The sequence below is a fragment of the Nanorana parkeri genome, unplaced genomic scaffold (assembly GCF_000935625.1).
Source record: "Nanorana parkeri isolate BGI_ZX_2015 unplaced genomic scaffold, ASM93562v1 scaffold108, whole genome shotgun sequence".
Taxonomy (NCBI): Eukaryota; Metazoa; Chordata; class Amphibia; order Anura; family Dicroglossidae; genus Nanorana; species Nanorana parkeri.
The window spans coordinates 1201671-1273759 of record NW_017306376.1 but is presented as its reverse complement, the minus strand read 5'-3'; the positions used below and the strand labels follow the sequence as shown (position 1 = coordinate 1273759).

The 72089-nt window shown below is 40.5% G+C and overlaps 1 pseudogene; it reads left to right on the top strand.

The window, feature by feature from the left end:
• The first annotated feature begins 36716 nt into the window (after nucleotides 1-36716).
• Nucleotides 36717-70683, top strand: LOC108784302 (annotated as a pseudogene).
• Nucleotides 70684-72089: the final 1406 nt, after the last annotated feature.

Sequence of the window (72089 nt, the reverse complement as noted above, 5' to 3'; positions counted from 1 at the left end):
AAACTTCCAAAGGGAGCAAGGGGTCTTTTGGGAGTTTATATGGATTATCCTAATATGGGTTATGTGTTATTACTCCAATGGCAGGGAGATGAAGGCAGAGGTCCACATATTACTATTTTTATACAAGGATTGAGGGCTGCATGGGACTTGTATGCGCAGACTGCAAGAACATCCTCTACACGGCTGTGGTGCCGGGGACTCTCCTAACTAAAATTAGTTTATGTGCCCCCATGTGATAGCAATAAGGTTAGTGTAAAAAAAAAAGTGTTTAAGGAAAATAAAAATGAAAATAACATCAAAAAATTTACAAAATGCAAAAAAAAATGTTAAGGACCCCCTACGTGCACACACATACATATGCAAACATGCGTTGGTGCACACACATACATATGCAAACATGCGTTGGTGCGCCTATGTGCAAAAACGAAAACTGCGCTACACATGTTACATATCGCAGCGAATGTCGGAGTGAGAGCAATAATTATTTTGCAGCTTCACAGGCGAACGCAATTTTATAGCTTGACAAATTTTATATCTATTTACCGGACATGACCCCATATTTTATATTTTACCAAAAAATGGGGCATTATATTCTGTTTCTGTGCACTCAATTTAATTTTGGTGGATTTTATCCTAAAAATACTGGTTTGATAAACATTTATGCAAATACCGTGCGACATAAAAAAATTGCAACTAGCATTTGTTCTGCAGTGCCTCTGCTTTCAGAAAATATATCATTGTTTGGGGGTTTGACGTGTGTGTGCAAATAATAAGAAATTGCTCTGGAAAGCAAGTGGTTAAAGCTCCAGAATTCCTGGCTACTACTAGTGTGTTGAAGAAAAAGGAATATTTGTCACAGTTAAATCCTTGTGAAATATAGATGATACCACTAGAAAAATAATACAAGCCTTAATCCAGCCCAAACAAATTGTATAGCCAGAGACTAAAAAAAGGGGTTTTGGATTAGGCTTAATCCAAGGCCCCTTTTTTCTATCTCTGGCTAAGCTACTAAGTGTTTTCGTTTGAGACTAGACAGTGGAATATAAAATAACAAAAGTTTGGGGTGGAGGGAAACTAGGCATGCCAGAGAACAAATTTAGGGTCGCAATTTTTAAAATTTTAAAAACCCTGCCATGCACTTCATATACCTTCTTATACCTCTGCATATAATTTCACCAGCCTAGTCAACAGAAAATGTTTCTTCTGGAAGAACTGTATCTTCATATATGGTAATCAGAGATGTAAATCGAGTAATGTAGTTATTAGCATCAAAGCTACCCGGTACGGCTTTCATATAGGTTAAAGCTTTAGTTGTAGCAGGCAAGTAGATCTACAACCAAGCTGGTCATGCAGGTCTAGAACTGCTTATAATTACTTTCCTGTCATGCTTTTGAAACAACACTTCTTTTCCATCCATATTAACTGTTCTTCAAATGCCAGGCAATTATTCCACAAGGGGTACAATGTTGTACCCTATTGGTAAATTCTCAGCAGAGAGCAATAGAAATTGACCGACATTTTTCATGCCAGTAGATCTCTATGCATTACATAATTGATCTCTGAGTATTATGAATGTTTTCTAAGGACTGTGCATGTTACACCCACTTTATGTAAGCATTTGGTTAATAGTTTAACATATTTGAGAAATAAGCATGAACAAATCAATGTTTTAATCTTTCTATTTGTACAGAAAAGTCTGCCTACTGTGTTTATATAAAGTCAATAAATAACATGCTATAAAGCAGTGCTAGCCTGAGCAATGCCTAATAGTAAAAGAGTCAAAACACTCTAAATAAAATGATCTATTTATGCAAGCAATATGAAAGCCCCAAATCGTATGCACTGTATTCTCATACTCAAACTACAAGTACATAGAGATAAGCGGATTGAATTAAAAGAATCTACAGCAATAAAAAAACTCAAGAGAAAAAAAATCATTTTGATTTTCCTCTTTCAATCTCAATGCATTTTTACAGGAATAGAAAGTGAGAACTGTCTTGCTTTTTAACAGATAAATGTAATGCTTGCTGCAAGCTGGCATCATTACACTGGCTGCAAAGCTTTATTAAATGAAAGATTACAGGGCAAGAAAAATTAACCAAATAACTTCATATTACCACAATGTGATTATTTAAAATGTGTTGCTGCTAATCCCACCAATAAAACCGAGCCCTTTATTTCTTTCCATCCATCCTCTGCCTGTTTTGCATGCTTGTTCTTTCTTAATCCCACCCTGTAATGCCCCAGAGATGCTTTACTCCATCTGAGCTAACACAAGATAGGACAGGGGTCATTTTAGACTTTAGCTATTTTCTAATCCTTCGATGCTGTCTGATATAGATTTGGCTTTGTGAATATCTAGTGAAAAAAAAAGAAAATAGTACCAAGTGGAAGAGCTTTAATTAGATAATTCTCACTGAAGCATCTTCCTGCTAAGTCAACCATAACCCCACCTGCATCTCTACATTATTCTGCATGTTAACAGGGTCTCTATCCCGCAGTGAAGCTGCTCAAAATTCGAGAGGGACCTGGAGTATAATTGACTGAGCATCTCCAAGATATCCTCCAGGGTCATTTAAATTGTGTCTCAACCCTAGGCTGTGGAAAATCAGCAGGTGCTCCTCATGCTCTTGAGAACTTTGGAAGTCTCCATTTCAAAAACATCCATCAAGTTTTCCTTCACATAAAACTAAGTTTGATCTGTGCTATCTTAGTACTTTTCGCTTCACTGAAACATATAAAGATGCTCCTATCAATTATATTTTTGCTGTGTGATCTCCAGATTGTCATATTTGGCTTGAGAATTGGATTCTTTTCAGCAACCAGTTAAATGCAAAGGATAGCTCATATAGAATGCTAGAGGGATAGCTAAAGTGATTAAATTGACAAATTTAGAGTCCATATGTTCTGTAAAAAAGAAAACATAATCATTAAAACACACTCTGTGTGTGTAATTGTTCACTACTGTGTTAATATTTAGGATATCTGTATAGAGAATTTTGTACACTCTTAAATGTGTTTTCACAGAAATCTGTTTGTTATATACAATATGCCTTCTAATCATTTACTTAGCTACATTCTTATTTGTGGTTTGTTTTTTTATTCTGGTAAGGAAAATATTGACAATGTTTCCATCCAGAAGTAAAGATCTAGAAAAAATACAGTATATAGAGCTATTCCATCCAAATTAATTAAGATTTGCACAAGCTGAAAGCTTGCTTGTAAGCCGCATTACTTACTGTTGCTGTTTTCCTCATAGAAGTGTGTAGAGACAAACACGCTGAAGATCAAACTCAAATGGAGTTGTTATGTATAAGCAAGGCTTTCTTTGACACTTTTACCCTGTGTGTATTTCTTATGAAGGCCATGCGTAAGCATGTGTTTTCTCCCATATTGCGGTCTTATTTAAAATATAGTTTTTAAAACCATATACCCTATGCCATCAATAATAAATACAATCTGTATTTCAATGAAAGGATTGTTTTCTAAAAGTCTGGATTCAATTGTTTTATTTTAATTTATTTTAATCTTTTAGTGAATGGGTAGGGGTACAAATACTCCTTACTCATTCAAAAGGGAAGAGGGCAAATCTGGGTGCCCCTTTACTAAAGGGGTACCTTAATGTGAATAAGCCCGCACCCCACAACCAGCACCCCAGAACTTGTGGGGAAGAGGCCATTGTCTCCATCATCAGGGAAGGCTCTGGATAGATCAAGGTGAGTTTAAACCCTTTTTAAAGCCTTTTTAACAAAAAAGATTTTGAATATATCTACTGTTTGCTAGAAGTAGATGTATGCAAAAAAAAACAGAGTGTTTAATAACACTTTAAGGGTCTGGTATTGTTTGGGAAGGGGAACAGCACATTTTTTAAAATCTTTATAAATTGTTTTTTTTTTAAATAAATGTAATTTTTGCTGCAGCAGGTTCTATACATCATACAGATGTGCCACTTTACAGGCAGGTTAAGGGGACCCCTCATGCTCAATATTTAAAGGAATTTTTCATTTTTATTGTTTCACTTTAAGCAATATTAAAATCACTGCTCCTTTAAAAACTGTATTTTTTAAAAGTGTTTTTTTCATTGATACATGTCCCCTAGGGCAGTACCCAAAACCCCATACACTTTACATGGCCAATAACTTGCATATACGCCTTTAAAATGGGGACATTTGATTTCCAGAGTTCTGGTCCCGTAGACTTTCATTGAATTTGAAAAGTTTGAACTCGAACCGAACTCGGGTGTGTTTGAACCATCACTAGCAGACACTATACACAGCAATGAAGCCCATTTGGTCTTCATGTCCCTCCTGGCAAGTTATTGTGGTCTGGGTACAAGAATACTCTGAGAATACATGTAATTTTTCCTTCCAAATTTTAGAAAATGTGGCTTATAATGCAGTTCCTCAGTGGCATGCTCTCGTGCAGCTCTGCAGTAACAAAACAGGGATATTAACTGGAATTCTGTAAACTCCCAACCAGGAATAGTTACTAGTCAAAACTTAAAAAATAAATGTTTTATTATTATAAAACCCACATCAATGCATATAAATCTGTGTACAGCTGGTGAATTTTGGAAAATGGTATTACCCCTACCAATCTGCCCCTCTCTCCTCCTTCTCCCACTGCTTTTAACTGTCAACAATTACTCCTTCCCCTCCTTTGTTTACGGTGTAAGATGCTTTCTCCATACACATGCTTGAAGCCCTGTGGTATGTACAGTATTTCAAGTTTCCCTTGCAAATGGTGAGCGCTCATTGGTCAGCACGGTCACATGACCACAAGCGAAATTTTAAATAGATACTGCAGGGCTGCATTCCCATGTACGGAGTACAACTATTACACAGGGAGCTGTAGAGTGGAAGGTGCGATCACTGACAGATAAGAGCAGTAGGGGGGTAGGGGACAGTGGCCAGATTGGTGGGGGTAATTTGATTTTCACAAATTTGCCTGGAAAAGTGGAATTACCCTTTAAATACATATAAGGGAACTGTTTTACCTGCCAAAGATTTTGTATTTCTGTCCTATCCATCCATTCCTGAGATTTACACAGTCTTACCACAGCCAGGAAGATTATTCCACTTTTTTTGTTACAGTTTTCAACTGTAAAATTTATACAGTGGTGCCCTTTTACCACCCCCGGCTGGTGATTAGACCGTGTAACAGCAACAGCAAACTGATGAGGTAATCTCTCTGCCCTCTCCTTCTATCTTCATGTTCCTTGTCAACTAAGTGTCTCTTAGTCCTACCTCTCCCTATACCAGTCTGAGTGCTGCTATACAAATTATTGCAAGTGACTGATATGAAGACAAAATGAGCTACCTTCACCAGTTATATAAAAAAAAAATGAAATGTCATAATTTGTTGATAAATACATACCTTCATAAATTTGTAAATTTCATACCTAGCTGGAGTTCAGCTTAAAATATATTTACGTTTTAGAAATGTCAATACTACTAATAATAATCATCATCATCATCATCATTGTAAATTATGTACTAATTGTAGACAGTCCTGGCAAAATGATAATTTCACAATAATGACAACAATACTAAGAATTGTTATGAATTGTCATTTCTGGCAATAGGATAATTTCATATCTGTTGAGGATGTTGGTTTTTTTGGGTCACGCTTTCTAATTTTCCAAAGACAATGGATTTAAAAGTTCAACCTTGATCATTTTAACTAGCTAGTGTTGAAAAAAGCCTTGTCAGGCAACAGTGACGGTGTCTCATTCTCACACCTCAAATCTATTTGATGTCAGCAGGTTGTGTTGAGTTACAGAGTGCTGACCTTTCTACCTTGGCTTCCTCTTTCATGTATCCAGCTTCCTGCCTCCTCCACACAAATGTCTCTTCATCTTTCCTGTTATTTCTCCCTATTCTTCCCTAGGATTCAAAAACATCCCTCCTGATAGAGTTATAGCCATCACAGTCAATCCTCACCGCAAATTACCTGAGACACCAAAGCCAGAGAAAGTGACTCATGACCTGGTGTCTCCATGGCCATGAACATGTCAGTTCTCATGCTAGTAAAATGTGATCCAGTGAGATAAATACAATGGGTTCCAGAAATAATTCAGGGAAAGTTACTGTGCTAATGTATTTATGCTCTGCGCCCTTAAACTAAAACAATAACTATCTCTCACATAAATATTGAAGTGTTATAAATATATGTCAGGTAAAAGACCTCAATTGTGGGTCATTTCATCAGTAAGTAGTCTCTGTGAATGTTGTATCAGAATGTTTATTATAATAATGTCATGTAGGTCCTCTATTTTGGTCTGTTAAATATACCATCGGAAGCATTTTGTTATATATGTTCAATAAGTGCAAACAATACTTGTTGATCTTTCCAGAAATCCAGTGAGCTCAAAACATCCTGTGAATTCTGTACCATTATCTCAAGGAGTCTTACCAGCCCTGAGCAGATCACAACTGTGGACTATGGAACACCCTCTGCACTCATGTTAAAGCATAGTTTTGTTTTTTCAGCTTTTTTTTTCTTTATTTTCATTTGGTGATTCACGTGAACAACACATTTATTATCCCTTTATGTCTACACATACTGTATTTCTCCACTGTGTCTATGATGGAGGCAGTCATGGTTGTCACTAGGATTGTACTGATATCATTACTAGTATCGGTATTGGTGCCGAGTATTTGGGTGAGAACTCGTACTTGCCCAAATGCTTCGATACCTAGCCCAATACTTGGGCTTCCGGTATCAGGAAGTCAGGCAGCGCGTCATTACATGCTGCCTGGCTTCCTTATTGACCTAGTGACGAGGGAGAATGGTGTCAGCTTACCGGTCAGTATCGGTATTCGTCCGGTATTGGTATTCGGTATAAGCTAGTGACTGGAAGTTCCAGTATTGGGAAAGGTATCGGAGCATTTGGGCGAGTACGGGTACTCACCCAAATACTCGGTATCGGCACCAATGCTAGTATTGGTATCGGTGCATCCCTAGTTATGACGTCTGTGGTGTGACATCATCACGCACATGGGGATGTACTTCAGTGCTGGTGGCCATCTTGGTGATGGAGCCCAGCAAAGAGAGGAGGGGATATTGACCTGGCAGGATCAGGTATGCCACTGGTTCCTCCCCTCTCTCTCGTGCCGCTGTCCCTGACCGAGTGCCCGACTTAGGGGGTGACACCAAAATGACTGTCAGTCATTGTTTATTTAAAAGTCAGCTGTACGCAAACCGCTAAATACACCATAATACATCTTTGGAAGATGTTTTACCTGCCAAACTATTTGCATTCCTGTTTTTTTTTAGTCCTGAGATTTTTATAGCTCCGCCAACCAGGACAGCCAGGCTGGTGACCAGACTTTTCTCTGCTGCAATAGAGCAGCACAGCTAAGTCTCATCCTGCCCCCAGCCTCTGACTGGACACCGCAACAGACTGGTGAGGTCATGTGTCTGCTGTCTCTTCCTATCAGCATGTTTCTTATCATGAATGAAGTACACTGGCTTGGCAACCAACACAGCTTCTCTCTCTCCCAGTGCTGCTTTACATAGAAAAAAATGAAAGCAAAATCAAGTATTTGCATTTAAAATCACTTTTTCTTAATAACTGTATTAACTGGTGTTTATTATTTATAAGTTCAACTCAAATTATAGATTTTATCTGCTATTGCTTGGTCGGTTTCTCCACAAAGAATACATGAAGTGGCCCAAGCTTTATCTGTATTTGGCTGTTTATTAGAATATAGGAGGCAGCCTGTCACAATATCTTGTCTGCTCTCATCCTTTGCATGATACAAGTGTCAGAGACAATACAGAAAGACACTGACATCACCTTCATGTGTGAGCTGTTATATTAGAGAGAGCGGACAGTGACACATATTGTTCAGGAAAAACAGTCATATTGAAAGAAAACAAGCAGCTGGCCCCTGCCCAATCATTTATTCCTCCTACTCCATCATATTCTGTCAACTTATTCTGCAAGTGTCTCAGTATATTTGTCAAAGAACAATTGGCTTTGTTTCTTTTTTCTAACACAGGCAATAGCATGTAGCAATGGCCTCCGAAGGATCTGCTGGATTTTTTGGGCCTTCCCAGCCTTTTTCTTTGTGATTTGCCTTGTAGCTGCACCCGGACACTCCGTCAATCTTCTTTTTGCTATTTGATTGCCTCAGTTGTCTAGGGAAAAGAGGGTCAGGGGTACCAGATACCCAAAACAGCAGCACAAATTCTCTGCAGTTGTGGATCTTTAAGACCGGCAGTTTACTAAAGCTGAGTATACACTAGTATACTTTTTCATTCAGTTTTCAAGCAGGGCCACCCACTGAGCACATTTTGGCAGGTTCATCAAGAGCTTCAGTATCCGTATCCTGGCAGCAGGCCTGAGAAGCATAAACTGGACCTCTCTGGAGCTATACCCTCCCCAAACAACAGTCTTGAGAGGCTAGGTTTTCTGGAGTTTCCACAGGCATCAGGCCTTGGAGGCAAAGACTGGACCTTTTACACACACATCCTCACCAGGCAAAGCTGAGAAGTGAGGACGCTTTTACTTTCCCAACCCACATCATTGGTATAACCCCTCAATGATTGGTCACTGTGAAATAAATATTCATAACCCACAACATTGTAACCTCTCACACTGTCTACTGGAGAATGCTCCCCAAAACCAGTCAGAAGCAAACATTGTCCTGGGCTTAGGAGAAACCTAACAAGCCCAGATAACATAAACAAACAGAGCTCAGGCTGGCTACAGACAGGGGCTTTCCAAAATGGCAGCAGAGCCCTTGTGAAGGGACACAGCAGCCCAAATTAAGGTTCTCTCTAGTGGCCGTATAAACAACACTAGAGGGGACTACATAGGAGTGACATGACAGCAGCCACATGACCACTAAGTCATTCCCAAATTTCTGTGGGACCAGAACGATTTACCATCCCCTTGTTGGTTATGAGGTTAGATGAAGCACTGAGAGCTTGAAGAATGCTGAATTAAGTTTTACTTGCTTATAAGAACATTACATCTGAATACAGTAATAGAGCATCAAACAGGAAACATACATACTGTATATACCATAGACAAAAGCATGCATATAGAAAACCAACATATACCAGAACTGCACCCCAGCACCATCTAGTGCCCAAAAGACAATAGTACACCATTATTATTATTATTATTATTATTATACAGGATTTATATAGCGCCAACAGTTTGTGCAGCGCTTTACAATATAAGGAAGACATTACAATCACAATACAATTCAAGACAGGATGGTAAGGAGGGCCCTGCCCCTGAGGGCTTACAATCTAAAATGGAGTGCCAGAATGGGTGCCAGATGTGGCACTCAATGCCTGCATACCCAATGGAATGTTTTAACCCAACATAATTATCTTTTAGGTATTTATAGCCAGAGGCAGCTCTTTAATTAGGCAAATTAGGCTACCACTAGTGGCCGCCTAATTTGCCTAGTCAGCACATTACCTCGTAGCCAGGTAGCATTATGAGCTCTCAGCCCTATCACTGTCAAATTGAAACTCTCAGTTTGACAGCAACAGGGCTGAGAGCTCATCCTTTTCCTCAGTTCATCCACTTGGCCAGTCTTCTGGAGCTCCTCCCACCAGCCAATGAGAAGAAACCTCATCCCTCCCATCCACCGCATGGGAGGGATGAGGCACCAGCTGGTCTTGCATGCTCCCGCCCACGAGGCACGGCCTGCACAGTCCTGGTGAGAGGCGGCCTTCATAGGCTACAACACTGGTGAGAGCCCTGTGGAGAACCCTGTGGAGAGTCCTGTTGAGACCCTACAGAGCCCTGGTTTAAATGCCACCCCCCTTGTGAATGTGCAAGGGGTAGTTGTTAGCCCTACTCATTCACCAAAAAGACCACAAAAATGTAAATAAAAAAACACAACACCTTGAAAAAGTCCTGTAATTGAACAAACAAACAAAAGTAATTTTTTCACATGTCCTTTATTTAAAAAAAAGTGGCCAACGATGTCCACGTCTTCCAGCAATGTAGATCCTTGTCGATCACACCGAGCAATGCCCGACGACTCGTTTGAAATAAAAAAAAGTCCCACCACCCGCTGACCCATGCGCTACCACTGAGCTTTCAAAACAAAATGACAGGTGCGTGCCGAATGTAAACAAATGGGCTGATCAAGTCGTGATGTCACGGCATCAGGAGTTTGGCGGTAGCGGACAGGTTGGTGGGCCTTTTTTTATTTCAACGAGTCAGCGGGCATCTTTTAGTGAGATTGACGAGGATCCACATCGCTGGACGACGTGGAATTCCACCGCCTCTCCTTTTCTCTTTGGGTACTGCTACCACTATTTATGGATGGTTTGCAAACCAATCGCAAAGCATGGAAATTGCAAAACTAAAATCTGATACTTTTGAATTCTGGTCATTTTCGAGGATAACAGGTAATGGAATGTCAAAAAGGGCATGGAGACCTGGGCAGTGTCCCATGGAGGACATTTAACAAAGCAAAAAATTATTTAAAAAAAAACAGTGAGCCGAGGGTCCTGCATTTTATTCAACTTTGAGGGTAACATGGGAAAAATACAAATTTTTAAATTACATGCTTGGGAGATGCAATTGCAATTGCAACAGTGCAATTCTCAAAGACAACATCAGCAACACCATATTCTGGCATCACATACCTTGAGCGTGAAATAGTTTTTTTGCTTTTACATTATTTCTTGTCTTCAATACAGAATCAGCAGCATCCCATTCTAAATCATTACAACTATAAAGAATAGCTTTTAGGTAGTTGTGTCTGAGCAACACCTAATTTATTTGTCCTGCAGTAATAGGCCTGGACTGACCATTAAATTAGAAGCCACAATAGATCTAGAAGCTATAGAAAATTGTACTCTTAAAAAAGGGAAGTTAATGGCAGAACAGGGTGCACAAAAGTACTTCAAAACCACAACCGCACGTTCCACCAAACCCCCTCCCATTCCTGTATTCCCAATAATTCCTAAAATATTTCAAACATACTTCAGGTATGTGTCTGGTAGAAATTGGCTAGCGTCAGGACAGTGCAGGAGCACTTGAATATGCAGCAAATGTAAAGAAATCTGCAGTGTGGGACATTTTTACCATACCAAAGAAGGGCCACCTCAGCCATAACATTTTTTAAATGGTGTAATGCCTGAAAATGCTTTCACAAAAGTGCATAAACCTTTAACATTACATGTAATGAGTATCAGAGTGCCCTAAAGGGTGAAAGCAATGTCCAATCAATCAGCATGAATTGTATCTCCACAGCATAAGGAGGGGCTGCAGGCATCCCAACAAAGATTCTGTCAGATTCTGTGTGAGCCAAGATCCTATGTAATCCAGCAAAGTGCTCCAAATTGAGGGCCAGAAATGCCACTTGATCATCCATTCTGGAAGAGCATGAATAGATCATCCATTATGGAAGATCAGGATAAAATGTGTGATCGTGAGGTGAGAACAAAAAGAGTACTTAACAACAAGGTACAACAAAAAGGAACAGTGGAAAGGCCTCCCAGGAAATGTAAGGGATTTTTTCTTAGGAAGAGCAGATGAAGGTAAGCCAATCTGAAAGCCAGTAACAGCAACAGTATGACTGTACTCCTAAAATGAAAGAAATTGTACAGTAGACATTCTATAGAAACTATTTTGCCATGCCCACTTCATTCTATCACTGAATAATTGAGGTAGCACCAGATGGACATCAGCAGCCTAGAGAATCGTGTTCAAATAATCTTTCTTACATTAAATCAGTGGTAAGGAAAAGCAAGGAAATCATTTGTACAATGTTGGCAGCAATGCAAACATATTTGCAACTTTAGAATGAAATATCCAACTCTTTACTAGAGTTATTTTCTTCCATAGACAAAACTTTTAATAATGTTTGACTTGTGTTTTATTTAAAGTATAACATTTTCTAACAAAAATATAATATTTTATTATGCTTGTACAGCTTACATTTATTTGTCTCATTTATCATGCTAGCAGCCATGAAAATGACTGATGCCCATTATTATAGTCTGGACTCTGGTGTGTTATTATGGGCAATGAGCGTAAAAAAAGAGCATTTCCTAAGAAAATAATCAGCCACACTATCGGAATGAAGATGATGCCTTGAATCTGAAACGAGGTTGTAGCCAACCATTTATTGCTCATGATTATACACGGAATACACAGAGTTAGCAGAAACGCAAGTAAAGCTAAATGCAAATGTTCTTCTGTCCCTGATGAAGGCAGGGAAATGTTAGGTTTACATATTTCTGGCATAATAATCCATAGCCAAGCTGATATTCCTCAAGGAAGGAATTAGTCTGGCACTTTTTGTTTTGCTATTTGATGTTTCTCTTGTATGCTCAACTTTGAATGTGCCTATTAAACCTTTTGGCAACTAAGACCAGTTTCAGTGCTCTTGCCGCTATGTAGCATTATGGAAAATTTTCTATCCCTTGTTAACTAAAGTGCTCTCTAGCTCCCACGCGCTCATCTGTGCATCATCCTTTGATTTCTGCTTATTGTTCTTCTATTTAACTCTAAATTCTCATTCATGTAGAGCAGATATCCTCTACCAGTAAGGAGCATCTTACATGTGAGCCACATTAACAGGCAAAGTGCTGTGTAGTGGACACTGGAAGGCTACATTCATTCAGTGAATACACTGAATACACTGTGTACACACTCCCAATCTGCATTGTGGATCCTAGAAATCACTCATCTGAACAGTAATATAAGCAGAGAGCTTGCTGACTAGGAATCCAGTTGCTACATGAGAAATTTCCAAATCGTGTCCCTGGATTTAAGTTTTAACCAGTTCAAACTAAAACCCCTATTTGGACTTAGGGCACATTTAGTACCTACTATTGACTGAGTTTTCCAAGCTTTATACAGTTTATATTTATTTACAGGTATCTCCAGGCAAAAAATTTGTATTTTTTTTATTTTTTATATAGTGGTGAAGGGTTAAAAACTCTCTTGGTTTTGCCTCAATTTATGTCCTGGTGACCACATGTTTTTGGGTAGGTGGTAAAAGGCATGCACAGCAATAAAAACATATTCCAATACTTTCTGTTTGGGTTATAGGATTGTATGGGTGCACAAAATGAGGGAAATCTCCCTAGTAAGGCCCTTAGACAGTCCTCAGCCAGCCTCATATGGATTTGTTGTATTGTATCTCTTGTTATTGTCCATATAATAAAAAAATCTTCATAAATAGATTTATTATATATAGTATGGCAGGCAGAAATGGAATGTTGTGGTCAGTGTTCCCTTTTTATCAATATTATGAATGAAAACATGAGATACACCAGCTTGGTATCAAATTCATTTGTGGAAATCTGTTTTATAAGTGGACAACTATGCTTGTGACAAATAAAACATAGTTTATGTAATTTTTAACAATCCTAATTTCTATATGCTGTTGACTGCAACTTTCTAACCTATTTATGAAGCAACCTTATATATGAATTTCCTCTGATGCTTATATTTTTATTTTATAGCATACCCTGTGTAGAGCACGTGGTTCAGTCCCTTACCTCTCATATGACAGCACTATTGCGTGGTAATTGAGTAGGTGAGCCCTTAGCTTTGTGCAAGCTCCAACTAGGGCTCCAACTTGACTTGCATCAGCTCTACGCAGAAACATTTGGCTTATGACTCCCATTATTGCCTAGGAGCAGCAGCTTTTCTTGAGACAAACTCTAAAGCAAATTCTGGGCTGTTTCCTTCCTTGCATGAAACTCTTTATTTGTCCTAACCCTTTAGTAACTTTTATATCACAGTCAGAGAGAGTATTCTAAGTGGTGAGGCACTGTCAGAAGATCCTGCATTGCAGAGTTGTACATAACTGTTACTGGATGGTGCAGAGGTACAATTCCCTAGGTCTCCTCTGCAATTGGTAATGTGAGTGATTATGTTCTGTGACCAAGCACCACTGCTGTTTTTTCTGGTCCATGAGAGCTCTTATGTGCAGCTCTTCTGTGGAGGATCTTATAACAGTACTTCCTCATGCAACATTCTCTAATCATAAGTGCCACAGCAAAACATCAAAGATAATCTGGAGCTTCTAGAACGGAGGCTTGCAGCAGCCTCCAGTGCAGCAACCCCCTGTTTCCTTACCACTGCCTATGAGGGATTAACCAGGAGTTTCTTTTTTTTTTTTATCCTGCCCAGCCTGCTCAAGTCAGGTTCCATAAATTGAGAGCAAGGATATAGCTATAGTCGTAGCAGAACATGCAACTGCTATGGGGTCAAAACCTGTCTGCATGCAAAATGACATGCAGGAAGGAATAGTAATGTATATATTGTTAAGGAACCTCAATATGATTGCCATGACGGCTACTAATGTTCTGTATCATTAGAGGAATTGCCTTTGTACTGGAGATTAGAGAGTAGTGGGGCACCTATGCTATTAGTCCTCGTTTCACTTAGTTATGGCCATATTGGAGAGTTTATCACATAGTAAAAAATGCTTCTAAAATCCACAGATCTCCATTGAGCTCCATCTCCATTGACAATGTCCCCCTTTTGCCACCAAAACAGCCCTGACCCTTCAAGGCATGGACTTCACTAGACTTCTGAAGGTATGCTGTGGTATCTGGCACCAAGCCATTAATACTAGATCATTTAAGTCCTGTAAGGGTCAAAATTTACATGGTGTGTGCCGGCACCTTTCAATCGGCATCCCGTGATCAGCTGATCGAATGAGCCGGTCGGAAAATCTTTGATCGATCAGAGCTTGCAGCCAATGAGCTGCCCGCTCTGGTTGAATATTCTGACAGGAATACAGTACAATGTATACAGCGGGATTCTTCGATCGACACACTGTTAGTGTTGAAGGAGGTATCAGGTCTATTATTTTCGTTCAGTCCGCTGGTTGAACGAAAAAAAAACAAAAAAACAGATCAGTATATGGCCAGCCTAAGTTGCGAGGCAGAGCCTCCATGAATCCAACTTGTTTTCAGGCACATCCCACAGATGCTTGATTTGATTGAGATCTGGAGAATTTGGAGGCCAAGTCAACACCTCAAACTTGTTGTTCTGTTCGTCAAACCATTTTTGAACCATTTTTGCAGCGTGGCAGTGCGCATTCTCCTGCTGAAAGAGGCCACTGCCATCAGGGAATACTGTTTTTATGAAGTAGTGTACATGGTCAGCAACAATATTTAGGTAGGTGGTATGTGTCAAACTAAGGTCCACATGAATGGCAGGACCCAAGGTTTCATAGCAGAACATTGTCCAAACCATCACACTGCACTGCATTCCACTTCTCCTCTAAGTGGTAATAGTGTTATGGCTGATTGGTGTGTTTGTATGTATATATATATATATTACCTTGGGTGATTTATGAACTCTGTTAGACTTCCAATACACATACAATTCAACACCAGACTTCTGAAAATAGATTTTGTTTTGCAGTCTTCATTGAGCAAACACTTCAGACTTTTCCTGAGAGTTTTGTGTCTGTGTTAAGTGCGCTTCTTAGGCCTGTGTTTGCTTTACCATTATTGTAATTAGAAAGAAGCCACACATGTTTCATTAGCTCCGATACAATTTGCAAGCCTTCTTTAAAATGCGGTAAAGCCTCCAAAGTCATCCTATTATTGCTGAGCTGAGAGCCCACCGAGCACATGCTGAGTATGAAACGATGCAGGCTCTATCTATAAGTCACATTTCAGTGACTTGCACTAAACAAAAAAAAATCACCCAAGTGCACCAACACAGACAATAAAGAACTACGCACAGTAAACATTAGAGGCAGGTGAACAATGGGATGCCAGGCAATGGTATGGATGATCTGATTTATTAGAGGACTGGCTGTCCAAATTTGATGTGTTTACATTGGGAAAGTGAAACCTGAAAGGGTTGAATGCTTGTCCTGTCAGGTGAAATGGTTTTAAGAGGTTTAAGTAGGATTATAGGAGGAGACTGACAATGTACAATTTAGCTCTAGACGTGTCTTGCTTCTTGGGAAATAGCCAAATTCTGTGGATTGTTATATTTCATACATCTTTTAATATGAATAAGTGATAATACAATCTTCATATTGTAAAGTAGAATTGCTATATGTTTGCTTAACTTTTGTGTTTAGACTAAAGTAAGATTAAAGTGACCGTAAACTCAGGAGTTAAACCTTAAAAATGCATTCAAGTACCTTCACTATTAACAAAAATGTATCGTATGTGTGTATCACTGATTATCTATGGTGACACTGTCCTTCCTTCTGGAGGGTGGCTACTTTTGTTCCCCATGATCCCTGTGTGTGTTTTAAAGTAGCCACCACTCCAAGCCCGCTCAAGTGATAGACTACAATCTCAGGTTTAGTTTACTAATTTGTATTGAGATTGTAGTCCATCACGGGAGTGAGCTTGAAGCGGTAGCTACTGCACCACACACACAGGGACCGTGGGGAAGAAAAGTAGCCACCCTCCAGACAGTGTCAGCACCAATTCAGAGATGATTTGAGGATCTACTGCCGGGTGATACACAAATAAGATAATGTATATTTATCTGAACAGGATTCATGATTGAGCTTAGTACTACTTTAAGGTAAAATAATGTCATCAGTCTACTGCACGCAGGAAGGAATTTTTTTAGTCGCCTCTCCCACTATGATTACATTGCAACATTGTAGCAAATTACAAATTGAAGGTGAGAGCAGGACTGACCTGTGTCAGCCAGGAATTGCACAGGCACCAGGATTTACGTGATTGTGTTCGCTCTGAGCAGGCATCTCCATCCAGGAAGTGGATGCTGACCCCGGATGATGCCTGAACAAAGATGACCCAATTCTTCTGGAGGGAAAAGCAGATGAAGGCATTATCAGGGGGAATCCAGTGATCTTTGTGATAAGTAATAAATACCTGGAAGTGTTACACTGACACATTACCTGGCATGCTGCACTTAATATAAAAAAATATATCTGATGCTAGATTTCCTTAAAAAAGGAAGCTACTTATCCCAAAGCTCTTGAACGTTTTTTTTTGTTTTTTTATTGCTTTATAGAGTACATCGAACCTTTAAAATATTACATCAATCCAGTAGCAAATTTTTGAGCAACAATATTGTCACAGTTTTGTCAAACAATATGTCAAATGCTTAATAATGCCGTTCCAAGTACATATGACTGATTGAAAGAGTTTAAACATGGGACATAACTTTCTATATGTCACTTCAGAGACTCAATCCAGCTTTTGGTAAATTTGACATTTCCCGTCATATGCAAAGATTTAGCAACCCCTGGTCACACTGCATGTATTACTGAATTTCATGGTAAATGGATAACATCACCTCTGCAAGTAAAACAAAATGAACATAATTTTCTGCAGATTGTGCAGCATAATTGCAATATGTTTGCTGAACTTAAACCCAAGCAGTCAGACATGTTTAACACTAATTTATGCATTTACTTTTCCATTACAGAGTCATTCCGGTGCTTGAGACTAAAAGCATATGTAAATCTAAAAAACAAAAATGTATTTTATTCAATGTTACCGGTTGTTAGATGCAGTGGCTGCTTTGTTTTTTTTCTTTCAGGTTTTTCATTCCACTATTATCACCTGGTGATCCTGCTACTTTGGGGTCAATTTATAACCCGTTCACAGAGCCATTCACCCTATGAATCTTTCTGCACATTCTTGCTATTAGATGGAGCTAAGGAACACCACGGAAAAAAATAGTTATTTGCTGTGCTCCTCCGCTCCATCTAGTGGCCAAAATGCTGTATTACATTACATACATTTGACCTGAAGAGAAACTAGATTTAAGAACATTCCTTTTTTTATGTCTATTTGCACAGAACGAATGTTCAAAAAGATTCATGGGGTGAATAGCTCTGCAGATTGGTTATAAATAGACCCCTTTGTGTCCTAGCATGACAACGCTCACTCACTGTACTGTATCTATGGAAGAGTAGTATTGTCACTCTGGGACTGGAAGTGTTATTACTACAAAACACCTTCTCTCTCCTCTTCTCCGCTGGATGGAAAATGACCCACCCATAGGAATAAATGAGGCCATGGTGTGTTTAAGCATTAAAGTGATATGAAAAGTCTAACTTTTTGTTAAATTTCTCTTTTGAGGAGACCCTCCTGTGCTGGAGGCTGTTGATTATATTATTTCAAAGTTCCTAATTCCTCGTTTTCTAGTGGTTCCCCGCAGTGCACTTCCCCCCGCCCCCTGCACGGGTGCCACCATCGTTCTAATGGGGGAACCCGTGCACGCTCGTTTCCGCAGTGGCTGTGTGCGTCCATAGGCACACACAACCCTGTGGCAGGCCATGCCCCTTCCCTCTTTGATTGAACAGACATTCATTAAACAGACATACATAGTGGCGGAACTACCGCCGGTGCAGGCGGTGCGGCGCACCGGGGCCTCAGGCTGGGGGTGCCCAGCAATTTTTTTTAATACTCACCTGATCCGATCCACCGACAAGCGCAGTGTTCCTCCTCTCACGCTGCCAGAATATGCATACAGAGCGTGCCGGTTACTATTTAAACCGGCGCACTGTGTGCAGCTTCTGAGAAGATACGCTATTAGCGTAGCGGGAGCGATGCAAAATGTGCAGCCGGCTTCCCCACTACGCTAAGAGCGTATCTTCTTAGAAGCTGCACACAGCGCTCCGGTTTAAATAGTTACCGACACGCTCTGTATGCATATTCTGACAGCGTGAGAGACGGGAGTCTGCGCTTGGTGGTCGTTCCAGGGATCAGGTGAGTATTAAAGGGTTATTAAACCCTCCGGCTATTTTGCATATATATAAGGCTAGCAAGCAGTAGATATATGCAAAAAGTTGTTTTTTTTAAACAAAATGCTTTAACAGCGGTTTAAACTCACCCCGTCTTCGCCGCGCGCGCCTGTCCGACAATCCGAAACTGCTCGGGCGGCCACAAAGCATCTTGGGGCGGGTGCATGCGCAGTTCGGATTTTCGGGCGGGAGACGAGGAGAGACGCATGATAAGTATATGGACGCATGCACCTGCATGCAGACACCGTGGGACAGGAAGTGCCAGCAATGACAGAGGAGTCAGCGCTGGATCGGACACCCGCCGCACCGCTGGAGGGACAGATGAAAACATCAGGAAAGAAGATCAGATTAAGAGACATCAGTTAAGGTAAGTGCTAACATTAACATTGGGTGGAGGGATAAAAAAAATTGTCTTTAATGTCACTTTAACCACTTCCGGGCCGAAGTACGTCTATAGACCGCGGCCCGCAGAAGTGGTTAAAACAAGCTGTAAATATTAGGGATGCACCATATATCGGCCGCCAAAACATATTGGCCGAAAATTGCACTTTTGGCATAATGCCGAAAGTGCAATTTTTCTGCCGAAACAGCGGCACATCCCTGCTTTCTTTTCTCCCCGCTGGACGCTGCTCTGTGTCCCAGCGGGGAGGAGAGAAAGTGACAGCCAGCCGAGCGCTCCGGAAGGAGAGCGCTGTGTTTGTACGGCTGAAATCAGCCGTATCAGCCTGAAGTGAATAGCCGAACAGCGCTCGGCTCACTTCACTTCAGGTCGGTCTTCCACTCGGCAGCTTAGTGAATAGACCCCTATGTGTAATATGATTATAGGGATCAAAACTCCATGATCTACAATAACTGGATGTGAAATACAAAAATCCATAAAGATATCCATTCAGTGCAGTGATCCCAAACAATTACTCCATAGTTGTAACCTTTTACTTATTATTACTTGTCTTTGAGTAGCAGTTGGGAATACAATTTTGTCTACAAGTTATCATATGCATAACATTTAATGTACTTTATATGTATAACATCATGAGCCCTTATTTCTGCACACTCTTGTATAGTTTGTATATTTCCATTGTGTAATGTGCTGTACGGTGATATGTATAATTGTGACTTTGAGATTTGGACAAATTTTTTATTGGTTGGATATAGGCAATAGGATGGATGAGGACAATTTCTGTCCTGAAACATGGCCCAGGAACCTTTGGGAACTCCCAGATGGGAAACTGTCTTCTGTAAGCTACTAATTCCCCTGCCTCAATGTAATGGAGATGAAGAGAGGAAGACGTCGGTAGTCCAATCCAGGGAAGCAAACTAGGGAGGACAACAATGGCTTCTCCTGAAGCTGGTCATATACCTATAGATTATCTGCAGATTTTCTATGGTCAGATGGAAAAAGTGCAACAGATTCCTCCATCTTGCTAGTCGGCCCCGCTGGCTGTCACAATACCTGAACAATGTGATTGGTTGCAGGCATTGCTCAAGTATTTGAGAGCCAGTGGGGCCAACTAGCAAGATACTGAAGCTTGGCCCAGCGGGAGATTGCTCCATCCACATAGTTTAGTGTAGATGGAGGAATCTGTTGCACCTTTTCTATCTGACCATAGGAAATCTGCAGATAATCTATAGGTGTATGGCCAGCTATATATACAGTGGAGCGAATGAGCATAGCCAGTGTGGAAGTGTGTGATTAATAGGTGAAAATAATGGAAAAAAACATGAAAAAAAGCAAACTAATTCACCCACCACATCTAGTTGGCTGGTAAACTGCAACATATTACACTTTGTTGTTTTGGGTACCGATACACTTTAAAACACATGTATTGGATATATATGCATGTATATAGCTATTTAATGGCACTTAATCTACTAGTGGAGGTCAATACATAAGGTCAGCAAGGGACAAAAATGATCACATGTTACAATGATAATACTAGCTATACACATTACAATATGCAGAATGACATTTAGCACCTTAAGCATCAAGGACTGGCCAGTTTAAGATCTGATAACATAAAATGGCCATTATAATATACATGAGGACACCAATCACTGTCTCTAATTTGTCTGTGTCTCTGGAACCAAGGAAAGATACTGCTGTTGCAGAATTCATTCCTTCTTAAGGTAGGTTTCATTTTCAGACAATGCACTTAATAAAATGTAAAATAGAATGATAGCAATGCACATAGTTTCCCTTTCTATGTAATGATCTCCAAGCCTATTCAGCAAAGTAGCTTCGATTCCATGAAATTGTGTTAGTATGGTTCATGCTGAGTGTCTGGAATGTGTGCTGCCCTTGGAGAGATGAATGACAGGTAAGTGTTAGAACATGAAAACCAATCACATCCGAAAATGAAAGAAAGCTGAAGTGTGAAGAGGAAGCGAATGGTGTCAGACCAGGCAAATTATTTCAGATCATAACAAGCTGGTGAGGAGATATTTACTCCCTCCCTGTTGTCAATGCATGCGCACATTGTCAATTAAACAGGGGGGTCTAAGCAGTTCTCTGCCATCCAGCTATGATGTGAAGGTTAATATCAGAAGGTTTCAGAAACTATGATATCATGCTGCTCCAAGATATTCTATACTTAAGGGGAACCTTTGAGGATAAAAATATTTGGCGCTGCCATTGCTGACGTTTTTTAGCAATGCAGGTTCAGGGGTTGTCATCCTGGTCCTAGCCGTACTATGTAATCAGCAAATATGCACAATTGTTTTTACTGGCTGCATACTTGTTACAGACCACTGACTTATTTGAATAAGGATTACAAGCTTGAAGCCTGCACACTAAAGCTGGCCATACACTGTCCTATTTTTAAAATAGAACAGATGTCTCCATCAACACTATATAAACCTTAATTTGACGAATCCCGGCTGCCAAAATATCCCAGCAGAGCCAGCAGCCAATGAGCTCAAAGATTTTCCGACTGGCTCCTATCAGCTGATCGAGGAATGCCGGCCAAAAGTGTGCTGACAGCAGCATCCACTGTGCAAGTTTGGCCAGTTCCTGAAGAGCCAGACGAAATTCGCATAATATATGGCCAGCTTTAAGGACCAGTCAGCATTAAAAGAATTACATATTTTTATATTTTCAAGTTACCCTAAAATGTTCATAGATAAACTAGTATCTACTAGTAGTAAAGTAATGTGTCTGCAAATTATAAATAGTTTTTTTTTTTGCCCATAATTCAACTTCATTTTTTTTTTAAAGTGTGTGTACAAATGTACTTTTCAGACAAAATATGCTTATCGTATTTGTCCCCCCAACCTAAAGTACCCCACCCTCCAAATATGCAATACTTCCATTCTGCTGCACACCACAATGCTTAAGCTGGCCATATACTGGCAGATTTCCGAACGAAAAGATCTTTCTGAACCATTCGATAATGCCATCAGACACTTGACAAATGTCGTCAGAAATTTTGTTTCATTTTCATTTTGATTTAACATACAATTTTGGAATAATTGGAGTTTCCCGAATGAAAACCACATTCACCCGTTAGAGTTTTGTGTGTTCGAGAACAATTTTCCATTCTGCTCCTTCAACTTTTTTGATCAATCTGTTCGCTGAGCAAATGTTCTGGGAACACATTTTCTTGATAGAAATTCTACAGTTGTATGGCCAGCTTTATTTTGACCCAAGGTAGATATTTTTCTGCACACAGATTATTTCTAGTGATGCAACTGATGCAGCTTGCTCTAGACTCTCTAGACTAGAATGGATAAAAGCATAGGATGCATTCAGCATTAGAGTATCTGTATGGCTTCTTTATAGGCACTATCATACAAACCCATGGCAAGTACTGGCATGTCTGCATTGTTTGCATTTTAAACAAGTTGAAATTCAGAAGACTAGCACTCTCTCATTTAAAGACTTTAATGTGTGAGTAGTTTGTTTTCTTTTGTCCTCAGTGACCCAATTACTCCCCTACTGTGCTACATTTTTGCCTTTTGGACGACATAGAGAAGATGAAGCTAGACTGTCAATTACAGATCTCACATCAAAGACATATGTCCTTCCTAGAACAGCCATGCATCACTAATTTCTGCAGAGCAGTGGGCATACATCAGTGGCTAGGAGGAGTGGTTAGAGATGGAGATAAGTCAAATTTTGCTTATCAGTAAGAGCACTGTTTAGTCTGCTTAGACTGCATGTTTTGTAGAAATAACTGCATTTGGCAATACCTAATGTAGCAGATTATAAGGATTCCACTAAGTTAAAGTACTTGGGGTACAGTACATTTTAAAATATAATTTTTCCTTATTTTCACTATATTTACAAAGCTTTACTTTAAAATGAAATATTTAGAGCACTGTGGGTTAGCGAAAACGATGGCACAGCAGACAAAGATTGCTTTGAGGCTCAAATTTTTTAATTGAAACCTCTGACTAAGCAATTTGAATAGGGATCCAAGCTCCATTTGGATATACTGACAGCGGCTACCGGCAATGCAAAACAGCAGGACATTCCTCCATCCACACTTATAAGCGTTGATGTAGGAACCTGTAATATTTTCTTTGTTCAGCCTGCAAGTTGAACAAAGAAAATATAGCGATGTATACCCAGCTTTGATGTGCAGTTCCACTTTTGCAGTCAAATTTGGAAAATCCATTTATGTGTTTCTATTCACACCGCATACACAATATTTTTTTTATATATATTTCTTACCTTTTAGATAGGTAGGATTTTAAGCAAACAATAAGCTCTGAATCTCTTAAAAATGTAAGAAACAATTCTTAAATATTTTTGTAAGTTATATGTAAATGAGAACATGTAACAAATATAAAGTACGTGTTATCCCTATTTAGCTGGAGAAGTTCTGCCAGCAACTTACTTCTTTCAGGTGCAACTTATGTTGAGGTATTTAAAGAATGAAATTGAGGAATTTTTTATTTTGAACTTTTTTAATAAAGTAGGCTAAAGTACTTCCTGCCTTTTGTGCCACTTCCAGGACAGGTTTCAGTATAGTGGGACCACAGTTTATCTTTTGGTCACTAATCGCCTTCCTTTTGCAGTACAAACATTCACCTTATTTCTTGTCCTTCTGTCAGAAGGGCAGGAACCGGTGTAAGATCTCTGCAATGGGGTCACAGACACTAGTCAAAACCTGACAAAAATACTTACTCTCACTAAGCCTAGACCCAAACTAAAAACAAAAAAAGTTTTTGTGTAAGTTGACCTTTCACATCAAATGTATACACAGTATATTACATTTTACACGAAGAACAATTCATTAGTGGCAGAATCTCCACAAAATGTCAAGGTAAAACTTGGCAACATATATACAAAAAAAAATATTTGCTTAAGAAAACTGTATACAGTGAGAAGTGATTCCAAACATACGGAAAATAGATTTTGGGTTTACATATACTTTAACATATGAGATCAGATGTCCTGCTTTCATATGGAAACATTATGCTTGGAAATTTTATTTTGTGAGATCACAGTTCTGCAGGGTAGCTGAACAGTATATCAACAACTGCTTATTCATCAGATATTTTATACAATAATTGAACTACAAATATGTGTGTTAGTAACTGAAACGGAAAAAAAACGTTACCTTTTTCTTCTTTTTTAAAAAAAATAAAGCTGATAATGATATAAAAGACTCCAGAAAAATCTAAATATTAATGTTTATGTAGAACATCAGTATTGTCCTATTCAGTGTCCTTGAACAATTGAAAAGCGCCTATATTTAATCAGACTACATCACAAGCTCATCTAAGTTCCAGTGACACTTCTAAACCTTTACAAATGCCAAGCGAGGTGAGGAAAATTGATCATGCAGGAAAGGGAAAGGAAATGAAAAGTCATCTGCTTTTTAAGACCCACATTAATTTTCAAATTCTTTTATAGACATGATGATGGAACAGCTCACTGGTAATGTGAAGTGTGCCTTGAATCCCTGGTGTCCCTTCACACTATTAACCAGCCCTAAACTACACCAGGGATTTGTTATCGCACAACTGAATGAGATTAACCTTTGATTGACCACCTCCTTGTTTGCAGTATGGTCATTCAGTGAATGCAAGTTAGAAGTGATGTTAAGAGTAAAATGTAATAAGATACAAGTAGCAAAAATGACGCAAACCTGTGAACATCCAAAACCACATGCCAATAGAGAGCTGCGCACACACTTGTCCATCTTCTACAACAATCTTGGAGCCCAGAAATCCGGGGCACTACATTTGTTTAGGCTGCTTTCTGCTGAGAGGTTGAGTCTCGTTTCTGGCTTTCTTCATTGGAAGGCACGTCATAACCAGTAGGAAGTATCACAATGTAATGGGCGAACACACGAACTAGCGATGTTCGAGTCGAACTCAAGCCCAACCCTAGTAAATATCCACTTCACAAAGAATTTCTGCTTGCAAATCACTGGATGAAGGAAGTCAGCAGAGCTTCACCTCATTCACTAAGCTAAGGGAAAACTCCCTTGAAAAGTGAACAGCTTATTTGCCTTTCGTAAATCAACCCCAAAGAGCCAGTATGATGAATAGGTAACTACCGTGTTTCCCCGTTCACACCCGCACGCACAATGGAAGCGACATGCGCTGGGACCAGCAACAGCACGCCGGGTTCCGGGACCTCGTCCACTCCTCCCCCAGCCAGGTAAGACATCCCCCGAAAATAAGACCTAGTGTCTTATTTCGTGCAAAAAAAAAAATAAGACAGTGTCTTATTTTCAGGGAAACATGGTAGCATATTCAGAAGGAGAGGTCAGTAATTCCAACTTCTTAATTAATTCAGAATAGGTTACTTATGAAGTACTGTTAGTTAACTTAGTGTTGGGCTCAGGGGTTTAGGGGGTTTTAGTAGTTCAAAAAACATTCACTCAGATGTAAAGAACAACTCTGGTCAGAATAAAACGTATCCCTTGCAGTGGAGCTACCGCTAGTAATGGTGGCTACTTTACAACACACACAGAGACCATGGGGAACAAAAGTAGCCACCCTCCAGAAGGAAGGACAGTGTCAGCACCAATTCAGAGATGATTTGAGAATCTACAGCCAATTAATACACAGCCTATTGCATTAGGGTGTGTGCACAAAAAAGTACAAACACATGCGTTTATATATATATATATATATATATTGTGTGAGTGTGTGTATATATATATATATATATGTATATATATATATATATACAGTGTATATATATTATACATACATACACAGACCTGAGGTATCCCAGATTCCCATTTCATCCACTGTCCCTTACCTCTTCCAGCAGGGGTGGGTGCAGTAATGAGGCAGGGAGCCTGGCAGGTGGTCATTGTGGTTCCGGTGTTGCACTCGGGTTGATTAGGGTGTGCCCAGGCACACGCGACACACCCTGTGCACATGCCTAGGGTGGTGACAATTGTCTCCTAGTTGTGCTCCTCTGTGTTGTCACTCTTTCACACGTACCCATGGTAGAGACTACAAGCAACTTTGTTGACACACTTTGCACAGGTGTGATCCACCAATGTCACTATTGGGACACAAGTCCTGAGCAATGATGTGCATCCAACCAACTTAACTACAGCTTTGCCATTGCTAACAATGTATGTCGCTAAATCGGGGATATTCTGTCCACATAGAATACCTCAGTCAGTCTAATGACCAAAACAACATATTCTCACCTATGGCAGTGATACAATTGGTATATTGAGTTGTGATTGTGGCTAGTTTAATATTCTAATTTTTTAATTTTAGAACTATAGGTTGAACTCGATAGACTTGTGTATTTTTGTAACCTGACTAACTATGTAACTATGTAACTATGCAACAATATCATCTATTACTAGATATTATTTTAAACCTTGATTTCAACTATTATCATAAATATAATGAGAACGCAGCCATCTGTCTGTCTTTAGTGTATCTGTTTGTGTAATGTCATAATACATTTTTGCACACAGAGAGGCTTTTAGTACTACTACCAATAAGTAAAGTAGAAGTAGTAGTATTCAAATCAGGTCAGGCCATATTTCCCATTATTCCCTGCATTAATTGTCTCCCAGCATGCATGAAGAATGGATTTGAAACATTAATAATTCTGTGCATGCACCATTTGTCATTCCCATATCACACATTTTCAAACACAATGTAGGAAGTGCAGCTCTCTGAATTGCAGTGACTCAAGAGTTAAGATAAGTCTATTACTGCATTTTGTCACTTTGTCAACAATCTAATGACCATCAATAATAGTTGAATAAGAATTGATGGAGAGAGAGATTTAATTAACCCTTGTGTCAGCAGCTCAGCATTGCTGCCTGTTTGTGTGTTAATGGACCGACTCTGTAAAACGTCTCCTGAGCATACGCCGTCTCAGACAGCTCCAACAGAAAAAAAAACTGTTTTATTCATCAGCAAGCCCTTCTACTGCCATTCCAATAACTCCATGAGAAAGCAACCAAATCTCTGGTCCAAAGCTATCACACACCAAATTATCCAGCAACAAGATTTATATGTTGTGTCATTGTGTCATTTAACACAGCATGCCAGGGCCCATTTGTGAATTATACACAGTTTATCCATAAATGTTCCCTCAAACAGAGCCCACGCAATGGCATCTTTATAACACTGCTAGATTTTTTTGAAGTTCACAGTACATAATGAAAAAAATGTCACTAAAGTTTTATTCTACAACAAAAGAAATTGAAGGGAAAAGAGAAACTATTGATCAAGTAATAGGACAAAAGAAGTAAAAACTGCAGACATAAAATGGAGTGTTGTGGGCCAGCGTGCCCTGTTAGGTATATCATTTACATCTAGCTTTAAATAAATCCTTTTTCTCTGGGAGTCTATGAAATAAACAGAGCCTAGCTGCAGTAAAAATAAAAAAAAATAAACCTTCCTCACAAATCTTTATCTACAACCAAACTTTAAAAATAAAAACATTTCAGTTTGGAGTAGAGGGTGAAAGGGTTAGATCAGGAGTTACTAACTTTGTTACTGTTAAGGACTCTAGGCGAATTGCAAAGTAACCCCTGCAGTGGGGCTGCCCCTGCATTGCAAGGGTTAACTGCTCATTTTGGTCCATGGTCTAAAATAAAAAATATATTCTCACCTAATCCTCGATACCACCTGGTTGTTAGACCAATCCCCGCAGCCTCTTCTCCCCCAGGCTTCGGTGGTCTAAGCCATGCTGATGTCCTCACATTTAGTATAAGTCCACTGACCTGCATTGGATGTGAGGACTCCCAGGGGATATACCACAGCGGGACTAGATGGGGAGAAAGGTGTACCTTGATTATTTTAGACCCTAGACCAGAAAACGCAGTTAACCCTTGCAGTGCAGGGGAGCCACACAGCAAGGGTTAATTTGTATTATGCCTGAAGTCCTTCTGTAAAAAGTCCTAATGGACTGCCCAAGATACCCCAATGCTTCCTTCACCAGATTTGTGAATCGTCGTAATCAGGGATTGGATTTACTGTCTCTTCTGCCCCAAGGCCAGCTTCCTCAATGCGCCCCCTCCCTGCCAAATCCTCCCCCAATGGAGAATGGCAACCAGATGGCTGGAGGGCAGGGTTGGTTTTCATTTTTTTTTCTTTAATTTTTTACTTTTTTATCTCTTTTTTATTTTATTTTTTTACTTTTTTAAATTTCTATTTATCTTATTAACTTTTACTTTTTCTTTTTTTGTATTTTTTATCTTATTTTTTTTTACTTTTTCATTTTTTTATAATATTTGTATTATTATTTTTCACTTTTTTATCACTTTTTTTTAAATATTTCTTATTTTTTACTTATTTTATTTATTTATAATTTTTATCAATTTTAATTTTTTTAATTGTAATTGTTTTCACTTAACTTTATTGCTATCAAACAGGGGCTAGCAAGCCCCTATGTGATAGCATTTGGAGGTGACAGGTTCTTTTTATTTAACCTGTCACTTCCAATATACAGCTCTCCCGTCTCCACGTTCAGACAGAACAGACTGGAGAATGGACATTCTTCGCTCTGCTCCCCGCTCTCCAACTTGGAAAGAAGATCTCCGTCTCCAGAGAGACGTGGCCGTAGGGAGAGAGGTAGCCGCAGGGGGAGGGTTGGGGGGGAGGCGGGGGAGACAGACCTGCAGGCTGTATACAAGTGATCTGGGCAACATCGCAGAGAGTAGTTGTTCAAAACAAGCGGCGGCTTCTCTGCTCTACATTTAGCCCTGGTTGCCCAAAGCAGGGCTAAATGTAGAAAATAACTTCATGTCCCTGGAATCAGGTGATAGGAATTCCACACCCCTGCTGCCTCTCTACTCCCTGCTGCCCTAATTCTTGTGTGAAATCCAGCCCTGGTTGTAATCCTCTTCTCCGTCAGTCCTATTAGGTACCAGTATAACATCAAAATATGTCAATCACTCAGTTAAATTTTACACATTGATGACTAAGAACAGAACAGATAAAAGGAAATCATAAGGATTTTATCATATTTACCTAAATAAATGACAAATACAAATACACAAGCTAGTTATAACTATTAGGAGTTGGGCTTTTGCTTTTGTGCAATCAAAACATGAAATGAAGGTATAGTTACTGACAATATTAATCCTAGGTCATCTGACACATCGGGGTTGATTTACTAACCTTATAAACACACCACGAGCATGTATACACCTCTGTAGTGTGTTCCCTCCCAGCATGATCTATGGGTGGAATCTAAACACCTTTGTAGTGTGTACACACCCAGCAGGTGTGTTGTGCAAAGCCCTGCATGAATTACAAGGTGATGTTGTGTAAATTAGCTCTATCAAGTTGATTTCAGGTTTAAAGAAGAACAATTTTGTAACCCTTGCAGTGGAACTACCCACCTCATCTAATGGATGCCCATTTTCCACTGTCTAAAGCAGGATTTCCTCTTCATTCATACTGTGACTGTGGCACAGGAAGTGAAGGCAATAATCCCTGATAGGACATGCTCATTCATCTGTATATGTGTGTTTGTCTGTATATATATCTAGATATATATATATATATATTTATGCATGTTTAAGAAAATGTTGTAAGCTGTTCTCAGAAAATGCAATGTTAACTTCATGCTGGCAGCTTTAGATTTGACATTGTGAGTCAGTCTGGCAGCAGGTTTCACCTTGCCGCAGGTGAGCAAATTAGACTGGCACACAGCTTAGCCAGCTTCCAGGGTGATAAGGTGACTTTTATAAAGTGCAGAACATGCGGAAAGGAAGAGGTTAAATGAGGTACTGAAATGTACTATAAGAGAGCATTACTAAAAGTGCTAAAATAAATAGACTCTGCTAATCTGATTGCATACTGCATACAAAAAACATAGAACATTGATGGCAGGAATAGATTAAGTGGTCCATCAAGTCTGCCTTTTTTTAATATTGCCTAGAAATAGACCTATGTTTACTCCAAGCATGTTTACATCCAATTGACTCACTGCCTCTCCTGGAAGTCTGAACCAAGCCCCATAGCTCTTTTAGTAAAATTATATTTTATGTTATTACTCTTGATCTTTCCTCCTGCTATTTTGAGCTTCATAATTAATACACCCCCATACTGAACCTTATTCCTTTGCTTAAAGCCCATGTCTTAAACTCCTAATTTTTTTTTCCGACCCCCCCCCCAATACACATTCACACTTTGCAACATATGTAATACTGTACATCCAAAGCTAACGGACCGGGGAAGAACTGGGAACATTTGGCCTGGGATACCAGCACAACCAACCTTTATTATGGTAAGGACAGTTTCAAGTGGGCTAAAAGTACACCTTTTAAGGGATGGATTCATCTAAACAAAATACTATATAAAACACTATGCTATCCTCACAAATAATTGATGGCAGGAATAGACTACGTGGTCCATCAAGTCTGCCCTTTTTTAACATTGTCTAGAAATAAAAACTTATGTTTATTCCAGGCAGGTTTACATTCATTTGACTCACTACCTCCGTTGAAAGCCTGAACCAAGCCCCATTGCTATTTGGTAAAGTAATACTTTCTGATGTTGCTCTTGAATTTTCTACACACTTAGCACTGTGAGTACTAGAAATTTATGGGGCAATGGATGTGATGCATCCAGAGCCACTGGTCCAGGGAAAAACTAGGAACTTTAGGCCAAGCAACTGGCCTTATCATGATAGGGACAATTTCCAGTGAGCTTAAAGTGTACCACATAAGGAATGCTGCTGTGATTGGTGGCCAGAGTGAAAGACTGGTAGCTTATTGTATCACCTGTTCATGTAAAAATGCAAACAGGGGGATTGTACTGTAAGGGATGAAATGTAAATGAAGAAGTACTTTATGAGCTGGTTACAATGGCTGCTTCCCCGTGAACAGGAAATTGGGGTGGACTCATCTAAATAAAATACTAAAGGTTAAAATACTATGCAATCCCCACAAATAAAACGTATTATTCAGCTTCCTTTAACACATGAGTACAACACATGTCACCATGTTGCATAAAAGTGATTCTGGAAGACTTCCCTCTACCTGACAATGTGATCTTAGATCTTAACAGGGAGCAGATAGCTATAGAACACTCAGCTGCTCTAACTGACTGCAGGCCCCACTCTGATTGAGGTCTGAATAGGGTAATATCTCCACTCAGGGCTACCAGCCTAATATTTATACATATATTATTTGTACTGGCCCAGTGGGCAAATGCGCCTCTGCCCCCCAGTTGAGTCCTTCATGGTTTGAGACACTGAGTGTAACAGAAATTAAAAGCTACTGCAAAAACTAAATATATAAGGCACTGCATGTAATTCACAGTCACATCAAGTAATATAGAGGCATTAGGCACTACATGTTGAAGAGGCACATTGTATAACAGAAGCAGCATGAGGCACTGCATGAATTAAAGAGGTATGAGGCAATGCTTGTGCTAAATTTGATAAACGCATTGCATATAACAAACAGGCATGATGTGTAACAGAGGCATATAGTAATGCATTTAATAGAGAGACATGAATCACTGCATGTAGCAGATGTGTAATATATATTGCCTATAATAAAGTAGAGGTGTGAGTCAATACTGTGTGTAACAAATCCATTGTTATAATGGACAAACAGCCGCCAGTGACATCACCAGGACCACTATCATGTTTCTGCTAAAAAGCCTAAATTAATAGCTGTGATTTACTTTTTTAGCTGAAACGCATTGGCCGTCCTTGCGCTGTCACTGGCAGGTGTTTGTGCATTTTAACAATCAATGGAAACAAGAAAGTTTTATTGTAGTCCAACTGCTTGAGATAGGCCTTGGCACTGCAAAAAAAGGAATTTATTACTATGCACGCTACAGTACATACTCAGATATTTCCTTCTCATGAGTCCTTTGCAGGTTTTTAATTGGCCAGGAAAATTTTGCCACAGATAGCAATCTCCAAGACACACTCACATATTTTTTTTATATTTTGAAGATATTGTGTAACCAGGTCATTATTAATTCAGATAGTGATAAGTGATTACTGGAGTTTTTCTTGAAGCTTTGAAAAGAACCTGGAGCTTTGCAGGCAAGGCAGTATACAACAGTAGTTATTTCCAATAAGGGAATCCTATTACAAACTGAAAATTGAACGCTATGCGGATAAACATCGATCTGGTTTTTTTTTTCCAGACTGACTTATTTTGATGTACAACTAGATTTATAGAACTTGCTCATTTCACATTTGACCTGAACTAGAAGGCAGTTTAAACTTGGTCTCCAGTGCAAAAGATGATGAAAGCATTAACCAATGAATCTGTTTTCTGTGTCTTTGTGGAAGTGAAATAGCCCAGGAGGGAAACCCACACCGCTTGGCACATAAACCAATTTAATATCTATACCCAAAGAGAACAGAAAATGATATCAGTTGTTCTAGAAGGCAAGCTTTCTTCTGATGAAAATATATGTTTTTCTCTGAATCCTTTGTAAAAAAAAAAGAATCTGCCCAATAAGACTTATCACTGATATATCTAACTCACCAAAGGTGATAGCCAGTAAACACATTGTAAATGGCAGGTGAAAATCCTTTTTGCTATAGTAAAAGACTTCAGTTTAATACAGTTGAACTGTATCTAAAGGCAATTTTTTGTAGTTTTTCATAGTGTGGTCATGGTTTAAACCCCCTATTAGGTTTTCATAAATGTCTACCTGCTCTTTGAGGATATTTACTCTCTCTATTTGTTCTAGTGACCACTTGTGCCAGATCTAAAAGTGAGGAAAAATCTAAATATTTGAGTTGTCACCAGAACATGAATAGAGGGAAATATTCAACTGAGGACATTGCTCCTTTGAAAAGGCCAAGCAGCCAAGTAAAGCAGCAGAAAGGTGGCATTGTACTCTTGGTGGGACTGCAATAAAAGTGAAGCTCTTGTTTTTCCCTGCATGGGAAAAGCACAGGTTCACTTTAAGGGTTAGGTATGAAGACTTAAGTTATGTTTAAGGGTTTGGAGATCATCACTTGTATATGAAGTAATCGCAGACAGCGCAAATTGTTATGGCTTCTTATGGAAAATGGCAATAAGAAAATCTGGAAAACCTTATTTGATCAAATGTTAGTGCTTAGACAGGAAACCACAAATACAAGAACCTGAGGGTAATCATATCATGCCAGCACATCTGGCTGCCTTATAGTGTCCATGGCTAGCATTAGTTCTGAACAGTATGGCAAAGATTGGCGAGAGCTACATTGTTGCTTGTTGGGCATCCAATTCAAAAACTATGTGCATTAATATGGAGTTGTCCCACTCCTTTTCAGTTATCCAAGATTCAGGATAGCTTTGTGAAGTTTCTGGCTGGGAGTCTGTGGGAATTGTTTGGTCATTCAACCAAAAGAGCATTTGTGAGGTCAAGTACACATGTTGGACTAAAAAACCTGGCTTATAATCAGTGTCCCACTTCATTCCAAAGGTGTTAAACAGAGTTGAGACCAGGACACTGTTAGGCCTACCTGAGTTTCTCCACGCTAAATTCTTTAAACCTTGTCTTCATAGACATGAATTGCATGTTGCTAATAGTAGGGCACATAAACATTTTACCATGTATTTGCAAATAATCTCACCCAACCTCAGTATAGTGGTGGATGTTGCCAGCCTAGGAAAGGAAATGTGTTATTGGCAAAATCCCAAGGTGAAAAAAAGGGAAAGAAAAGCCTAAAAAAAGGAAACTGATGCAGCGACCACATCTAAGGGCCCATTTACACTAGTTGTTGCTGCTGCACCCAGTGCAGCCCCAATGCACAGAAAGACAGTTTGTCTTGTTTTAAATAGACACAGTTCACACCATTGTGTTAAAGTGGTGTGTGCTGAAAAAAGGAACAGCATACCATGCCGTGCTGATAAAACTGAATTAAATGTCACCTGTGCGATTAGCCCAGCTTGCTGGTGTGAATGGGACCTAAGCCCTCGTTCACACCTAGGCGTATTGCAAAAGCGCGTCTGTTGCGCGTTTTTTTACCGTGATTCGCGGTAAAAAAGTCGCGCGACCGTCGCACGATTCCGAAGGCTACTTGGCTGTATTCCAATGGAAAACGCCCTACAAAACGGCCCAAAGTAGTACCTGTACCTTTTCAGGCGTGGGCCGTTTTGTAGCGCGTTAGGGACGGGCGGAAATACGCCAAGGTGGGAACGAGACCATTGACTACAATGCAATTTTTTTTTTTACCGTTTTGTATAGCGTTCGTCGAGCGTAGAACGCGCTACAAAACGGTCAGGTGTGAACGAGGGCTAAGGGCTGGTAAACTGTAATATATTGCATTTCTATTCTTGGATATAGGTGCACTTTAAGAATTTTGTTTTTTAAACTGAGCTGGAAATGGCAGTTGGAATCTCACAGTTACTTTTGTTGCAGACAACACACATTTAATACGTTCTCTGTTAGGTGCATTGTGAAGAAAGCAAAAGTAATTGTAAACCCTAACTGAATTGCATTTCGTTTAACACATTGCTAACACATAGGGGGGGATTTATCAAAGCAATTGCAACAGTTTTAGCCTCTTAGATCATTTTCTATGTGCAAATCTGTCTTTTAACATGTGCCCCTGTTTTGACCAGAGCTTGCACTACTTTTTCAGTTGCAAGTTTTTTGCACCTGTTTTCATCTGCACTTGTTCTGCGGCTGTCTAAAACTGGAGCATCACCTAACAAAACAATCACAACGTAAGAGGTCCCCATGTCTTCAAGAAGCGACAGTTAAGCTTTTTGCCTGAAATTACAAGTTTGATGTCCTGGGTTCTATTAAACCTCATTTATGAATAACATTACCCTAGCATCATAAATCTGGTGCAAATATATTCTGTGCAAGTTAAAACTCTCGCAATTATGAGAAATTACCCCCCATAGTATCATGCATACTTGCTTTTTTAAATATAAAATACATTTAACATTTTTCTTTTTTATCCTTTGTGGCATCCCGGCGCTGTCCATGTCCTGCAGCCACTTTCTGTCTACATACAGTACATGCACTCCATTGACATAGTGGAACAGGCCTGCATACTGCATTTTGAAATAGCCACTTGTAATATCTATCGGATGCTTGTGTGAAAGGAGGACAATGCAGGAGCACAGTTAGGAGACAGTGACAGATCATTTGTCACCCTATAACAGGATTATTATTATTATTATACAGTATTTATATAGCCACAGCAGTTTGCACAGCACTTTACAATATAAGGATGGCATTACTGTTACAATACAATTGAAGACAAGATGTCTGTGAGAATTTTGGATGTGTCTGATCAGAGAACTTCATGGCAGGATCACCAGATATTATTTTAATGAAAACAGCTGATTTAAAATGATTAAAAATGACTTTGGACTTTTGTTATCCTGCTAAACTTATATGAGATTTTAGTTACTGGGTTTCGAACACACACCTGGATGTAGTTATGCCTTGCCTTAAGGTGTCTCAAAGATAGACCTTCTCGGGTGGTTGCCAGGATGACCATTGTGGCATCCTCCCAGTACAAGATGGGACAGCTCACAGATTGAATCTTCCCAATCAGCAGTTTGAATCTGATCAATCAGTGAACTCCTAGGAGGGCATGCTGAAGAATCAGAGACGTCTCAAGTTGGCCTCTTGCCCTGTACCACAATACTCACAGTGTTGCTAATTTAAGACTCAGTCAAGACCCAACAGACCCTGGTAGTTGACAGAAGAAGGTGAGGAATGGTCTCTGGAGTCTTAATGAGAGGGGTGCTGGAGTGTGTGTCTGGCATGTTGTGACCTGGGTCCATCTGGGACTGAGATCATAGTGTGTGCTAACTGACTTCATTGCTGCAGTCTGCTCTCTGTGCTACCACACTGCTACCTAGAGGGGGAACTGGGGCCCTCTCAGGTAGGCTGTACAGGGCCTCATGATTTCTAATGGCAGCCCTGGCTGCATATAGAACCTTTAAATTAATGTTTCCTGTTAGGTGCACTGTGAAAAAAAGTAAAAGTTACAAATGGTTCCTCTGTCTCCCAGACTCTTTTTACTGTCATCACATTTCAGCCTACTAAGAGGGACGGGATTGGGCAGACATGGAACTGTTTTTATTTTTACACAGTATACTACACACTAAGAAGTAAAGAAAAACATATGACCCAAGGGACCTGTATGCTAGTCTACTTTTGGACAGAAAAAACATATAAACAGCGCTCTCGGATGGGCAACAAATTAGCTTAGAGGCGTGTGTGCAGCCCTGGAAAACAGGAGGAGAACCTGTGGATTGTAAATATTCAAAAAACCAAGAAAGGGCGCAGAGAACACTGGCTAGTTAACAAAGTAGTGATGAAAAAACTGAAGGTGGTGGCACTTACGTGTGAATGCCAAGATCTGGAGATGGACGGCCGGTATGGAGGATCGGGGCACTCGTGGTGTGTTGTCCGACTGTGATCGATGTATTAATCCAAGAGGTAAATCCACGGGAGAGTGTAGATGAGAAGAGGGGACTTCGTCCGAAGTGCCGTGAGGGGTCTGTGCGGTGTGGGAGAGAGGCAGGGGGATCGCTGTGTTATCGGCAATAGGCAGCGGGCAATGGACGGGGCTGTAACAGCCGCAGCTGTGTGTGTCTCAGCGAGCGGTAACTGTCAGATCTGCTGGGGACCATGTGCAGAAGCAGCTGGCAGATGCCGCAAGTCGAATCCAATGACGTGTTGGAGAGGGATCATTCAGACAGGGACCGGGTGTTGGATAGGGCTGTGGCAGCCGTGGCCGCGTGTGTCAACGAGCCGTCTCTGTCGGGTCTGCTGGGGACAGTCAGACGCCGAGGCTCGGGTTGATGGTGGAGTGGAGGGGGATCAAAGAGCAGACGAGAACGACACGTTTCGAGGTCTTGCCTCTTTTTCAAGCTCGGGTAAAACAGTGAGATGATGGCGGGAATAGGCCGGGTTTAAAAAGTGACAGATGGGCGGAGCTAGCGGTGGTGAGCGGTGATCCCGCGGTTTAAAATTGAGAGCGGAGTGGTTGGGAACGGGCATATATTTGGTAGCTTGATATGCATCAAAGCCATAAGAAACAGATATGTAAGGAAAGGGGCAGTGGGAAGGAGTTGGTGGTGTTAGATGGGGACGAGGGAAGCCATTAGGTAATAAAAGTACTGGAGGTCGTATTAGGATAAAAGACTGTTAGATGGTTGAGTAGAATGGTATTTTGGTGAAAACAGGACCTTGGTTGGAGGGCTATATTAAAATTATCTTTATTGGGAACTCTAAAAATATATAGTAAAAAAGAAGTTACAAAAATGGGGATAAAAGGAATAAAAGGCATAAAAAGAATAAAAAGAATAAAAAGAATAAAAATTTATAAAAATGTACACCCGTGTGCACACATACACATCCCAAAGATACACATATACACACACACACACACGCACACAGATATGCATATGTGTGTGCTGTTTTTCATCACTACTTTGTTAACTAGCCAGTGTTCTCTGCGCCCTTTCTTGGTTTTTTGAATAGTCTACTTTTGGACAGCTGTTACATTTTTCTACATAATATACTTACATTGAAGAAATAGTTTTGATATTATGTCAATTTCCTTTATTCGTCTAATATGTCTTGTTCGCGATCACTGAGAAATTAAATTGAGATTGGTTACTGCTTTTGCAAGGAAAATAGTTTTTACACTCATTGAGCTTTGCCTGTTTTCATTATCAGAAGGTACATATCACTAAATACATTTCTTAAATTGATTTTCATAAATAGTGACAAATAGTCAAACATTAACTAAAATTCAATATAGATATTCCTCAATATACAATTTTGTGGTTAAAAAAAATATATATATATAAAAAAATATGTATATATATAATAAAATGTGTGTGTGTGTGTGTGTGTGTGTGTGTATATATATTCTTCCACGTATACCGTAATGTTATTTAATTTTATGCAACTTTGATGAAGACCTGCTTCACCGCCCACATCTTTTCAGTTGTGACTACCAGTAGAGCTAAATTACATTTATATCAGTTACCAGTTTGCAATGAGTCCTGAGGCATTGACCTTTTAAAGTACACTCCACAAATGTATTTTTATGTATCCAGAACAGTACATTCTGCGTAGAAAACTTATGGCTTATTACATCAAGTCAAGTCCAATAACTTTTTCCTGGTATTTTATAATCTACTTTCCATGTTTTATTACATAGCTCATGTACCTGTCTGCATAGTAAATAGCATTATAAAAAGTATTAAGCTGGATAAGTGGTAGGCTAATTAATTAGCTGGATTTGTGGGAGGAGCCCCACGCATTTAAACTGATCCGTCTCCCACTCTCACCTGTCGGCTCGTGGGCGTCATACCACCCACCTCACCCCCTTTTTCAGTTACCTTTTACTCTTGAGTATGCCCCCTTATTTTGCATATTGACCATAGTGACCACCGCACACCTCAGGTCATTGTAGGCAGGTCCATCATCTCGATTCCTGGGTACGTATCAGTGGGGCTTCGACCACAAACACCATTAGTATTCCGCTCCAAATTTTTGAACGTTTGTTTGATTTTGTAATAATTTATTGGGGTCAAATTGATGATCAATTTCCATTGTCGTGATGAAAAAAATCAAAGCAAGATGAAAAGTTTTTGCTCATTAATTCCAAAATCAAATGTTAAACTCAAAGGAAATTTCAAACATTTGTATTGGCATTATCAAATGCTCGAATTTCCATGAAAATCTAGCAGTGTACACCCAAGTTATGTGTGTAAAAATAAATAAAATATATATTTTGGCAATGCCACGGTGTAGTTTGGCAGCTTTGGCACCCAGGACTCTCAGCCATAGGGGCTCAGGGGGTCCAGAATGTAAACCGTTTTATAAGGAAAAAGCTGACTTTTCAGATTCTTCCGGGTTTTCCTAATTGTAGCTGGGATCTGGAGCTCTGAAGATTTCTTAGAGCCCTGGGTGGGATGAAATCTCCAGTCCTGGAGCCATGTGTTGCCACCAACCAATGTGGGCTGATCAGGTGGCTGAGAGCATCCTTATTAAGAAGCCAGACCAGACTCAAGAAAGGTGGTGTGGCATGTGCTGGAGGCACACAAGGGCCAAGCCGGGTGGTGTGTGCTGGAGGCACTGAAGGGCCAAGCCAGGTGGTGTGGTGGAGCCACACTAGGAATGGCCAGGGAGGCTGGAGGATTAGACAGGTTGAGAGAGCCAGGCACACAAGGTGTGTGGAAAGCTGCTGGAAGTGGCTAAAGGGTAAGAAGTACTACTGAGGCATTTGTTAAAGCAAACGTTAATGTCCAGGAACTGGAATACTGTGAGTGAATGGGACAAACTTGAGTCGGTGAGACAATTTACTCAATTTGCTGAAGATAAGTTATCTTTAATGTGTGTTATATGCTGAAGTTAAGCCTTCATTTGTGTTTTTCACCTGTGAGTTGCCTTAAGAGAAAAAATAAAGACTTTTGTTTGATGGAAAAGCCCTGTGTTCTTAACTTTTTTTTTAGTATTTGCTATTAGGAGGTCTAAACTTTGTCTAAAACTAGAACTTGTCTAAAACTGTTGCAGTTTTTCTTTAAAAAGTTTTAATACCCCTTTTTCCAGTGGGTCCCCGCAGTGCTCTCCACCCCCCTGCACAGTTCACTCCATCGGCTAGCCAACTGCTGTGGAGGTACCCGTGCGTTGCTCATTTCACTGCTCTGCCCGCAGTAGCTATGTGTCCATAGAGGATGAGGGGTCCTCTCCGCCCAACAGTTTGATTGATGGCAGAAGAAGCCTATGGCTCCTCTGCCATCGGTATCCTCCCCCCCTGCAACCAGGAAGTTCGGGGAACGAAGTAAGCTCTGCGACCAGCGGCGGTGACAAGCAGTGATGACAGTTAAGTGTGGGGGGGAAGGAGGAGAGAAAAAGGTACCGGGCACCTTTTACCCTAATGCAGAGAATGCATTAAGGTTAAAAACACCCAGGCCTTAATACTACTTTAAGACCACCGCCTAATATTAAGTAGGCCCCACTTTTTTGCCCTGACCTGTCAAAAGGAAATGGATGTGAATGGGACCAGGTCACACAACTGTGATCTGTTCCATTCCATTGCAATACGATGAAAGAAAAGTAGAGAAACATTTTTTCAGCGCAACGTAGCAGAACAGAAACGGATGTAATCACAACGCAACGAAAGTAAAAAAAAAAATACATAAATGTTTGTCCACTCAGGTCATGTTAAATAAAATAAAGATTGGCAAAAAAAAGAAAAAGTAACGCAATAGAAGGGAATCCAACGGAGGTTGAAATTGCAAGTCAACAGACCCTCTATTGACTGGTATTGTCAGGTAAAATTGTGGACGGTTTCACTTAGGTTTTTCACATACACATAGTGAGGGCCTCCAAGGTTTATGACTGTTAGGGAGAAAACTGACTTTTTGTTTTCTTAGAATTCTAAAAAGTCCTGCCTCAGTCCTAGAGCCCGGAGGCTTTGTAGAGCTTTCGGTGGGATAAAGCCAGTGGGAAGCTCACAGAGTCCAGTGACGTCAGAGTAAGCAAGTTCTGTACTGGAGTACAACTGTGCTAGACTGAGTGCAAGGCTGGAGTCCATCTTAATTGGTAAACTGAGGACTAACTTCTACCATATTAGACCTGTTCCCATATTGTATTTTTCAGTCCATCACTGCATCGTGCTCACGTGTTTCTGCTCATTATCTAATTGTTGACATGACACAGGCAGAGATTGCTGGGACGGCAGTAAGTAAAACATCAACTGGAAAAATATGCCTCTCATTAAGAAATCACAGCAACAGATGTGCCAATTGTTCTTACAGTGGTGAACAAAGCAGATTAAACAAGTGATTTGTATTACATTACACAACTAGGAAGACATTACAGGAGCATATCTATTTTTTATGATCGTCACCAAAAAAAAAAAAGCAGCCATTCTCTGGGTGATATGTGATCGGATATGGATAAAACATTTATGTGAATTATGAATATTTCAGAAGAGGTCACATGAATGTTTCTGTACCCTCATTTATTCTGTATCCAGTGCTGAGTTACCTTTCACATGAATGGGGTCTTAAGAAATATTAGACATCTGCCACAGTGTCCCATATATGACCTCTAAAATACTATTGTATGGTCGGGGTCTCCCATTTTTCCTCTTAAAAGGTAAACTGCAATCTACAATGACAACAGAGAGCCTGATAGCCTGGAGACTAGCAGAGCTCACATTACGTGCATGACATTACTTTATTCTATTGCCTTCACTCGTCCCCAGCATATGCCGGCTTTATTCAGAGCTGCAGCATTTAACATGGATTTTTAAAGGCCCAGCAAAGTATACATAGAATTACAACAAATATTTTGGAATAATTTGCAAATGTAAATGGATTGTAGGAATTTTTTTCACATCCGGTTTTTGGACAATAATTGCAATTTATTGAATTATAAGAGCAGCAAAATAAACTTTGCAACATCAAGAGGAATCACTTCATAATAATTATTACAGCAAAAAGTGACAAGCCTTTTGGAGAAAAATATTCCCTTCTGGAGATCATTAAAATATAGACACAGTGACACATAGACAAAGAAATATCTCGCTAAAGGGTGGAGGCATTTAAGCCTGGTTCACACATAGCTATTTTCAGTTCCGCGCAATTGTTTTCTGCACGATTTTGCACATTTTTGCTTTTAAAAGCAAGCGTTTCTACCAGCATAGAGATGTCTATGGGACCAAAACCGCGTGACATCCACCTGAAAATAGCTTCTGCATCTGTGCGTTTTCCTACATGCGACGCAACGCTATGGTGTGAACAGTCACTATTGACTTGCATGGATATGTGTGTTTTGTGCGTGTTTGCACGACTAGATCCACATGGAAAAACGCTCTGGTGTGAACCAGGCCTTAGGGATCGGTTTATCAGCGTTATCACCCAAGAGTCACACAACTTTCGCCCATAAGCCCCACATTTTTCACTTAGGAGGCAATGAGAAAAAATATGTGCATCCCTTAGTTTTTGTTAAAGGTTTGCATGTTGGGCTGATTTGTTAAAAAAACTACAGATCAATGTGTATTTCTATATTGAAGTTTCAAAAACAACTATAGTATGTGTTCCTATTACAATGCTGATGTTATACCAGGATAGTATAAGCTTGGACTTTGGAACTGAATGTTCAATTGTACATATAGTTGTACGTATAGTTGTTCATATAGCCAGCATTTGTTTCAAATTTTTGTTTGTGGAGGGGATGGTTAGATCTCCTGTCAAGTGTACTGCAGTTTTGTCACTCTTTCCTGTACAGTGCTGTGTTTGACTACAAGCCGCTCTGCCCTGCTGTAGTCACTGCTGTATAACTTTGATGTTCAGCTACCACTGGACCATCCACATTCCATAGGACGTTTGTGCAAAGAGTCTACAGGATGTGCGCAGTATGGGAAAAGACAACATGAACAAACATAATTAGAAAATCTAATTTTATTAAACAAAAGAGTGTTGTTTGGTGAGGGTTTAGGTCTACTTTAAAGAGACCCTGTTGCCAGAACCTTCATTTTACCAAAATCATACCATAAGAATATATGTGCATTTCGTGTATTTTAGGCATTTGATCTACCTGTAAAAAGCTTCTAAAACATGTTGCAGAGGGAAAGAGTCCTGACAATATCTACATGGCTGCATGATTGACAGCTGGCGCAGCCTCTCTAGATCCTGATCCAGCTATGCCCACCTGCTTTCCGGTCTGTCCTTCCAATGAATGCTGGAGGAACAGGGAGAGGGGCAGTCCCTGCAGGGAGCCGTGATTAACAGTCCCCGGTGTCTGCAGTAGGAAGATCGTGATCTGAGTGATCAGCGGTTCCATGCCAGCTCTAAGTATTGGGAAGAAAATACCGTCTCAATACTTTTCCTTTAAGGTAAAACTGTTATAGCTATAGATTTATATTTAGTAGACATATTAGATGTGTATATATAGCCTTAGCCCTTTAAAGCAATTCTAAAATATAAAGGCTTAGATGCTTTTGCTGGTAGTCCTCTGGATGTCAAGCTGATCCAATACCTTCAATACTGAGTCACTGATCCGGAACAAGTATGCAGATCTGACTTCTATTGCTGCATGCTTGTAAGAAAACATTGACAAGCAACTAGTGTTTTCAGAAGCTCGGCAATAGCAGTCGACATCATTTTTTTCAGTGCAGCTTTTTTTTCCATCACTTTTAAGCATCTAGTAAGCAGACAGTTTTAAGCGCCTTTTAAGTTTTGTCTTTTTATCATTAATACTACAATGCAACAGTAATAAAATGTGAAGTTCAAAGCACTAAAGACTAGTAGCAACAGCCTTTGTCAAGTCCCATTTTGTAGTAAGTATTTCAAACCTTTGAAGTGGCTCCACCTTGCCATTCCCAGCATTATGAAATTAATGAAGTTGCTTCTGTCTCCTACTTAGTCTGTTATCATTATCCCCCTGAAGCCATCATATAGATGAAACAGACTGAGATATAAACATGGCATTGTTATAAAATGAAACAATTACAGTGGGTGGATATTTGCCTCTGCATTAGATTGCATCTAGGTCTGTATTTAGTTTAATGGATGGACTATATAAATCAACTGAAAACCAATAATAATTTTAGGAGAGATTGGCTTGCAGTGTGTGTTCAAATCCAATATGTGTAAAAAGTATATGGGTACGATGACCCATATGATGAAGTGCTTTCCCCAAAAAATGTTTTGTCTATGGTAAGGATCTCTAGATTAAAACAAACTGCCATTTTAAAAGTGTATGTACAGCATATTATTGACCATGAATTATTAATTCTTATTGTACCCTGAGGATCATAAATTATTGAGGGAACATATCAAATGGGAATGGAGTGATTTCATGTTCCATCTTTTTGTCCAAAAGATTTCTCTGCTAAGAACTGCAAAAGCGTTTCTGTACAGATCAATCATAACTGGGGTTTTGTAATGTCTTAAAGCTGGACAAATAATGTGCAGTTTCTAAACCCCATGTCCTTTTTTTTTTCCTAAAGAAAGGGGCCAAATTGATTCACCTTGATATTATTGATATTAGGTTAAATCAGCCACACTGCAAGATTATATGGCAGATTTTGTGCAGTCTATCATTGATTGGCTAGATGTGCCATAAGGGACGTAGTTGGAATCTGGCTATCTGCTCATAGTGTAAAGAAAATAAGAAATTGTGCTTAATGGAAATTATAGACATAAAGGATTTCATAAGTGTCCAAAATAGGGATGAGGTTCAGATTTGCCGCTATCTGCGAGTTCAAGATTCAAGTCACAGTGAATTTGTGATTTCTTTAAACCATAATGCACTGCATGGCCTCTGTCCTATGGCCAGCATGCTTAGAAAGGTCCATAAGGGGTCTTTTGGTTAAGCCAACCCCCTCAGTATAAAAGTGGGAGCAAAGAGCAGCCATAGTATGAGAGGTTGTTGCAGGGGAAGCTGGCATACTGCATAAGGAGAGATTAAGGTCCTTTAGGAAGCTGTATTGTTTTTCTGCTGTCTGAAAAGTCTACCCCTCTGCTGCTTTTTTATTGGGGCTTTATTTTGTGGTTGATTTGAGGTCAGTGATCACTTGAAGCTGCTGGTCCCCTCCATAGCATACTTTTTTTTTCTGCTGCAAGGCTTTTGTTTCAGGGGGTGATTTTTTTAAATTTCTATTTATTTTTGGGGGTATATTAGTTTTTCTTTTATGCTGAAAGGGGCATTATGTTAGATTAAACTGATTTTTCTTCTGCAGGGTGTCTGTTTATCAAAAGTGGGGTTTTGTTTTACTGGTTGCATTATGAGGTTTTCATTTCTTTGTGGATGTTTTTATTTTTATTTTTTGTTGATAGGGCAACAAACTTTTTTTAAGTTTGGGGTGCTCCACTTATTAAAAAAATAATAATTTTCCCCCATCCGAGTCCCCTTTATTTAAGCTGCCCCCATCAGAGTGCCCTCTTACATTAGTTATTATGTAAGGGGACCCTCTGCTGAGGACAGTTAATGTAAAGGGACACTCTGAAGGGGACAACTAATCATTAAGGCTTACTTGAAGAAATGCCCAACTGCTGGAAAAGATCTTTTTCACAGCAAGGTTTTCCACTCCTGCCTGAGAAATAGGATTGTCTGGAGGGGCCGTAAGTTTAGAGTCCATCAGTGTCCTATTGTCCATTGTTTAATCCCCAATGAAGGGGGATTCCTGACCCCCAAAATGCATTGGCTGTGCATATCTTATCTCCATTTATGAATAAAGTTTTTTTTTTACTCTTAAGATAATTACCTGCCACTCTTTTTTAGTGTTCATTCAAATAGATTTCTAATTCTGGGCATTCCCTCCCTCTGAATGGTCCCCAGTTTTGTGAAGAGCTGCCAGAATGAGCCATCAGGCCCAAATATTGCTCCTATTCGACTAGAGAAAAGTTATGGTGCAGCTCCTCATCCCCACTCCACCATGGAATTAAAGTAAGAGGCACACTGATGAAGACAACCAATGTAAGGGAGCACTCTGATGGGGACAACCAATGTAAGGGAGCACTCTGATGGGGACAACCGATGTAAGGGGCACTCTGAAGGGGGCAACCAATGTAAGGAGCACTCTGAAGGGGGCAACCAATGTAAGGGGGGCACTCTGATGGGGACAACTAATAATTAGTTGTCCCCATCAGAGTGCCCCTCATTCATTGGGTACCCCCATCAGAGTGCCTCTTACATTGGTTGTCCCCATCAACGATCCCCTCTTACATTAGTTCAAGGGTGAGTCAACTCCCCATTAGTTGTCCCCATCAGAGTGTCCCCTTCCTTTAGCTACTAATGTAAGGGGGCACTCTGATGGTAATACCGAACGTAAGAGAGAATCAGATGGATCAGAGTCATAGCACAAACATGTGGTTCTTACCTCTGCTGAAAACTTGAATTTGAATTAATTACCACTGCCATATAACAAGTATTTCTTCCTAGCTTGTGTATTCTTTACAAAGTCTGTTTACTATTTACAATGGAAAATAACTAGCAAAAAAAATTAACTAAGCTTGGAAATCACTTTATTTTTAGTCAGAATGGGTTTTATAAAAGTCTTGTAGACAGGTAAGTGCTAACACAGAACGCTAGCATAGAAGAAACATATATCAGAGCCCTAATATCTGAAATAAGCAGTTTCCTCATCTATAACACAAGGCAAACATCTGTTGTAAACCAGTAATTCGTTTTTACTTGACAAATGCAAATGGATCGCTTGCTGTGGTTTTAGTAAAGAAATTCCTATTTGTGAGTGATTTAAATATAACTTTTAGTAGCTTTTTTTTTTTTAAATGAGCCAAGCTGGATACTTTTCAGTTCAGGAAGAATTTCAAATTAGAATCTATAACTGCAAATTATCATATAATAGCTTCCTAGTCTACGACGTGGATGGTTTTTACTATCGGTGCATTAAAGATATTGCTAAAGACCCAAAGCACGTTTTCACCGAAGGAGTTAAATTATGCACATGTGCTCATGATAAACCAATCAATGAACGTTCATAAAAATTGTCAAACTATTAAAAGGACATTGATTGTGTCCCTTCTAATGGAGCAGATAGATGCTGAACGAGTAGCAAAAAAAACGTCAAATTGCAAATCTTTATTATAAATGGATATTGATCTATTATCTTGTTGTGTAAAGAGAGCTGTAGAATGTGCTCATTTTCCTTTATGTAGTGCTATCTCACGCTGCTGGAGTTCATATGGGAATGGGAAAAAGGGGGGGGGGGGCTGATAAGGAGAAAATGTGCAATTAATTTGTAGAATTTCTTGATCTTCTGTTTTAAATTTGAGAGCTATGTCAGATGTTAAATGTACAGCAGTCCAAGGGGAAATTTGGTGTTACCTTCAGGATATTTAGCTTCTAATGTATCATTAAACCATTTTCAATGACTTGTTTTACTTTACAGTTGGCAATGTCATGTAATTGATCGGTGACTCTGCTATTGATAAATGTAGCATGCATTCTTAAATAAAAATTGGAAGATGTTCTGAGATGGCCACGAGATGTCTTCTCATTTCATATTTCTAAATTGACTTCCATTTAGCAATTTCTTTAACTATGACATTTGTCTTGTTAAATTCCTACTATTGACAAATACTGAGGGTTTATTGTTTACCATATCTTATAAAGATATGATGTGTAACCTATCTCCTCAAATACAAATTGTAGATGTCATTAATGATACAGTAATGAGTAAAATTAAAGATGTAAATGCTGACATTTACTTGGCTGAAGCACTGTATATCATAAACAATTTCTATTTAAAACAATATTTTTTTATTCAGCATTGCAGTGCTGCTGATCTCATGCCGCCACATCATGTCTACATATATATATACTTCAGACTCACAAACTCACAAGTGCCTTTTTTCATCACCACATTCCCGTTAGACCGGCTTTTTAAAGAAAGGCAAATGGTCAATTAGACAATGAATGAAAGACAATAGTATAATATAAACGCATAATTTAAAACTTTTGGTAGTTAAATGTTACATTTCTTATTGAGTTTTATGCATCAGACTAAGAGGGACAACAGAGGAGGAACAAGGGATCTGGTTCCAATATCTGGAACCAATAGAGGGGAAAGTCCCTCCTGATGAAGGACAGTTGGGTGGTATTCAATTGCGATTTTTCCAAAAGAAACAAAATTCATTTCTGCCTCTCAGCCATCATATATAAGAGACCAAGAAAGTCGGGATTGGATGATGGTCATATCATACCAGTGGGTATGTAAATCCCCCCCCCCCCCCCCCACCACACACACAGACACACACACCTAGTCCTTTCCCCTAATATATTTGTGATAACATACATCGTTTCTCTATTCTTTAGGCCTCACGGGCAAGGCCCTTTTTACCATCTTGTCTTAAATTGTATTGTAATTTCAATGTCTTCCTTATATTGTAAAGCGCTGTACAAACTGTTGGCGCTATATAAATCCTGTATAATAATATTACAAGAGCAAGTTTTGAGCATACTTTGCGTATTCCTTTGTGTACCATTTATCCTACTTCCCCATGCACACCTCAGTGGCACATTTCCTAGGCAAATAACATATCACAACTTTTTAGACCTCTTACCTGTTCACTACACCCCAAACAAAGTGGTAAAAAAGTGGTAAAAAAGTGTAACAGATACCTATTAAAATGTTTAAAAAAAACTCCCCCTTTGTTTATTATTTTATTCAAAACCAGAAGAAAATTGAACAGAGTCTTCCATTTCCTTGCCCCTCACTTGGTCTTCTTTTTCATTTAACAAAACCCTCTCTAAGCATGAATCTCAAAAAATATTTAGATTACTGGAGCAAGGCATTCTGATAAATCCCCCACTCTATTATCCAAATTATAGGTTTTTTAGAAAACACCATAACACATCATCAAAAGTGTGCTAACCTTTTAGAAAAATGCCCATTACTCTTTAAAAACCAATGCTGAATGTCATCTCAGCATAACTCCTAAACTAAAAAAAGACCTGCCAACTAGATAGTAAAGGATGGATGTACTAATAAAGCATTAGGCTTCATATGCAACCCCCAACCCACAGACACTTATACAAATTAGTTATTAAAATTTCAGACCTTAAATCAGACTTAACTCTCCCCTCCTCAACACTCTGGCTGTAACCTGGTGCTGCTTTCCCATCACAATACCAAAATACTTCAACATATGCTGGTTATAAAGTGTAATGAAATGCCCACTACCCTACGACACTGGTCTAAACATATTTTGAGTTTAGATAGAGGCTTGTTTACTTTAAATGATGAGATGAGAACTCTTGAAGTCCTGTGCCCTGTGTTCAATTCCCATTTGTGTGAGTTACCCTTGGGTGCACTGGTTTCCTCCCGTAATCTAAAATCCTACTGGTATGTCACCTGGCATTCTATCATATGCTTCTAGAATGTATATGAATGTGGTAGGGGCATCAGATTGTGAGCTGCTTTGTTAGATAGGAACTGACATAAATGCACCTACATACTCTGTAAAGTACGACGGGAAGGGGGAGGAGTCTATGTCCGTGACGTCACCGGACTCCTCCCTCCTTCCCTTCGTTACCCATCACGGACAACTACATCACCCGACTCCTCCCCCCTTCCCTTCGTTAGCCGACAGAGCCACTCGGGGAAGGGGGGAGGAGTCCGGTGACGTCGATGTCCGTGACGTCACCGGATCTCCGACGGAAGACCCGGAAGCCGGCGGAGAGGTGAGTAACTTTGATCGATCAAAATAATTTTGATCGATCAAAGAAATTAACGATTTATTGACGGCACACCAGAAAATATCTCACGGCATACTAGTGTGCCGCGGCACAGTGGTTGAAAAACACTGCTGTAAAGTACTGCATTATATGGTGATGCTCCATAAATACTTGAAATAGAAGAACACAAGTCCATAGTGAATCCACTCCCTTTTATTTTAACTACCAACATGTTCAATAAGCTATAGAATAGGAAAAAGAAAAGTGTAGGGATCAGCACTAAACGGAGACACCACCCCTAAGTACAGAATAGATCTATAGCTAAAGTAGAAAGCCTCTTTAAATGTGCAAATAAGACCTAAGAAATTTCTAATTTGAATTGACTGACTCTTTGGAGATAATATAGCTTAGTGAACCTGTGTTATCATTAACACAGGTTCTTCATGATTCGAAGGAATAAAATACACAGTACTAGCATCAATATTTTTGAACCTTACTGGCTATAATAATCATTAGCATTACTTTACATAAAACTGTTTGGTCATACTTCACTTTATAATTTATGCACATCAATTAAAACATCAATACCAATTTGACCTTTTTATTCCCTTGAGAGTTGTACACCCCAAACCCCTTGTAATCTCATCTCTGAAGCAATGTCTTTCATGTTACAGATAGCCAATACTTGTACATAGTGAAAAATAACTATACAATAATTTTTACTGCACCTCATCGCTTATAAGCCTCATCTATTTTCCCTGATTCCAGTGTGTACCTTGTCTTGAGCTTTTTCATTTCCTATATGTTCTCTTCAGCGTTGTGCTTATTGCCTTGTCTATGGTTTTATCATATAGTTAAGGGAGAATCTATAACTCTCCTCATTCAGGGCAAAGTAACAGGTACTCTTTAAAGAAGCCAACCACACCCCACGCCATCCACTGAGACTCACCTTCACCACTCTCCCCCTGTCACTCTGCTGCTCCTTTGGAGACATCAGGAAATATCGTGTGATTCCATGTGCAGGGAAATAAGTGGCCTCCTCCCCTTCCTCCCAGCATTCAATGCTGATGAAGTAAAAAAATAATTAACCTTGTGTAAGCTCTAACACCATCCATTATAAAGCTTACTTTTAGACTCCTGACTCCAATGGAAACAGAGTGATGAGGGAGCACATGAAAGTTGAGAATTAATGGGTGGGGGATGTTCTTTCAAGAGAACTTGTCAGTCTGCCCATTCAGAGTCCATTTAAGTCATAAGGGTATCCAATTAATGTTGTAATTTATATTTTAATTATTTTGCTGTCAGCTACCTAAGGCTTATATTGCTGACAACACAAGTCCTGTAAATGGACTCCCAGGCTGCTATGATGGCCAGGAGTTTGTTTACATTTTTGTCCAGCAGGCTGTCGTCTTTATAATGGAAGTGATCACATCTACGGGTGCGGTAACAGACCACCCTATACCCCGCCATGTATCTCAGGTTCCAATTGCCTTCCTGGGCACCTGGCACTGACCTTCCATGGCAGGTGTCACTGGTAAGAGGGGAAGATGATTAGTGACTGGCCCTGCAGTGAATAAAGCCATAAGCAACATGCATTTAGTCACTTTTGGTTTCAGTGCTGTCATTCCCCGGCCTCTGTGGCCAGGGAAGAAGCCGATCAAGCTAATCAGATATTTTATATCCCTTTCCCTGGGCTGTGGTAGCACTAGTTACTTTAAGAGAAATGGAACAAGCTTTGACAAAATCTTCTGGGGTGAGCTGGGTCTCCAGTTCCTGATCCCATGCAGTAAAGTAATGTGAGCGAGTAGTATATGTAATGTTATGCAACAGATCATAGAGCAAGGAAATTACATGAGCTGGTTCAGTCATGTTTTCACAGAGTAGCTCCAAGGGGGAACAGAAGCAATGCAGAGGGGCCAAGCATTATACATTTCGGAGCAGAAAGTATTGGAGTCACCTATTTGCCCAAAAGGGGCCAGATACCACATGCACTCTTAAACCTTTATTACAGAGTGCACCCTTGACACAGAATGCCCAGAGCTCTTTACTGTCAAACATGCTGTCTGTGATTTCAAATGCAGCTTGAGCCCTGTGGGGAAGGGGAAAGGGGGGTAAATCATTGCTCTGATGAATTTGCTTATGTGCATAAATGTCAGGGAAGTTCGGTGTCCATAGTGCAGCTTATTGATGCACAAGCCGTTGAGCATAAATATGCACGAATAAAGCGTTATGGTACCAATATTGCACACACATATTTGCATAAACGTAGCAATGTGCAAATCTGTCACAGCGCATACACACTGACATGCACACGCACATTCTAGTCAGTGGCGCTATTTTATGGATGCTTGTTAAACGTACACTTTGCTAAGAGATCGTGTTTTCCAAGCTATTGTCTGACTCTGTTCCTGAATCTGTGTTTGACCTGGCTTGTTTCCTGATCCTGCTGTCTGCTGCCTAACTTCTGACCCCGGATTACCCACTGACCATTCTTCTGGATTCCAATTTGGTAGTGCTCTGCTCACACTTTGCTGACCCCGGCCTGCCTTCTGACATCGCCCTGCTTCTTGACTTTGTACTTCACCTGCCTCCAAGTTACTGATCCAGTCTGTCTCAGATTCTGCTTCTTCTGCCTATCCTGGTGCTACCCACTCTCTGCTGGCATCCTCACCTGATGGTCGGCCTCTTCTACCACATCCAGATCTCTGCACCATCTACCCTGCCATCTACAGCATCAGCTTCAGGCACTTGTGCCTCTCTCAGGCTGCAGACCTCCTGCTCCATCTCCAGGGGTACACAGATGGGAGCTGCAAGGGGAGGTCTTCCTCGTCAAGTCTTGCTCACACCAAGGTACGTGACAATAAATTTCAGTTTGAACGATTGAACTCTGTAAATGCTAAGCTTTTTTCCACAGAACTAAGGAAATTCTGGAAAACTCATGAAAAGTAGCCCAAGCTCCACCTGTTGGATGCCTGTAAAAATGTAAACTGTTTATTTGCAATATTAATTATTTACACAACTTAAAATTAGGGATGCACCAATACCATTTTTTCAGTCTTTCTGTACTCGCCGATACCAGTACTGCTGCTAGCATGGAGCTGGCTTCCAAGCCAATCAGAAAGCCAGCTTCTCAGCCAATCAGCAATCGAGCCGGCTAAACAGCATGGAGCCGGCTACCAGGCCAATCAGGTATCCGGGCGGTGAGTCATTGCCCGCCGTCCACCTTCCTGATTGGCCGGGAAGCCGGCTCCATGTTCCCTTGCAGCACTGCCGATCAAAGGGAATATCCCTCTGACCAGAATTTCCGGTATTAAAGGTAAGTATCGGAGCATTTGTATTGGCACCAATACCGATGCAAGTATCGTATTGGTGCATCCCTACTTAAAATAAATACATTTTAACTTTTTTTTTAGCCTTGATTATAAAATAGATGAGCAAAACTCCTATACACTTCCTTTAGGTCAATGGTACTCAGGCAGAGACTTCTTACTTGCTTAGAAATTCCATCATCTGCTGCTTTAGCTATATCAATTCTGCTGCTTTCATAATAATAATACTACTGAATAGGCACCTAATAAAATAGGCACTTAGACAAAAAAAATAGATGTAAAGAGGGTTCCTCTGTTTCCCAAGAAAGCTTACCACTCCAAGTTTGCAACATGATCTTCCATTCAGCCCCAGCAATTACATTTGAATGCAGAGTATTCCGGTGTTGTCAGTAATAGAATCTTTCCTTACGTCCCCAGCTGCTGAAGCCTTGCACCAAAGTGGCACAGTACCTAGGTCTCCTCAATATAACATACTCCAAATACAGGCGTTGGCTTTGCCCCACAATATTCTAGTCATTTCCTGACCAGGCGCTGGTCAGATAATAAGACTTGCAATTTTTAATTGGATGGTACATTACATCTTTCTTGCCCACATACTGTTCTGCATTTAACAAAATGTTTGTTTTATTATGCATGATTGCAGTGTGTTTAAAAGTGTCCATTTAACCCCTTCATGACTGAGCTAGTTTTCAGGTTCTGTTCATAAATGACTGACACATTTTTTACATTTTTGCTGTGTGATTCTTCCACAGCAGTAATATACTTTCTTACTAAATGTACCCACACATAGCAGAGAGGTGAGGTGAGTCACTGCTGCCTCTCTGCTATTTTGAGCTGTCAATAACGGGATCGCAAATTGCGGTCCTCTATTTGCATGTAACGGCTTCATTCTTTCATTACTGAAAGGAAGAAGCTTTTACAAAAAGCTTAATTATTTCATTAATTAATGCCTCAATACTGAGATATTAATGAATGACTGTTAAATGCTGAGAATCAGCAAATACCGGCATTACAAAGCCTGATATAACTCGTCACGTACAGTGTACGTGGCCAGTCATATAGGCACAAAGTGACAAGACGTACACTGTACGTCTCCCGTCACGAAGGGGTTAATAAACCGTGATAAAGCCTACTTTATCACGGTTTTTGTCTTTTCTCCACATATCAGTGTTATTTTATCACTACTTGACAAACATTTGAGCCTGTTTAAGTGGCAAAATCACAGTGAAAGGCAGTGATAAGCAGTTATTTTTTCTCTATGATAGAAAGCCCCCTAAAAATGAACATTATTATAATAAAGTTTATGAGAGACATTTTTTGCACAGTAAAAATATATGATCTCTTTTTTTTTCATTGCAAACTATTTTGTATTAAACTTTGCAGCAATACAACTAAAGGCTCGCTCACACCAGGTGTGGTGTAGTGCAGGCACTATTTTTTGCCTCCTAGCACTGCAGGGTGGGAGGCATGGCTGCATTGCCACTGACTTTAATGCACCACCACAGTTTGCCACTATGCAATCCTGTGCGTTCCAGTCACTAACAGTGCTGGAACACACTGGATTTTGAGTAAACAAGCCCTTCTGTAAATGGCACAGCAAGAAAGTTTTCTATTTTTGGCATGTTTCGTGAATGTGTCAAAGTGCAATTTTTTTTGTGCGTTTACACAAAACACTCAGGTGTGAATGGGGCCTAAATGTGCAGCAAGTGCATTTGAGGCAGAAGTTGCAAGTGGCAAAAATGATTTTGCTTGCAAAACTAATGTGTCACGTGTCTTTCCTGATGCACCTGTGCACCAAAACACATCCTATATGTGATAATGAGTGGAGAAGGTGAGGAGCAATGTGTTGCAAAACGCCCTATTGTATGCACTACAGCATGAGCAATCGTGCAATTATGCCTGAAAATTTGTAAAATTGTGACTTCCTGGCTTTTTCCTCAGTGTTTTACCAAAAAAAGGCCTTTATCACCATGTCTGAGGTAGTGCGTAATCTAGGGAACTTTTCTCCATGTTTATCAAGGTGATAAGCTCCTTTTTTTGGTTTTCAACCTTTATTAAACAGGTACAATCTTTGTACTTATCACTGAGAATTCACAGTGAAGAGAAGAAACAAGATATCTGACTTATCACCGTTTATTAAACACGGCACTAGGGACTTATCACCTTGATAAGCAGTGACAAGACTTATCACCGCTTATCACCGTTTCTTAAACGTACACCAAAGTGTGTTCTCTGTACAGATTTCTTGAGAAAGGAGGAGGGCTTTTTGGCCAACTTGACATGTGAAAATGCATATAAAGCCCATGTATATTGTGCTTTACATAACATTTATTCATAGGAACCTGTGCTTTACCAATACTGCAGATAGACCGCAGCAGACATTTTCATAAACCACACCAAAACACAAAGGTATCAAATGTATCTTTAAAAATAAAATTACAATACTATATTTGACCTTTGTTGTGGTCATTAGGTGTAGTCTAGCCACAGAAATGTGCTTAGTGTTAATAGGCCATAATGGTATTTGCACAAGCCATCTATTAACTTTTGATTTGTTTTTACTTCTTATTTTCTCTCTAAAATCATGAATGAAATTGCAGCACAATACTTCATAGTATTGCTCATTTATCCACATAAATATGATCACAAAATGACCACAGCTGGCTAATTTGTGATTACATTCGTCTCAGTGTGGACCTCATAACGCTCATACTAAACACCATGACGGGTCCAGTCGCACTTTGATGTTGCTCATTACTACGTTATTATCAATGTGCATCCACCTAAAGGAAAGCTACAATGGCTTTTGTTCAATTTTATTTACATACTTTGAGTTTATAAACGAATGTTTTATATAATTTTGGTCTATTTTGTAGAAAATCTTTATTGAAGCAATAAACATTTAAAGCCGAGCTTCAGACAGATATAAATACAATACAAATAAATGCAGCTCTGTATGAATATGTTATTAAATATTCTATATTTATTTAAAGTAACACTAAACTCAAGAGTTAAGGCTCTTGAATGCATTTGAAAGATTTGACTATTAACAAGAAATGTATCTTATTTGTGTATCACTCGGCTGTAGATCCTCAAATCCTCTCTGAATTAGATATGTACAAATCGTTTCATTCCGAATCAAAATTCGGACATATTTTCCGAAATTCAACATTCGGACACATCCAAATTTCCGAATCCCAATGCATCCAAATGTGTCCGAATCCTAATTTCGTTCAAAAACTGAACTGAATCGGATATGTGACTTTTCTGGCCAATCAGATGTGTTTTTTGGTTTAATGCATCCAAATGGGTCTGAACATTAATTTTTGAGAGCCGTCTTATTGGCCAGAAAAGACACATGACCTAATAAAATTTGTGTTCAGTATATACATATATCACTAAAGCTGAGGCTCCTAGACACGAATGGCATTCGGGAGCTCGCAGATGCATTTCGGAATTTCGGATCCCAAATGCTGGTTTTCTGTTTTACTCACAACGAATATTCGTAAACTCATCCGAAACTAACGAAATTTGGATTTCGTCCAAAACCCTGAACCAAATTGAATTTTGGATTTGAATCCCGAATTACGAAATAACTGAACCAAATATTTCAGTAGCTTACATATCTACTCTGAATTCATGCTGACACTGTCCTTCCTTCTGGAGGGTGGCTACATTTGTGCCTTATGGTCCCTGTGTGTGTTGTAAAGTAGCCACCGCTCCAAGATCACTCCCATGATGGACTATAATATCAATACTAATTAGTAAACTAAAGGTGAGATTATAGTCCATCACAGGAGTGAACTTGGAGTGGTGGCTGCTCTAAAACACACACAGGGACCATGTGGAACCAAAGTAGTCACCCTCCAGAAGGAAGGACAGTGTCAGCACAAATTCAGAGATGATTTGAGGATCTACAGTCGAGTGATACACAAATAAGACAGACATCCCAACTCTCCCGGACGCTCCGGGAGTCTCGCGCTATTAGATAACGGCTCCCGGCCGCCCGGGAGAGAAACACTTCCTCCCAGAAAGGTTTAATCTGCTCGATTGAGCAGATTAAACCTTTCCCTGCGATCGTTTTATTTTTATTTTCTGACATCGGAAGCCGCGGCCGACGGTCAGAAAAAAGGCATACGAATGCATAGCTAGATTCCTATTGGCTATTGCACTTTCAATCAGCAGAGGGGGACCTGAATTGGCTATTTGCACTGTAAATCAGCAGAGGGGGACCTGAATTTTTCTATCAGGTCCTCTTCTGGTGATTGAAAGCAGCACAGAGCGGGTGCAATAGCTAGTTTGCTATTGGCTATTGCAAAGTGCAATAGCCAATAGGAATCTAGCTATGCATTTGTATGCTTTTTTTTTTATTCTGACGACTGCAACTGTCAGAATACTAAAAAAAAATAAAAAAGCTTGCAGATAGCAAAGAAGCTATTGCTACCTGTGTTATCTGCCATCATTTCAGGGGGTGCTCTCTCCCAGCCCCCCCTAATCCCCCCTCTGCGGATGGGGGGGAGAGCACCTCCCTGAAATGAGAGGGACACCTCCCTGAAATTGCTTCTTTCAGGTTGGGATCCCTGAATAACATACATTTTTGTTAATAGTTAAGGTACTTGAATGTATTTTTACGATTTAACTCCTGAGGTTGGTGTCACTTTAAGTAAGTCAACAAGAAGTTTGCTGACAGGAAGAGTGAGTGGAGTGAGAAGAGGGAAGCGCTTCTTTTACTCCTTTACTGTGCAGTAATGGTCTGGGGACAGGAAGGTGACATATTTGCGTGGCTTAACTGCAGGAGAGAAAAGTCAAGTTATCAGGCTGGCTGTAAAATCTGTGTTAATCTCAGGACTGGACGGGCAGAAATCCCTTGGCAGGTAAGATAATTCCTAAATCTGCATTTTGTTTATGAACCTTTAAGAATACATATTCCAGATTACTATCTACACTTTAGGTCATGATTACATTACTTTGTCTGCATACTTGTACACTCCTATATTAAATATGTATAATGGAAAACTGAGAATTAATAATAATTAATTACCCCAATGTGAAAGTCCTGATTTTTTTTTTCTTCGATCTTCAAACTTCTATATATTCCATATATTCAGCACGCTTTAAAAAACGGTGGAAGCTGGAATTACAGATTCTGGTCACAGTTTAAGAGAGCTTGTTTCCAAAACATTTATTTTAACAAAAATCTTACCAAAGGGTTATTTGTGTATTTAGCGTATTTTAGGCATATTAACTACCTGTAGAAGCCTCCCTTGTGTTGACATCCAAGAGCCCTAAGACTGCTGCTGAGCTCCACCATCTTGGGTGTGATGTCAGCAGCCCTCCCCTGGATTTTACATAAAAGGTTATGTAGACGGTGGGGGTGAAGAAGTTGGGCTAGCACAGACAATAATTAGACACTCCCAGAAGAGGAGAGGACTATGATGAGCAAGGAGAGAAGGGGTTGTGCTAGAAGACTGACTCCCTGGAGGAGTAAAATTTTCTAGCAATTTTTAAGCCACATTGCAAATAAGGACAAAAAAAATCAAGTAAAAGGAAAAACATTGCAAGGAAGCATTTAAAATCGAGATCCTATCTAGAGGCAGAGCCAGCTGTACCCGCCCCGTCCGTTCTGCCAGTCAGCGCTGGCGGATTGGAGCGGGGAGGGGGGAATCCAGCCCCTCCCTTGTCACGGCAGAGAGCCATGACAGGATCGAGAGGTGAGCGAACACAGAAACATGAAGAGGGGGAATCCCTCCAAGAGTGCCTCTGGGCATATAGATTTCCCCTTAGACTTAATTCCCCATTCCCCCACTGCTTGCCCTATAGCAGAGTGTCTTAAAGAACTTTGGGGCATTTCTAAAATGAATACTTTATTGAATTTATGCATTTTGGCAGTGATTTAATTCACTGTATATTAACTTTGCACTATATACAACACACTTAAAAAATAAATAAATAGAGAGGGAAACTTGAAAAAAAACACTATATGCAAGTTATGAAAAATAAATTATGAATTTGTATCCTCTGATAGATGCATCTCCATTTTCCTCTTCCTAGCGATGGACCCAATAATGTTTTTTTTACTGTCAAACACTGTTTCTACAGTCACCAAAATGACGAAATTATAGCCATTTCTTCAGCAATGCGGTCATTGTGAAAGCTGACTTGCCAAGCTTGGCAGTGACAGAGAATACTTAGAGAGTACCCTTTAGTCACCTTGTCTGCACTTTGGTTTGATATCCTGTCTGTTTTTCCACGTTCTGTTTTTCTACAGTGTACGCCTGTGTTCCGTATGAGTGCAATGTTTTCACTAAATCCCCAGAGGTTATCACCCGATCTAATTGGTCTGGAGAGATTGTCACTTTGTATCATACAAGTAAACAGCTATTGGATTGCCTAAGTACATCTAACCAACAATGATGACCTTCATGTACAGGAGGTTATCCGTTACAGGTGGTTTAACTGAAAGTATCTTCTGAAAGTACTATACTCTCTCTCTAACTTTCTTTAAATCGGTGTTATTCTCGGCATGTGGTTTTCTTCTTTGATCTTGCTTTGTGAATTTTTCCTGTTTATTTGTTTACAGTATTGGACATATTCCACAAGATACCGTGGAGCTGTCTAACCCATTTTGATTTTCTCCTTCGGGTCAGCAAAAGAGGACCTCGCAGTAAAATGCAATGTCTGCTTATTAGGTTCGGGCCATCTCAATCATTGCAGGATAGTATTTCAAAAATCCATCTGTAAGGAAAAAAAGTTAGATTTTATATGCATCTTACCCCCCATCTTACTGCAGGGTGTGACATCACTATCACCAGCGAGATTCCTGGGCAAAACAGAGCAGACCAAGTCTCACGAGAAGGCACTCTAGTCCAGTGAAAACATTTCTTCTTCTTCCTCCTTGAAAAACAACCATGTTAGGCCTATAACATTTCCGATATGTAACACTGGAGTGTGTATGCTGCCTTTTTACCATTTAAAAATAAAAAAGAGGTATTTGTGCCAATAATTTGTTTTAAGACCTTATGAAGCAGCACAGGATAAGAGCACATCTGGGGTTACAAAGTAAAGCAAAAGCTCAGCACTGAGGAAGAGAAAATATTGGTGTATATATATAAACTGTTCACATAGTGAACAGCTCTGTGTATGACATTCACAGCACATCATGGCCACTAGATGCTAAATTCCTATGCTCCTTGGCTCCATGAAGAAGCCATAATGCCCTGCGAATCCTGTTCACAGGGCTGTTCACTATGCAAACAGTTGATAAATAGACCCCTATGATTGGCTAGACTTGTATCTATGGATACAAGAGACTAGGCTGAGCTTGGTGGGAACCCAGTTCGCCTGAGTTCACCCAAGCCCACTCAAAACTCTGACCGCCACCCCCTCCTCCCGAACCAATCCATGGTGGCAGTTGTGAGGTATAGCTGTCGGGTGGGGAATGTGCCTCCCAGCAACTGATTGGGTCAAGAGGAGGGGGTGGCAGTGAAAGTTTAAGTGGGTTTGGACAAACTCGGGCAAACTGGGTTCGCATCAAGCCTAGTCTCATCACTAATGGATACACTTAGTCATAATACTTATATATTAGTTATGTATTGTATAAAGTATGCACAGTCTAAAAAGTTACAATAAATCTAATTCAGGAAACAAACCAAAAAAAAAAGGTAAAGGTAGTTATATCCTTCATTCATGTCGCTTTTGAGGATAATTTAGAGGAAATTGAGCATGAAGTCACAGAAAATGTTAAGTAAACACCATTCTTCATGCTGCTGTTGCACTCCCTTTCACAAGAAGAGTGTCTGTATGAATGCATCCTGAAAGTCATTGTCTTATAACACAAAGCTTGCTGTCTGACCCTTTACTCTGCTTTCTCGACTGAACCTGAATATAAACCACAGACTGTAATTTAGCTGAAAGTAAACAACATAGTATGAAACGCTGTTTTCTATTATTTCCTTTTTTTTACTTTGTGCTCTTACCTAAAATATTTCTAGAGTGAGATGAAGAAGAAATTTCACCCCAGGATTTTAGATTGTATTTGTTCCCTGATTCTAAGTGCTGAGCGCAGAAAGCGGTTGTGCTTTTTTTGTCCTTACTATTCCTTCAATCAAAAGAGCAGTATGCGGTTCTGCAGCTATTGTAGTACTACAAATATTTGTATGTGTGGCGTACTATGATAACTATCACTTTTTACTTACTTTTCTAATCAACAAGATCTATAAAATATAATTAGAAGTTACTGATAACATGGAAATAAAACACAGAGGTTGCATTTCTCTAATAAGGGATCTTGAAGGCTCCATTCACATGGGGCTTTAGGCTGTGGCTGGGGGACTTTTACGGCAGGAGACTCTTATTACAGGTGAGCCCATTCAGATGTGGCCATTGTGCCCCTCAAGTTAAGAGAACTAATGCCAAAACCTTTTTTTGGGCTTTTGTCTTCTTTTGGATCCAAGGAGTACATTTACTATTTTACTAATATACTCCTGTGACCCAAAGTCAGCATCTCGCAGGCTACTGACTGCTATTTGACAGCTCAGAGCCGCTCTGCGGCTGGGAAAGATAGAAATCCACCCCGCTGTCTAATTGACAGCTTCCTCTGCCCCTCTAGAGCCAGGGCCTGTTCCCGCCCCCTCCTTTGTCTGTTCCTCCAATGAGCACTAAAGGAATAGAGAGGGGAGGGGGAATCCCTGTGGGAAGCAGCGACTGACCGTGAACTGAGTGATATGTGATCGCTCAGCTCTCAGTCTCAGTCATTTCTTCACTTACCTTCGGTGCGGGAGAGCAGCGGCGAGTCAGCGCTGGTCCTGTGGGAGGAGCTCCAGGTGGGGGTCCTAATTTAGCTGGCCGGCGACTGCCAGAGGATCTCAACACGCGCGGCACCTCTGGCAGTCGCCGGCCAGCTAAATTAGGAGGCCCACCTGGAGCTCCTCCCACCGGACCAGCGCTGACTCGCCGCTGCTCTCCCGCACCGAAGGTAAGTGAAGAATTTTTTTTAAAAACATAGCGCAAGCATCGGGGCATTTTGACAAGTACAAGTACTTGTCAAAATGCCCTGTTTTTTCCGCCCTCACCCTCCAGCGCCCTCAGGCGGCCGTCTGACTTGCCTTGCGGTAGCTCCGGGCCTGAGCCTTGTGTGAATGCAGCCCAACAGTGAATCTAGAAGCCCTCACCCCTCTGGCTCAGAAGCAGCTGTATCCCTCCCCTGCAGTGCTTCTATTAGTTTTTCTGTATTTTCTAATGTGAAGCTGGTTGCAGGCACTTGTTGTTTTAAGGCCTTATGCACATGGGTATAAAATATGCTATGTTGAGATCCGTACAGCGCACTTTTTTTTCACCGATCTAAACACAGCAGTATTGTATATTATGGGTCCATACACACAGCTTAGTTGAGCTAAGATTTTTGCGCTGTGATTAGCTGCGTACAATCAGAGTAGAAAATGTTGCATCTGCAATCAGAAATTTATGCATGTACATGCATTCAAAATGTGAATATTATTTTACCAGGACATCTTGTGTAGTCAGAAAGTGACCAGTGCCCTGGCGAAAAAAGTGGCCTCCACCATTCGCCATTTTAAGGGACGTTTCCTAATGCAATGTGTGAGCTAAAGCCCGAGCTCTGCGATCCGGAGCATTCCAGATACTCAAAAGTGCAGAAAAAAATACATGGGAGAAGGTGTTAAAGTGCGTTACTCCCAACTGGGGTCTGTTGGATAGCAGGGGCAAGGAGCAATAAAGTAAGTGCCTATCCTTTTATGATGACTGGATGTTTTATGTCATATGTAAAGGAGACACTGAAAAAAGTTTCGAACACAGTAGAGTCAGGAAATCACCAGCACTCAGTAGTAAAGATAAATATGTCCCTTTTATTGGACAGAAAGCGTCACAGACATCCAAATAAACCGACGTTGCGGGGCCGCGCGGGGTCCCTTCCTCAAGGCAGAAAGATGTGACAGTAGAGACACATGTGTAACATGTCCCCACAGAGTGCTAATCTATCACACAGTGCCTGTGCCAAGCGGTAACCTTGGTGCTCATGGCTCTGCAGGCTGTCTACTGTACAGTATCCTTTCAATGCTGGAAGGTTACTCCACTGAGAGCAAAATGCAAGCCAGGGATAACATACTGTATATTATATGCTTATCTTTTGGCCTACAGGTCTGCATTTCAGCAGAACCATGTACCAGTTCACTCTCTTCCCCCCTCCACACACCTATGCATCCCTCCACACCTTGCCCCCATGCTCCATACTTTTAAAATCATCATGGCTAGCAGGTCATGCTGAGACTTCCAATGCTTTTTACTTTGGTCCTTGCCATCGCAGACTCTTGGCAATGTGTGTTATAATGGAGAACATATTCTGCTACTTTTTAGGCTTCCAATTAACTGCTAGTCAGATGGAATTCTTCCCCAGACAGACAGCATGGTAGCGCGTTTGGCTGTATTCTAGAAAACAGTTACAATTCATGAGATCACACTTAGCATAATCAAGGGGATAATAACTCATCATTCACTACATCAGTGGCTGATTACTTTATCAATGTTTAATGATACTTTTGTTTTGAAGAAGTCTGTCAGTTGTTGAGGAAAGCAAATACCAGCATCCTATGCCACCCCTGATAACAAGTGTATGAAGCAGAGATGCCTTTTATAAATCAACGATTTTCAAACTTTGGCCTAATGATGCCCAGATTCTTGAAGATGGCAAAGACATCGGGGGGCAGAGAATGGTGGGTGGGCAGGATGCCATCCATTAGTTGCTGCTGCAGCTTCACTCTGAACATACTAAGTCTAAGGGGGTTATTTACTCAGCTGCCGAAGGCAGCCAAATGAACACCCAAGCAGAACCGAAGTGAGCTGCAGCCTCTTCGGCTATTCACTGCAACTGTGTATGGCTATTTTTAGCTATACATCGGCTGCGTATGGCTCACTTCACCTCCCTTTGGCTTGGCTGGAAAGCTGCAGCTCGTTTGGCAGAAACGAAGGGAATAGCCCGGCTTAGCCGCCATCAGATTGCTTCTACGGGCCTGTAAAGTGCCTGCCCCCCCCAACCAACACCCACGCCCAACACCCTTGCATTGTTTTCTGGGCTCTGCTGCCCCCCTGCGGGCCCAGGACCGGCATGTCAGGTGGCGGCTGGAAGGTTGGGGAGGAGAGCGGTGAACTTCTGGTCACCACTCTCTGCCCCGTTCCATGGGACAGAGAGCAATGTGTATTGCATCACTTCCGGTCCCATAGCTGTCATTGCTCGGCTGCTAAAGCCAAGCAATAAGCTATTGAAATGCGATATGCATTTCAATAGCTTGTTTAGAGTAGAAAGGTGACAATAGGGGTCTTTTGGACGCCAGTGTCACCTTAAAGACCTGTCACTGCCAATATGCTATCACATGGGGGACTTGTAATCCTCCCTATGTAATAGCAATTCAAGTTAAAAAAAAAGTTTTTAAAAATGTAAAAATAATAAAACATTTTTCAACATTCCCCTCCCCCGCGAGCATTCGCGTATACACTCATCGGGTGCGTCTACGTATGAAAACAACAATTGTGCTACACATGTTGGGTATCCCCATGCACGCCAGAGTAAGAGCAATAATTCTAGTGTCTATATTTACATGCATCCCTAGACTGATGACCTGTACAGGCTTTTATAGCGTCATCTATGGACTTTTTGGCGTACTAATTTTTGTCACCGTTTCACGGATGCACGCAATCTGGGCATGTTGGGTATCTATTTACTCGTCGTAACCTCATCTTTAATATTTCACAAAAAAATTGTATTTTATTGTGTTTTAGGGCATTCAAATTAACTTGAGTGCATCTTTCACTAAATATTTGGGTTTGATAAAGAGCTGCACTAATAAGCCGAGGTGCCATAATGCTTTTCCTATGACACCTCGGCTCACAGACCCAAATGGCAATTGGAAACTCACGAATAGCACTCGGGAGTTCCCGAATGCTATGTGGCATTTGACAGCTGAGAATGTCAAATGGGTGGAGCAAGCTGTGACGTCATGGCTCGCTCCGACCATCTGTTTACTTTCGAGCAGGAGTTTTCGTCGGGATAGACAGTCGCGGCAGGTCGGCGGGTGTCGTGCATCGTGATTGACGCTGGATTACAACGATGGAGTCATTTTTTATTTTAATTAAAGGAATAGTAAAAAATTTAGTCTTTTTTTCAATTAAAGGATTTTATCAAAAGTCCGGACTTTTTACTAACTATTTTATGTAACCCTTTAGTAAATGGGTAGGGGTAAAAGTACCCCTTACTCATTCACGAGGGGGGGGGACATCTGGGTGCACCCTTAATTAAAGGGGTACACGGATGCAAATAAGCCCCCTTGCCAGGGACCGACTGGGACAAAAAATGGGCCCGGGCATTTTAGACGGAGCAGCCCAATCATGTGACCCCAAAGGCCCCGCCCCAATCCAGGAGTGTGGCCAAACATGGAGGTGCAATTGAGGGGTGGGGCCAAACACTGAAGCGCAATCGAGGGGCAGGGCCAGTTGCTGGCAAGTACAGGAGGGATACAGTTGACTCGCTGGACGCAGGGATTAGTAACGCGCTGGACTCAGGCCTTGCTCACACCGAAAGCGTGTGTGTTCCAGAGCGGTAGCTGCTGGAACGCACCGCGATCGCTGAGAAACTTCCCCCCGCGTTTTAAGGCGGGAGGGGGCGTGGCGGTGCATTGAATTCAACGCCACCGCTTCCACGCCCCCCTGCCCGCAATGCGATCAGACGCGCGGCAAAACTTTGCAAGCCCTATTTTTTGCATTTGTAGTGGAACGGAACGCTGGCAAAGTTTTGCCACGCGTCTGATCACACTGCGGGCAGGGGGGCGTGAAAGCGGTGCCATTGAATTCAATGCACCGCCACGCCCCCTCCCACCCCAAAATGCGGGGGAAGTTTCTCAGCGATCACGGTGCATTCCAGCAGCTACCGCTCTGGAACGCACACGCTTTCGGTGTGAACAAGGCCTTAGGGATTACTGACGCGCTGGATGCAGGCTTAGTAACGCACTGGACTCAGGGATTAGTGACAGGCTGGACTCAGGGATTTTTTCCCCCCATTTTTTGGGGCTGGGGTTCCCCCTCAAAATTCCTACCAGGCCTAAAGGGCCTGGTAGGATTTTGGGGGGAACCCCACGCATTTCTTTTCGGTTTAACTTGGGGGGGTCCCTCCTAACACACTTTTGCAACGAACGAAACGGAAACGGAAACGAAACGAAAGTTCGACCGGACTACCGCTAACGAATTTCGTCCGAATCCCAAAACGAATTCAATTTCGGACCTGAATCCGAAAACCGGAATAATGCAAAATCCGAATCAAAACGAAACGAAACTAAACACATTTTTTGCTGGTTCACGTCTAATGTTTAATGATTTTCCTAATAAATACAGAGATGCAGTCATTGTTGGCTTATCATGCTGTGACCTGATGTTTAGCTTAAAACCCTTGTGTTGAAATAACTTAACCCACACAAAAATATTGCAAATTATATCATAAAGGGGTTAAAAAACTTTTTATAGATGAATGTAAAATCTCTCAATCCTGGTGTGTACATACAACAGTGGTCAGACTCCCATGTGTTTGTGCTTGAAGTGGTTAAAGTTAAGGGGAGCCCTCTTGTGGTCACATTAGGTATGTTTCTTTTTCTTTAAAACCATAGAGAAGCATTCCTTACTATTGAGTTACATACAGTAATCATCTACAACAGGACAGACATGAAGTTCATATTAATATATTTACAGGAGCTTGCAGGTCACAATACTTGTTAATCTGGCCAGTTTGGTCACAAGAGTTCAGTCTGCATTCTGCAATCAAATGTTTTCATTGTTTTTGGCTTCAATTTTGCCATACATGTTTGTTCCAATTCAAAACAAATGAAAACATTCCTGCCTGATTACTTCCCTTTCAAATCACCCTCAAATGTGTCAATTAAATTGATTCATTGTCCAAAAGATTTTTTTTAATTTTTTTTTACATCCTATCAGAATATGATTGCATTATTAAACGATTGATTGAGAGAACTGTTTAATATTTGTTACATGTTCCCATTCACATAGCATAACTGTGCTAAATGTAAATTGCTGCTTGCACAATTCATTCTCAGTACAGAGAATGACTTTTCTTTCAGAACAAAGTGTTGCTCTGGAATGCAAGGGGGAGCTGTGCAGGTTAGTTATCATAATTAACCCTGTCTGTACTGTGCTGCCAGATCTTATTATCGATTGTAAGATTTGAACAATGTCTGTCCTTCCAAAGGGTTAAAGATCTAGAAGCCTTGTTAATGAGGGGAAGCTCAGTCTGCCTTAAGGTGCCCATACACTGCACGATTCTCGTACGAGAATCGCGGGATATCCCGCGATCGTACGATAATCGCAAAGTGTATGGAAGGCGTGCGACCGTTTCTACTGTACGGTCACACGTCTTCCATCAAACAAGCAGGCTGGAAAACCCGCCGGGAATCGTACCATTCTCGGCAAGTTAGTGGCCTGCCTATTCGACAACTGCCGAACGGGCCGGTGTGCGCACGTGCACACTGCCCGTTTGCAGTCATCGGAAGCCCGCCCCTCATTGCAGTCATCGCAAGCACGATCTGCCTCTCCAATATGGGCAGATTGTACGTTTTTTAAGTAGTTTACAACCCTCGCAAGACAAAAGTCTTGCGAAGGTTGTAAAGTGTATGGGCACCTTTAGTTTTCTTATGGGGACAGCCAGAGTTTCCTGGATACAGTCCGTGTACCCAACGCACTCAGAGCCGCTGCTCCTTAAGATAAGATATGGGTGGCTTCTGTCAAAGTATAAGTAAAAGATGGACACCGGCACTCAAAGTCAAACCCAGTACGTCTATTTATTCACGTACTTGTTGCATATTCAAACACTGGATGCAACGTTTCGGGGTCTCACAGGATCCCCTTCATCAGGAAAAAAAGTGATGTTTGCCTGATGAAGGGGATCCTGCGAGACCCAGGAACGTTGTATCCAGTGTTTGAATATGCAACAAGTACGTGGATAAATAGACATACTGGATTTTCCTTGGACTGCCGGTGTCCATCTTTTACTTAGCCAGAGTTTCCGTTCACATGGAAATTGAGAGCGAAGCTTGCAAAGGCTCCAGCTACACAGACACATCTAAAAGGTAAGAAATATTTAAAAATATATATATATTTTAGGTATGCTGTATAAATAGGAACAGATAACAAATATATAGAAGGGTTTGCTCACAGTTGACTTCAAAAGTGGAAATACACTTTAAGACTAACCCCTCTCTGTGACAATAAATACCGCAGCTGATATCCCAGCACCAGAATATGCCGCTTTGTGAATGTTTTCTACTAGAGATATTCATTTGGATTTGGACAAACTAACTTGCTGAATCATAAACTTATGTTGATTCGTCAGTTTGTCCAAATCCGAAATAAGGAATTATTGTATGCAAAATATATTAAAAAAAAATATTCGGGCATATAGTAATTCATTTCTTATGGGCACTGGCAATTTGCCGCTTCCACTATGGCGGCACCAATACACGCATATGACGTCGCCCGACAATGGTGTCATGTGCCGTCATGCACCGTGCTTTCAAGATGGCAGCATGCATGTGCAGAATGCGTTGGTGGCCAATATGGCTGCCGCATGTTCTGTTTTTTAATTTGCGCTTTCAGATTTGGAGGTTCGTTGCCTCAGAATCCGAAACAGCATAATTATTCATTTCATCAAACAAAATGAATGAAAAGGTTTTTCCCTTTTCATTGTTTTGTCTGAAAGGAATTTTCATGCTGTGCACATGTCTATTTTCTACCTAGTGAGCCAATTACCTGTTCCAGGTAGGCCAGGCTGCATACATGTTCCAGGCCAATGACACACTGATTCGTGGAGCTAGGATCAGAACAAAAACACCAAAATCAGTACTTTAAAAAACAAGTCGCAATGGCAGCTCTTACATTGTTATTCTCATGGGAAGAGGGCAGTAGTATTTTAGCTTGCATTGTGTGCCCCCGCAGAAGATGGGTTCGGCCATAGCCCCTACTGCTGGGTGTAATGCCACTTTTGTTACAGATGAAATCTTTCCTGATTGTGACCTTGCTGTGACTGGCACAGTTCAGTCAGGGTAGTTAGTTCCACCCGTCCTCTGTCTCTACCTCCCAGGCGCCAGCTCTATCACTGTGTCTTGTAGTAAAACAATAAAATGGACAGGACTCTGATGTCTGATAAGCTCCACTTCTGCTACACCTTATGTTTACAACTATAGCCACAAGAGGCCGAAAGAGAAATTCTGCTATATTGCCAGGGTGGAGATGACAATGAAGACACTAGTGTCTGTCACTGTCCCTTTCTTCTCATCCTTCTCCCTTTACCTTTCATCTTTCCACTGGCAGACACAAAAAGGAAAGAGGACAAGAGCTTTTCACCAGTTTTCGTGAGAACAGCAATCACAATCCTCCTACTGAGCAGCTCCTTTGACACAGAAGTCATTGCACCAGTACAGAGGATGATTCTGTAACATTTACTCTCAGAATTGCTCCAGCTTCATATCTGCATGGAATGTCACATTTCCTTTGCGCTAGTGAAAAATGTTCATTTTGTGACTGATTAACGGTTTGAGAGCTAAACCGCATATGAGATGTTTAACCAATTTGTTACATCAGATAATACTACTGAAAATGTATTAAAGTTATGTTAAAGTCAAAAGGTTTTATGCTTTTTCAAATGCATGCAATAGACATAATAGTCCAAAATGGAGAAGTGAAATCGAGAAAATAACTTGTTTTAAAAAATTATAAAAAATAAAAAAAAGTGATGCGTGCATATGTGTTCGTCCCCTTTGCTATGAAGGCCCTACATAGGATCTGGGGCAATCAATTACCTTCAGAAGTCACATAATTAGTTAAATAAAGACCACCTGTGTGCAATCTAAGTGCCTCATGATCTCAGTACATATACACCTGTTCTGAAAGGCCCCATAGTCTGCAACACCATTGAGCAAGTAGCACCACTGAGCAAGTGGCATCATGAAGTCCAAGGGGATCTCAAAAGGTCAGTGACAAAGTTGTGGAGAAGTACAGATCAGGGTTGGGTTATAAAAAATATCCGAAACTTTGAACATCCCACGGAGCACAATTAAATCCTTTATTAAAAAATGGAAATAATATGGCACCACAACAAACCTGCCAAGTGAGGGTTGCCCATCAAAACTCACAGACCAGGCAAGGAGGACATTAATCAGAGAGGCAACAAAGAGACCAAAGATAACCCTGAGATAGCTGCAAAGCTCCACAGCGGAGATTGGAGTATCTGTCAATAGGACCGCTTTAAGACGTGCACTCCACAGAGATGGCCTTCATGGAAGCGTGTACAGAAAAAATCCATTGCTTACAGAAAAAAATTATCAAACATGTTTGCTGTACACCAAAACTCATGTGGGAGACTCCACTAAACATACAAAAGAAGGTAATTGGGTCAGATGAGACTAAAATTTAGCTTTTTAGCCTTCAAGGAAAACACTATGGGGTCTATTCACTATGCTGCCGAGGGTAGCCGAGTAAATGACCGATTAGAAGTGAAGTGAGCCGATCCATGATCGGGAGCTGTACGGGCTATTGTGAATAGCCCGTACAGCACCCCCTCAGTTTTACTGAACCGAAGGGGTCCTGGGGCCGAAGCTACGGCCAGATCCCTCGGCAGCTTCGTGAATAGACCCCTGTGTCTGGCGCAAACCCAAGACCTCTCATCACCCTGGGAACCCCATCCTCACAGTGAAGCATGGCGGTGGCAGCATCATGATGTGGGGATGCTTTTCATTGGCACGGACTGGCAAACTGGTCAGATATGAAAGAATGATGGATGGTGCTAAATACAAGGACATTCTTGAGGGAGATTTGAGACAGGAACTGAGGTTCACCTTCCAGCAGGACAATGACCCTCAGCGTACTGCTAAAACAACACTCGAGTGGTTTAGGGGAAATATTGAAATGTCTTGGAATGGTCTAGTCAAAGCCCAGACCTCAATCCAATTGAGAATATGTGGCATGACTTAAAGATTGCTGTACATCAGCGAAACCCATTCAACTTGAAGGAAGCTGGAGCAGTTTTGCCTTGAAGAATTGGCTGCTTTCTTGCTTTGGGTTAGTGACTTACTAATGATGGCTTTATCATATTCAGTATTTTCAAATGTATGCAAACGGAGGTCTCTTTTACTGAAAGATTGCAAACAGGTTTTAACATTTTCTTTTGCTGCCTACATGCTGAGGATTTTTTATTTGAGAGCCTGAGTTGAATTTTTACAGCACTAGGCAATGGCAACTCCCATTGTTCTATCATGGCTGGTTCCTTCTAATCATAAAAATTGTAATAAATGTCTTTTCACTTTTCTGTATTTTACTTAACTCGCTGTTTTTGTAAAAGTTTTTGGGATGATTTGCTGTTACCCATGGCAATCAAGCCAAATATATATTTCTGCATCTGACTGCATGTACAGTACGATTGGTTAAACGTTTGCACAATGTAAAGTGTGAGGTGTGGCTGGCCAGAATTTTGGAAATAAATAAGAAATGTTTTCAGCACACCGACAACCTTGTTTCAAAGAGCATACATATTCTTAATTGCATAATCGTATAGGAAGGGACCGAGTAGGGATCCTTCATGACATACCTGATCAGGGTACCTGGGTGGCCCTGAAACATTGTTTTTCTTATTCATGTGACCAGTTGGGAGTCGTTGCAGAACCCTTTCAGTCATACGGTTGATTCCAGTATGGGGGGCAAATGGAGTATTCTCCACAATTTTGAGAATCTTTGATTCCCTTTCCATAATAAAGGAGAACAGTAACTATCTGGCCATCATATGAAACTCTGCACAACTCTACTTCTCACAGTGCTTGGTAACCTCTTCTCCCAATGGTGCTCCTAGATGTTGCTCTGCCCTTCAATGGGCAGTATAATAATGCCCAACTTTTGATGGTCACCATAGGTTTCTGCATTTCGTCAATTACAGGATATCAAACTGACAAAAGACAAAAGACTGCCCAGAGACCTTTCCATAACTACACACAATTATTTCAGCAGAACATGTCTTTTTATGTACTAAGCAGACATCCTGGTGCTTGCCTTTTTCTACTTGGGAGATTCCTGCAGGGACCAGTGTGTCCCTAGATGTTTCTGACCCACATGCTATCAGCTTGATCATGTCTGGCTAGTTTTATCTATGCATGGTAATTAGGATTTACAGAAAAAGAAAAAGCCTGAGCTAATAAAGGTTGGGGGATAGAATGGGAGGCAGTGGGGGTAATCCACCCTGGTGGCTCTGTTATCAGGAGACAGATATGTAGGCGTGCAGACCATCCAGCACTCCCAGGCACATACACATAGCCCACAGCTACTCTCTCCAGACATCCATTTACTTTCTTTCAAATACACAGTTCTGTAAAAGGCGATGGAATAAAGCGCTCTACACACTTTAAGTTGAAAGGGACAGACTTTATCATAAACGCCAGCAGTATTGTTCCGA